Source organism: Erithacus rubecula, assembly GCF_903797595.1.
Source record: "Erithacus rubecula genome assembly, chromosome: Z".
NCBI classification, from domain to species: domain Eukaryota; kingdom Metazoa; phylum Chordata; class Aves; order Passeriformes; family Muscicapidae; genus Erithacus; species Erithacus rubecula.
This window is the reverse complement of record NC_136661.1, coordinates 21,854,185-21,925,748: the sequence shown is the minus strand read 5'-3', so window position 1 is coordinate 21,925,748 and position 71,564 is coordinate 21,854,185. Positions and strand designations below refer to the sequence as shown.

The 71,564-nt window shown below is 40.4% G+C and overlaps 3 protein-coding genes and 1 long non-coding RNA gene across 4 annotated transcripts in view; 2 read left to right on the top strand and 2 right to left on the bottom strand.

Annotated features, from left to right (window-relative positions):
* The window catches only part of SPEF2 (sperm flagellar 2), a 73,499-nt gene extending 65,067 nt beyond the window's left edge, over window positions 1–8,432 (top strand). Inside the window, exons 34-36 of the mRNA XM_079330650.1 lie at window positions 2,847–3,093; window positions 3,152–3,288; window positions 8,342–8,432. Coding sequence (XP_079186776.1) covers window positions 2,847–3,093; window positions 3,152–3,288; window positions 8,342–8,425 — 468 coding nt within the window. The 3' untranslated portion in view covers window positions 8,426–8,432. The remainder of the gene's footprint in view (window positions 1–2,846; window positions 3,094–3,151; window positions 3,289–8,341) is intronic.
* Window positions 8,433–34,051: 25,619 nt separating this feature from the next.
* IL7R (interleukin 7 receptor) lies at window positions 34,052–50,910 on the top strand. The gene is made up of 8 exons (XM_079330236.1): window positions 34,052–34,375; window positions 39,096–39,234; window positions 40,530–40,684; window positions 42,276–42,430; window positions 44,137–44,314; window positions 45,152–45,242; window positions 46,745–46,820; window positions 48,085–50,910. Exons 1-8 carry the CDS (start codon window positions 34,285–34,287, stop codon window positions 48,568–48,570), a joined length of 1,371 nt encoding a protein of 456 aa, XP_079186362.1. The 5' UTR covers window positions 34,052–34,284; the 3' UTR covers window positions 48,571–50,910.
* On the bottom strand, window positions 49,761–52,198 carry LOC306814308. The gene is made up of 2 exons (XR_013777140.1): window positions 51,963–52,198; window positions 49,761–51,838 (listed from the first exon to the last, which is right to left on the bottom strand). It is a non-coding gene; the product is annotated as an uncharacterized lncRNA (long non-coding RNA).
* A 7,109-nt stretch (window positions 52,199–59,307) lies between these two features.
* On the bottom strand, window positions 59,308–64,176 carry CAPSL (calcyphosine like). Its single transcript, XM_079330640.1, has 4 exons — window positions 64,037–64,176; window positions 63,050–63,227; window positions 62,206–62,415; window positions 59,308–59,632 (listed from the first exon to the last, which is right to left on the bottom strand). The coding sequence occupies exons 1-4, from the start codon at window positions 64,171–64,173 to the stop codon at window positions 59,531–59,533; spliced, it is 627 nt and encodes a 208-aa protein (XP_079186766.1). The 5' UTR covers window positions 64,174–64,176; the 3' UTR covers window positions 59,308–59,530.
* Between the last annotated feature and the right edge of the window lie 7,388 nt (window positions 64,177–71,564).

The following is a 71,564-nucleotide window of genomic DNA, read 5'->3' as shown; positions in this document are numbered from 1 at the left end:
CTAGATTTCTCTATATTTGCTTATCCTGGGTAGCTGCAGTCCTTACAGGTAGTCTCACTGAATTCATGGGAGCATTGCATTGGTAATAATACTCAGAAGGATTCTTTCAGAAGTCTGGAAATTTCCTTGCCAATAATGAAAGTTTAAGCTATTTAGAGGTGATTACTCCTTGTGCATATGAATGGAAGTAATTATTTTTCCTAATTGACCAGCTGTCAGTCCCCTGGAATTAGACTGCAGTGTGAGTTCTAGTAATGTTATCTCAAGATGCAAGATGCTGATATTACTTTATTTTCCACTAAGTTTCTTTGGTATATTCAAACACATCTCTGTTGTGTTATTTCCAAGTGTTTACATTTATCTGTAAACCAGAAGGTTTAATAATAATAATTAGTTTCACACAAAATAATTGTAAAATTATTTTTTCAGCCATGATGAGTGCATTGTTGCATCAAATGAAACTTGTCATTTATTAGTATTTCTGGAGTATGTTTTTATTGTTAAAGTCTTAAAACTGGAATTACTCCACTGCATTCATCAGTTACTTATTAGTGAATACTTATATTTATTGAAGTAGAAGTCATTTTTGAGACATAAATTATTTACCTGTACACACCCTGGAAAGAGGTTCTCCCAGGACTTAAAGTATGATTCAGATTTCTAGAAACAGTATAGAAAAGGTATTATTCTACTACACAGGGTAATCATATACATATGAAAAATATCATTTTATAATTTCAAATGACAGAAGTTATTATACCTCCCCGTATTTTGTTTGGCACAACATAGTTTTTGTACACTGGAGAGATGAATAAGGCAATAAGAAGTAAGGCTTTCCACATTTCATAGGAAGAAAGAGAGCACAGAATGCTCCCACAGATACTGTGGTATTAATTTCCCACATTTCGGTAGAAAGTTCTAACTTTCATTTCCTTTGACATAAAGCTACACAATCTGTTCTGATCTTTGCCATTTTCTGCTTGGTTTGATCTGTTTGGTGGGAAGTTTGGTAGTGTATAAGTAAGAGCACTGGCATTGTCATGCCATCTAACCTGAGCATTTCCTCATGCCTGCTTTTTCACTCAAGGCATTGGCTCTATGAATCTGTGCCATGTCTGATGTATGTTCCACAGTATTAAACAGACAGATTGAGTGCCTACTTCACCTTGGAGAGCCCCTCAGAAACTCAGGAAAAATCAAGAATTAGATGTCAAATTAATGTTGTTTGTGAGGATTCTCTTTGACTTTATAGTTGTCTAGGCTGGGGCACAAAATCACCGGACTGATTTTAAAACATCATTGTAATATTTTCTTTCTTCTTATGCCTTGTGTTCCATGCCTATGCACTTAAACGATAATGCTGAATATGGGAAAAAAGACAACAAAAGATATCCTACACCACTGAAGTGAATTAATTTTCTCTATAGGCTTTTGTAGACCCAGAATTTCATGACGGTTATTCCACAAACACAGGGGGGCTAAAAGGAAATGGTGCATTGATATTGTGTCATGTTTGAGCCAAGCTACATCAGGGCCCTGAAGTCCTGAAGACATCCAAATTGGTTTTCAGAGTCAAATTAAGAACCTAAATCTTTGCTTCCCTGTGGCTGTTTACATGTGATCTAAATATCCCAGTTCTCACTCCAGGTACTGGAAATTTAGTAAATATTATCCATGCAACATTCATCAGTGAAATATAAAGAGCTATCCAGCTCATCTCTAAGAAGTTTTACATCTTAGGTAGCTGGCTCATACATAGTCACTTACAGAACTTCACCTAATATGACTCTTTTTCTTGTTCTGTGCTGATAATTGTAATGACCTTTCATTGGTGTCTGCTTCCAGAAATTCATCTGAAGCCTTTGTGTTGTTAAGCTCAGACAAACATATTCTTGAGACTTCTTTTACTAAGTTTGTTTTAAGTCTAAATAATGTTATTATTGATTGTGTAGGTCTCACAGCTCAGTGTAAGCAATGCAATGAGAGACCGAAGAACTTCAGTGCTGATATTTCTGTAATCTTGATTAAAGTGTGTTAAAAAGACTGTAAATTACTTTACTCCTTCTGTGCTCAAATTGAAAGATATTAAGGCCCAAGACACGTAGAACAAGTGTGACTGAACCTCAGCAATCTGTCCCTCCTAATGAGGAAAGAAATGGTTTTTAGAAAGAAATTACATACCATTTTCTGTTGCCGGTGGTTAGTCTACACTGTGATGTAATCTAATTAAAGCACTGTTCACCTATGTGAACAAATCTCCACAGAAGGTTTTTTGTTTAGTTTTTTTAGGTTATTTTCTCTTTAACCAGCTCTAATATTCCCACAAAATTACCTAATTGTTTGCTGAAAGTAAACTTAATTTTTCTGCATAAACTAGAAAATACCTATTTCTGTAGAGAGCTGGTTACCTGTTGGCCAAAGTACAGTTCTTGCAGTGATTAGATTTGGACTAGAAAATTCACACTGGTTTTTTTATGTGAACATCCAGAATTACCAAGTTTACTCCTTAAATAAACACAAAGTTCTTGGTATTGTAGTTTGTAACTATTAAATATTTTTATGTTTTGTTGCTCTGAGAAATATTAGTTTTTCTTGGCAATGTTGGCCACATTCCTGGAAAAAGCTGTCTGTTAAATTCTGGTAATGCCAACATTATGGATATTTCTGAACTGATTTATTCCTCCATCCTATGGTGCAGTAGATAATTTTGTGGGAGTTGATGACTTTTGTTTTGTAAGAACTGAAGTCTGGAATTGTAATCCATTGGTTCTTATGAGTGTTTAACTGAAGCAGATCATCTGCCGACAGTTTATCCCCAAGTGTGATACTTGTGTCTAAATTTTTAGGATTCTTCAAGCCCCAACATACTGTCAAATGAAAAGACTTTAACAGAAGATGAAAAAGAAGTCTTGAATTACACAGATGAAGGAATGATTTCAGTGGCATCTCTACTCAAAGTATTTCATACTAGAGGAAGTAAAGATGAAGATTATCATAGATTTAGGTGTCTGGAGAAGGCAGACAGCTATGATAAGGTAGGCAGATTGATTCAAGGATGGTTTGGTAGCTTGCATCGTACCTTAAAAAAATGCTGTGATCTTTGCTTTTCCATGTTTTTTTTCTTTTTTTTGCAATAAATTGACAACATATTATTTTTACTTGAAGTATTTCATCAAGGTGTACCAAGAATTAGGTGCTGAAGATCTGGCACCCATTCCAGTTGAACTCCTTTTGAAGCATCCTTTCATGGAATATTTGATCAATACATGCCAACAATACAAACTTCCTGTAAGTATTCCTGTCTGGGACACAAAGACTTTGTAAGCACATGTGCTTAAGTTTGCATTATCCCAGAAATGTACATGTAATTAATGTAAATGCTGCCAATTTTCAATGCAGATCAACTATACAGCCCAGCAGCTGTAGGGCAGATCAGGTTTTTTGTTTTCTGTGACAATTCCATCCATCAAAGACTGGGCTGCTTTCTGACCTGGTTTTTGTACAAGTCTTGCTGGCCTGGGACCTCCTACAGGTTTTCCAGTGCCTTGTCTGATGAGGCTTTGCCTTTCTCCCCATCCATGGAGAGGAGTCTGGTTGAATTATCCTCCCAACAGGATCATATTGCAGGGCACTGTAGGATACATGGTAGATCCCATTCCATCCCAGGCCAACCAGGCAGCAGGAAAGGGCATATGGAGGCAGGTCCAAGTGTTCTTCCCTGCCATTCTGTAGAGCTTCTCTGCTGCCTGCACCTATGTTTAAATACGCATTAAAACAGTTGCACAAAAGGCAAGTTTGGGGCAGAGAATCACCCTATTTAAAGTATCAAACTATGGCAAAAATACTTGATATACAGGGTGTAAGAAAATAGCATGAGAAGAGGAAGCTTGCATGTGCATGTCCCACAGCAAATATAGTCTTCACAAGTTTTAGATGATCACCCCCATAGTGCCCCACAAAATGTAAATCTGAATAAGAGACATAATAGTTTAGGAGTAACTTGCTATTTATTAATTCTATTCCTCACTTGTAGGATGTGAATTGCCCAGCATTTATTATATTACACGTAATTACTGTTAGTAAAAGATAAAATATAATAATAAAAGAATATATTTACTCAATAAAAGTGAGGGTTAAAAATCCATTTGGTACAATAGAAAGTGGTAGAAAAATGTAAGACAAAGACAAGACAATACAATTGAAGATTGTAATTAACCATGTGTGTTCATCCTGCATATATTGATGTCTCCGCCAATTTGGGAAGACAGATGCCATGCAATATTAAGTCATTCCTCCCTTCCCCATTCTTTCTTCGTGACTCTCTTAATCGAATACTTCATTTTCTAAATTGAATTTTTTTCCAAACTCACTGAATTTCTTGTAGACCAAAGCATTTTTAAAACCAGCTCTCTAGATGTGTTCCATCTCAAGAACTGTTGTTTGCACAAATACTCACTGACTTGGTAGCATTTCATACAATGCAGCCTGATCATGAAGACCAAATGTGATGAAACTTAAAAAATCTTAATTAAGGTGTAAATTGAATAAAGCCATATCTATGTGCTAGGCAATTTACAGGGACACTTTTCTAAAACGTTTTCACACTGTCCAATAGCTGAAAATCAAATGCACCCTATCTATTCTTTATTAAAATTTCTGATTTTCCTGTACCATTTTAAGGGAAACTCTGTTGCATGGCTTAAAGAGTAGATTGTAGTGCATGCTTAAATTGTATTAGCTACCATCAATTAGCTGTGTTATTTCTGGCTGGTAAGATATATTCAAGGCAGTTCAGGTATAAAAATTGTCAGTCTATGAAAAAACTGTAGGATAATATATATGAATATTGGCAGTAATAGAGGGTTTCAATTCTAGCCTGGACATATTCTAGCCCAGAGGAGTTCCCACATCTTGTTATATTGGTATCATTCAATTTAAATGAGACATTTTCCCACTTATTTGGCAGGTTCTGTTGGTGCCTGTATCTCCTAACTCAACAGTTAGGTGATGCAGAGCTTCAGTTCTCATTTGTAATGCTTAAAATTTCCTCTTGGAAAGGCTTATACTGTCTGTTTCTCAAATATGGTACTCCATGGTTTCTGTACTTAAACCCAGTCTATTTCGTTCCTTGACTGTGCTGTTAAACACAGACTTTTCGATTCATGCATGAAATCAACACCTAGGTTTACAAAAACAGTTTGTATTCACCAGCAAACAGGCATAGAGACTCAGGAGCCATTGTTTTATGGATGGTACAATTCTGGTTTATTACATACAGACTCCAGGAAGATTTTTATGGTATCAATTCCCTATTTGGGGAACAGGTGAACTTTTTTCTTTCCAAGACAATATTTTTAGCTTCAATTATTTTTGCAGAAATTCTCCTCAGAGATGTCTATAAAAATGAAAGTCAACCACAGTGCTGTTATTTTGAGATCTTTTACAAGATAAATATAGCAAGTCAGGGTGTGGTTTCTAAAAGTTAAAATGTTTTTACTAACACAGTCATAAACAGCGGAAAGTAAAATGTTTTGCTGAAAACTATAAAGGGAATGTCTAGCTTACAAGTTTTCAGATTTAAGTTAGGATACCTGATTGGTTTGAATGTTGATGAGCTGTACAATTTCAGTCATTATTTTCTGTCATATCTCAAAAAAAATTTTTTTTCCATGTGAGATACATTGTCTTCTGCAGGGATTTTGTTTTCTCTGCTAGTGGGCTGGCAACATCCTATATAAGGGTGACCTTTCTATCAAATGTACAAATGTCTACAAATTAATATGCCCAGAAATTCTATTACTTTTTAATCTTATTCTTTCTGTCCTGATTACAAGATTTTCTGGTCCTAACTAGAACTTTCAAATGTTTGCCATTGTCAACACATTTTTTTCACTTATCACATGAAATTTATTCCTTGAGAATAAGCCAATGACACATGTGCATTACAGGCTCAATTAAATTTTCTTTAAATAACTTTAATAATAAATGAGAGAGATTTTTATTAGACCAGCTGGTTCAGATGAGAGAAGCAAGCAATCTGCTTTTTCCACTATATGTGTTCGTCTATTTGATTTGGTCAGTTGAAAGGTTTTCTTTATAAGGGTTTTTTCACTCATTATTTATTGTTAAAAATTTTGCTGTCTGTTCTGAGACTGGCACAGATATGGTAATACAGAAACAACCACATATTTTAATAATTCTTCATTTTGATTGTGATAAATTTGAAGAAAGTCTGGGATATATTCTGTTTCTATAATTCCTAATGCTTAATGCAATATTTCTTATGTTATAATTGCTGAAGATAAGGTAGTTTGATAAATAGCATTCAGTTTAATATCAAAAATATTATGCATAGGATAAATTATCTTACATTTCTTATTCTGTTCTCAAATTCTGAATAGCCCTTTTAATTTTTGATAAGAGGGATATCAAATAATATTGCTATGTGTTTATGTTTGAATACATTTAGCACAGGCCCTTGCATTATGCTTGTTCCATCTAAATTAATTGTCATATGGTTACTGTTGTTACTGTTCATTCTGTTGATCATTTCAGTAACATAATTCAGACATTCTTTCAGATAGGAATTCCACTGAAGCAGGATTTCTATTAATGTATAGTTAACATGCCTTTATGAAAAAGCATTTATTAGTATGTTGAAGAACTGTTACAAAATCTGTTTATACCCACAGCAGCCATTTAATATAGCACAACAAACATTCAGAACTCCTTGTACCATTTCACAAAGTAAAAGATCTTCTTGTCATGGGAAGAGTTCATACAGATAATATTAAATGCATCTTATGAACTGGACCATGTATCAAGGTTTTGACAGAAAAAAAGCACTGCTGAATCACTGTCTAGTCATAAGCTGTAACTGTAGTACTTATGAAACTTGAGAAGCTTTTTTCATGTGGTGTTTTAAATGTCCCAGTACGCAAGAAAAGGAAAATCTAACTCAGTGTTTAAAAAAAAGACTCATTTAAAAAAAAGACTTATGCTTCTCTTGATTATGTATCCCATCCCTAAATAATCTTAGAAAATTCGATGAGCATAAAAAATGTTGTTTCTTATATTAAAGAAATATAAATAATATGTGTTAATGTAAAAAAAAAAAATCCTTCATTAAAGACAGACATAGTAAAACTGTTGGAGCACTCTATCTCCAGTTTTTTTACAGTATTTAGTACTGCATTTATTTTTATTGAACCAGGATTGAAACTATTTTTGATGACACAATTTGCTGAAAAATGCTTTCTGATAGTGAATTGTTTCCTAGAGTCAAAGATATTTATCAAAGATAAATATTAGTGCAACCTTCTAAAGGACTGGTAATATTACCAAGGACTAGTAGTATATTTTAGCATAATTCTGTATTCACTGAAATGTTTCTGATATTTTGTGAGGTATCATTACATATAGGCAGTCCATGCTTTTGAAAAAAAGGTTGTATCTTCAAAATATGCACAAAATATATATTGGACGACATGTACATAAAAATACTATGCATATATAAAAAATCTGATTGTTGATTATTCTCCTAAAGGAAAAAATGTGTATTCTGACATTATCAGAAAATCCTAGAAAGTTAGACATTTATCTTTGTATTAAAAGTTCAGCATGTTATTATTTTAAAACAGAAATTCCTTGTTCATCCCACTTACACATACTATAATGGATAGTATTAATGAAATGGGAAATGGAGAAGATTCTGCTAATACCAAATTATTGAAAATGTACAAATCAGACAATATGTTATAAAGAACTAAGCATAAAATTAACCTACTGAGGGTATATATTATTCAAAGTTAGTTACTTATTTTCTTTTGTACTGTTTCCTGGAATTGTTGTTAAAGTTCAGCCTGAAATATTACATATTAAAAAAAAAAAACCCTTAATTGAAGAATTTGTCTTTTTATGTTCTGATAACATTTACTGGTTTAAACAACAGTCTTGATACATCTCTTTACCAATATTATTAAGCTGATGTTTAAGATCTCTATTTAACAGTTGCATTTTAACACAGTGTTGTTTTGTGAAACCACCAAAGGCAATGGATAACACAAAAACATCATCTCAGTGATATTATAGCACCTAACTGAATGAGATCCTGTGCCCTGCTGGAAGACATTTCTGCAATGAGGGGAAGGTGTAATTTACCTCCACTAAAGTTAATCTGTCACCATAATTTGTCAGTGGAAAGCTCACTCCATGGATAGACAGGCGTATTAGTGCAAGTTTTAGGTATTAGTTTTTAGGTGCAAGTTTTAAAGTGTTATTACTGCAGTTTTCAGGCTGCAACATGAAATTACTTTTAATATTTCTTTTTTCCTTTTCATAGGATATTAAAGTCTTCCTCCAAAGATCCAATGTAGCACAATCAACTGATGGGGAACAAAACACATGTGAAGATGTCAATGTATGAAAAATCCATTCCAATTACACATTTACTTTAAATTAAAATAAAACCAACAAAACCACCGATAGGGAAAGTTATGGTTTGCTCATCTGAAATAGTCTGATGATATTTTTAAATAAAATTAAACCAATTTCTAAACTTAGAGATGATATTGTCTTCGTTAATGTTTTGTTAAAAGAGTATGTCCAATTCTTCTAAATGCACTAAGATATCTACTCAGCTTTTTTTATATGTACAGTTTGTTAATTAGCTAATTTTTAATGAATTAGATGCTGTAATAAATTAATCTTTTAAAACTTGTTTCAATTTATAGCTAATAAAATAAATACAAACAGTATTTTCTCTAAGACCAGGATAAACTCAGCATCATGTTCATGAAAACTGAATGTTTGTTGTCAGTGGAGATAATGAATCTTTGCCACTGAAGCTTTCTATTTCTAACCTTGCAGAACACCTCAACTCTGCCACCTGTAAAGACCTGCCTATCCTTTTTTTATTGACACAGTGCGTTCAAGGGCACCATATACTCCAGACACATGCTGCAGATTTTCGTGTGTGATAGGTGCTTGTCTAAAAGTATTTATGGCACACCATGATACCTAGAGAATGTTGACTTCTGTGGCAGATTAAGCAGAGTCTTGGTCAAACATTCTCCTTCCTTACAGCTGAAGTGGATGTTTCTTTCTGTATATGAAGTCTGAGTCTTGGTGCTTTTCCTGGATAATAGGATCGCTGTGTTCAAATGCAGTTTTATTCAATTTCTCCATTCTTTTGTGTCTAGTGATGGCTGACTGTAACTTGATAGGAACAATTTTTTCATATAACATACATTTCAGAACTCTCTTTGTGAATAATTCTCCTGGATTTGAAAATGGAGATGCACAAAAAAGAATCTCAGTTTTCAGTGGTATTCTGTTATTCCTCTGATCTACAGTGTCAAGTTTTTTGAAGACTAAACATAGGAAATTGGTAACTGTGATTATTAGAACTCAGTACAGGGTCTAATTTTTAGTCTGTCAGCTGCCCAAGATACTAGCAAATCTTCAGTATTCTACACTTAGTAGCTTGTATCTGAACACTGCTCCTTCATTCTGGAGTATATTTTTTCTGCATTCATTATCTTCTTAAAAATTGCACAAAGTGTTGGAAGGGTCTTTTCCCTGGTGTGATTCAGCAAAGGATATGAACATATGATGTGCTTTAAGAATAAAAATAATCCCATCAAAGTCATATAACCCATAGGGAACCACAAACCTTTACCCTTTGCTGAGAATGCTATCTGCATATAATATCTGAATATTTTTTTTCATTTTAAAATAACCTTACTATTTTTAAGCCAAGTATGCATGAGATAGTATAGTACCCACATATGATGATGTTACTTGTGAGATTTCTAGATTTCCTTTTTGAGCTATAAAACAATTCTGTATCAAGAAAGCTATAGCTTTAAATAATATAATAGCATATAAAATAGCATATAAAAAAAGGAGGAATGGTTAGACAACAACTAAATAAATAAATAAATAAATTTATCAGGCAGTAAGTATTTTTTCAGATTTTTAGAACCTGATGCCAATAATGGCAGGTTTATATCTTTGCTGATTAAAGACAGCCATATTTTGAGTGGAAAGTCTAGGGGTGGCAGATCAAAGCTATGTGATATATGAATCTATATGGGATATATGAATCCCAGAATAGAACCCAGATTATCACTTCAAGAAAAAAATGTTAATGTCTCTTCAGTCTACATATTTTGTGCTAACCACACCAGTACAGAAACAGATGTAACTTTGTTGTGTCCCCACAAACCATGCTAAAACCTCAACATCCTTGTTGTACATGTGACAACAGAGTTTATGGTATGCATACAAATGATGCTTTTTAACAGAATAATTTCTTCATATAACATACACAATTTGGTCAGTTCCATCCCAAATATTTTTCAAACATAACATGTATATATTCACACAAGAATTTGGCTTTTTACTCCATATTAAAATATTACATGAATAGAAAAGAATTGCAATAAAGTTCTCTGCCTTTTGCATGTTTCATAATCTTTAAATAGTCTTAAGTTTCTTTTGTTACATTTTGTTTCTAATTTAAAACCAGCTTTAAATACTAAGTGTTTACTTCTGATTTTGCATACTGGAGATCTCCATGAGAAAATAAAAAAGATATTATTTTCAAAAAGCCTTCCCTACAGTTCATAAACCTGAGTGAAGAAAGAAGCTTCAGCTAATGAAAATCATAAATTACTATTTAGGTAAGATTCTTCAAATATTCCTCCTTTCTCATAAACTGTTCATATATTTTACCTGTGGCACAGAATGGGACATAAAATCATTACTGATAATGTTTGAAATGTGCAGATTGCAGAGCAGTGTAAAATAGTAACAAGTGAAGTAGGCTGTTTGAAGTGCCAAGCTTCATGCAGTGAGCACATACTCCTCTACAGGAAAGTAAAGGTATAATTTACAAAGCAAAGAATGTATGCCCTGACAAATGCAATCTATTTTTTCAACAGTTACTACTTGAGTATAGCTAAGTAACACAAGAGTTATTCAAGAGATTTTGAGTTCCCAGCCCAGCTGTGACCCAGACATGAAAGAGGTCCTTGTTTTTATGAAGGGGGAATGCTGAGTAGTTTTGCATTCAGATGTAGCAGGAGAGTTACAGTTAAATCATGTTCAGCTTTTATAGCTCCACTTCAAGCAGTATAGTTGAAACTAGAAAATATTCAGAGAAAAATGTCAAGAATGGTAAGAAATAATGTTTTGTAAAAGAAAATATGAGAAACTTGGTCTCTTTATTTTACCAAAGGAAAATGTAATGCGGTTTAAATATCATTTTTACAAGAACCCATCTTCATTCTGGTAGACACCATATATATTCAATGGCTGGAAACCTTGGCTTCAAAATAATAAGCAAATTTTTAATTGGAAGTAGATGAACTGTTGAAGCAACTAGCTAAATGAGCCAATTTCCTCATCAGAGAATTGTAAAATCCAGGTAGGTAATTCTTTTAGAAACAGTTTGTGACAGGAACTAGAAGAAGAAATAACTGCCCATGTGATATTAACACACAGAGTTAAAAACTGAACCTGAAAGGCTAGTTTGGCTTTCCGTTAATTGTATGCAACATTCTCAATCCTGTTTTCACAGCCTGCTGTCTTTTAATGTTTTATTTGCTCCTTAATTTCATTTATGTCAGATATTCCTGTCTATGCTGCATAGACAATGCCTTGGATATTTTGCTTCAGAAAAGATGCAATGAAGCTTATGTTATCAATACTCTCATAACAGTTTAAATTACTTGTATTCCATCCCTGCAAAAATCTTCTTTCAAACAAATCTACAAGCCAAAAGGTGCTGCTGAATTAGGATGTTTTGTATACTTTTATTAATTTGCATAAAATCTCCCAGCATAAATCAGTCTCAGCATTTTATTCTGTACAGAACTCAGGCTCCCTATTAGTCTGTTTCAGGGCTTTGATCCATTCCTTTATATAGGTAAAATAACTCCAGATTTGTTCCTCAGAAAGCAAAGTCTAGTACAAGACTCAAAATATTGCAAGTAGCCAGAACACTTTAAAAGACAGTTATGTTTTGTTTTATTTTGTTTTGTTTTGTTTTGTTATTTTGCTTTAAAATGGCTGAGTGATGTCACATTGTCACCATAATAGCAAGAAAAGTTCCTCAATCTGCTCTGAGGTCCTTACCTCAAAATTTCCACTGAGCATTTTAGTCTTCATAAATGAAGCCAGCTGTTTTGTGAAAACCCTCTTGGCTCTGCTGAAGTTTCCAAGTGTGTAAAGACAGCTTAAGAGAAGCTCTCCAAACCATTGAAAGAACAAAACATTGAAAGACTGATAAATGCAATCTGAAAATCAAGCACGCTACACAAACGTCTTTACAATATTATGGTTATGAAATTAAAGCAACATCAATTAGACAATTTCAGAGGCTGTTTTATTGTTCATTTTATCAGTAAAAATTAATTGGATTGTTACTCTTTTTATTACGTTTAATAGATTCTCTAACAAATATGCATATTTGTAAGTAGAAAGCCAATTGAATTTAATTTTCAGTTTTACAAAATACCCCTGGCAGTAGGCAAAAAGTACTTTCTTTAAAGTTTATTTTAAATAAAATGTGCAATGAAAATTCTGCAGTTCCACATCTCATCATAGAACATTCCTGCAAATTCAAGAAGGAAGGTATAAAAGGTTGCCTCTCTGGGAAAGATAGCCTGTCATAATAATTGCTGAGGAGCAGCTGTGCTGAAAAGAACTTGGGGATGTTGGTGACAGCAAGCTGAACATGAGCTGAACATGAGCCAGCAGTGTGCCCTGGCAGCAAGAGCAATCTTGGCTTGTGTCAGCAGGAATACAGCTTGCAGTAGATGGAGAAAAGTCATCACCTTCAAACAATTAGCACTCATCATGTTTCCAGTGATGACAAGAGTTCTGGACCTCCCAATACCACGAAGACCTCAACAGTTGCATTTAGGATGCTTCTTACTTGCATCCAAGACTTCATACTCAAGACTTCTCAAATTCTTGGCCTGAGGAGCGATGCTTTGGATATCCTTACACTTCACAGGAGCAGAGCTTTGCCTTAGCAGTGCAAAGGCTTGACAAGCTTCTAGCTCATAACCACGCTACATTAGTGTAACTAAAGTGGTTGTATTTTCTGAAAAACTTGTACTTATCTTACACTGTGAATGTTGTACCTGTTAATTAGAAAGTAGCAGCAGTACCTATCAGGAAGAAAGAGTGTGCCCATGCACAATTAATAGTTTAAATTAGGCAAAACGTTCACTTTTCCTTACTTTTCTCATGACAGAGAGAAACCTTTTCTTTGTTTCCCATATATATATGTATGTATATGTATACATGTACACATCTATAAATAGATAGTCTATTTATATGTACACATATACACATACATACATACGTAAAGAAAGCTAAAGCTATTCTTGCTTAATTACAGATAGGATGACATTTTCATGTGATGAAGTTTAATTTCATCATGGTTAACCATGAATTGCTGCTTTTCCAGCAAATGACATCCAGTGTTCAAGATGACTTTTTAAATTATTTTTTTAATGTGCAAAGTTATAACTCTTGAACTCAAAATCTGATTCACTGCGGAACTTCACATATGCTGTAGCTCTGATAAAGCAAGTTTAGAAGAAGGTCTTAATCATAGTTCATCCTTGTTACTACATTTAGATAAAAGTTACTACTTTTAGATAAATAATATTTAGTTATGTAAGTGTAGGATTTTCATTGGGCATTTTTGTTACTGGAAATAACAGCATGTACAAAAATCAAAACAGTATTTCCAGTATTTTAAAAACTTCATGTGCTGAAATGCTTTGGAACTCAAGGTTCAACATACTTAAGCCTCGATTAAACATAAAAAACTCCTTACAATACCATAACAGCTGACACTCAGATAGTATAGGTGGCAAGTGATTTAGCATCATGTTTCCCTTTTAAACCTGATAATGACTACTAGTGACACAATGAGACCAGAATGTTTTTAAACTGGACATGTCATTTACATTGTTTTTGGGAGGAAGCCTAAAATAGAAGTTAAGATCTTGTGGTTAGAGTTCTGCAGTAAGGTTATGTCCAACAGAGTCCTAGAATATCCTGAATTGGAAGGGATCCACAGGGATCATCCAGCTCCTGGCCCTGCACAGCACACCTCAGAGTGTGCCTGAGAGCATTGTCCAAATCTTCTTGAGCTCTGTCAAGCTGGTGCTGGGACCACTGCCCTGGGGAGCCTATTCCAGTGCCCAATTACTCTTTGGATGAGGAACCTTTTCCTGATATCCAACCTAAACTTCCCCTGACACAACTCCAGGCCATTCCCTTGGGTCCTGGCACTGTGATCCCAGAGCAGAGATCAGTGTCTGCCCCTTTGCTTCCCCTCATGGAGCTGTAAGTGCAATGAGGGGTCCCCTCAGTCTCAGCTGCTCCTCACACGGCCTCTCCTCCAGACCCTTCACCATCCTTGTGGCTCTGGAGGCTCTCTAATGGCTTCATGTCCTTCTTATGTTGTTGCACCCAGAGCTGCCCCAGCACTGGAGGTGAGGCTGCCCCAGTGCAGAGCAGAGCAGGACAATCCCCTCCCTTGCCCAGCTGGTGATGCTGTGCCTGATGCCCCAGGACAGGGCTGGCCCTGCTGGCTGCCAGGGCACTGCTGCCTGTGTTCACCTTGCCAGGGACCCGGACCCAGATCTCTTTTGGCAGTGCTGCTTTCCAGCCTCTCGTTCCCCAGTGTGTCTGTACACCCAGGGCTGCCCCATCCCAGGTGCAGAATCCAACACTTCCCCTTGCTGACCTCCATGTGGTTGGTGGTTGCACATCTCTCTGATTTGTTGAAGTTTCTCTGCTAGGCCTCTCTGCCTTCAAGGGAGTCAACAGCTCCTCCCAGTTCTGTATCATTTGCAAACTTACTTAACGTCCCTTTGAGTCCTGTATCCAAGTCATTTATGGAGATGTTGAAGAGAACTGGGACTAAGATGACGTCTAGTCAAGTGAAATGTAATACAGAGGTATCACAACTGGCTGCAGCTTATTCACCTACTTTAGACTCTGTAATCTTGCTAAAACAATGAAAGGTTGACAATTTTTCTGTAGCATACATATATCCTTAGGAGACAAAATACAGTTTTCAGAAAAAATGCCCTTTTCCTTCTCTGCCATTGGCAAATGGAGCAGGAGACAGAAGGTTTCAGCTTCTTTTCCAAAGGATCCCAAAGAATTTGTAGAAGCTTATTTTCCTAATTTTCAGAGATCAACATTTAACTTCTTTGCATTTTATGCTTAACACTTTTAGCAACAATTGGTGTTTTCTTTAAAAGAAATATATCTGCAGTACCTCAGTCTATTTGGCTTTTTTTATCCCCCACCACTTCCTTTAAAATTGGTTGAATTTAATGAGCACTCTGAAGCGTAGCCCATGGCATATTTTCACCTCAGATTATCTGAATTATACAGGCTACTTGACAATCAGCACAGCTTTATTCTTCCCTAAGCAAACTATTCTAGTTTTAATTGATCTTTCTCCAATCTTGTTCTAACAAAAAGTAGGAAAATCTCTCTTACTTGGTTCTTCTCATGCTTGATTGTAAACCCAAATGGTTAAAATGCAAGACTCCATAAAAGATCCAAAACTCAGCAAAGGAAGGGCTAGGGTGGCTTCTCAGAAACAGATGAATTAGAAGTAAGAAACAGGTTTCCTCTTCTCTACCACTACCCACATCTGAACATACAAACAACAAAAACAATGGTAAGGTAAGGAACAAAATGAGGACAAACTCAAAAAAGAGAAAAAAAAAGAGACCTGGTACACAGATAAAATCAAAGACTGTTTCCTATCAAGAGTTTGTTTTGGAGTATTTATATTCATAAGGTGAACTTTTCTCAACTGAAATCAGTGAACTGTTTTATTCTGATTTCAAACTAAACCAAGTTTACATCTGGAGACTAACCCTTGACTGCATGAAACTTCATCCCAAAACTCTCAACAAAAAGCCTGGTAATTACTGTTGGCAGTTTTTAGTAAAGTGTTCATTTATAATTGCAAGAGAATATGAGAAAGAGCACTCAGAACATGAGATACTCATTTATTTTAACACTTCAATTCTAGAAAACATTCCACTTTTGTTCAGGTTGAATTCTAACTCCACGGTCCAGTGGCTTCATTGTGCCTTTTGTTCTAAGCTATAAAGCTTTCTTTCTTTTGGAAGATAGATAAAATGACATGTTTTCTTCATCTTTGCTTTATAGAGGGAAAAAGAAGAGTTCTGATACTTCTCCCCATATGTCTGAATGTATTTTTCTCTGCATTAATGAGTTTACATTTCAGAATCAGGCATCCCAGGTATCTGGTCAGACTTTGCAGTTTCAATTCTCTAAAGCCCATCTAGAAATCAGCTATTAGCAATTCTTCTCCCATCTTTTATTCTGTCTCCCCAGTAAGTTGCTAACAAAGATATCAGATGTGTTTTTAAAATAAAAAAGAAAAGGCCAGTTTCAAACAAATACATTACAAAGGTTTAAAAATGCCTTTAGAAAATTAGTAATTGCAGAATATGGATGCAATTTGCTTTAAAATATTCTACTGACAGCAGTTATGCTCTGCTTGGACTGGGGAAGATTCAGGAGAAGTGCCATTTTAGGTATTTATGTTATACTATATGTTCCTTCATTGATTAATGCCTGCCTAATAATACAACTAGAATAGGATTGATTAAGTATCTTGCAGCTGCAGCTTAACTTCACTAATTCCCAATGGTGACTTTTGATGTTGACACATACAAGTCCAGTTTATAAATACAGGAGTGTGTTTTGTGATCATTATTCTTAGCACTTCACTACGGAAGTGCTACATTTGAAGGCAAATTATTTCAAGTTTAATTCTTTGCTGGTGAGTTTTGCAGCTGATCTTGATCACATTAAGGCTCTTGGAGGCTTAGTTATCAAACACTGAGCTTACATCTAAGTTAGATTTATATATGCTTGTAAGTGGTATAAGCACTCTCAGAGTGGGAGAACAGGTTAAGTGGTTACATGGAGTTAGGCATTGTAAATTGGGTTTTCAGATCGATTCACTCATCCTTTTCAATCTACAGGTAAGTGCTGATATCAGTTCTGAGCAGTTACCTGCTCTATATTTAGAACTGCAAACTCAACTCCCATAACAAAGATTTACAAACACACATATTAAATCAGGAAGAATTAGATTTTTTTTGGCACTAGTTGCACAGTACTTTAGAAATATTTTGTCAGAGATAACATTCTTTCATTGACGTTTTAATGGAACTGGAGTAGTTAAACTACTGCTCTTGAAAATACTATTAAGCAGCACTGAGAGTAGCATACACATTACAGAGGTCAGGCAGGTCTTGGGGATGACTGGCTAAAAGTTTTGTCAATTTCTATTACCATAAAAGCTTTTGCACATCAGATACTTTGCCTTCATGCAAGGAGTGCACATTTTCTGTAGTGAAGTGCATTCCTCTGTTTATAAGCTAAAGATGTGATGTGTCAGCATTATTGATAGGAAATTTACACTGTTAAGCAGCAGCTCTAAGATGATAAATCAATCTTATTCCAGTAGAATTGTATCACCAAAGAAGTATTAATCAATGAAGGAATGTAAATACCCAGTAAGCATAGATTGCAAATGCATGATTTAAGGAAACAAAAGCATGTTTAAGGGCTTAGTAAGGGAAGAATCTATCATTAAAAAGAAAATATATGCTATCTTATTGATTCCCCTGAGCCAAAGAATGCATGAACATGAAAAAAAAATAGCACTTAAAAAGTGAATACTTTTGTGTAATTAATTAAGAAGAAAATGCAAGTTTTTTTACTGCTGGGGTTTCTTTCTGTGCAGAGAATATATTTCAGAATTTCCTGGATGATATTCACCTGTCTGATAATGCAACTATATTCAGACAATTGAAATTCAGGCAAACTGAAATTAACAGGTAAATGGTATTGGAGGAGGAGATACATAATCACATTTCTGAGCAAAGACATTTGGTGTATTTTTTTCTCACTTCTGTTTATAAGAGCCAAATGTGATATGCTAACCTGAAAGAGAAGATGTACTCCCAGGTTGCTTTAGATTTCTCAGTTATTGTTTTGAAAGGTTTTGCATCTCCTGCTCCAGAGTCACATTTCACTAAGCAGGACACTGCGAGCTGACCTAATTTGACTGGGTCGGCTGCACTTCTAACAAAGTCACAAACATAAGCTGACCTAATTTAGGTTCTCATGCGTTACTGTGGTTAAAAGATCCTGCATTAAATTGATTGTCATGTTTATTTAAAAGTGAAAGGCTTTGCAAACTTTTCAGATAGACAAAACAAATGAGATTACTGTCTCAGTAATTGCTGTAGGAGCAGCAACTCAGATATAATCATTTACATATATGAGTTTAACCCATGTTTAATCATTGAAGCAGCGAATATCATCAGGAAACTTCGTATCAGGTCAGTTTTCTTCCTCCTCTCTGAAAAGATGGCAAAGATACACATTGTCAGACCAGTGCAGCACTGGAGGACCTCTTCATCTTCCTTGTCAAAGGCTTGTGTGGTTTTTAAATGCAGAATCAATAACATTAATTAGTAACTTTTCTCCTTTTCCCACATAGATTCTTGTCTTTGTGTAGACAAAAAGGGCAAGTATCCCTCTGCCTTTTCAGAGGGTCTGTGACTGTGAGGAACAGAGAGGGCATAAAGTTAGTCCTGTTAACCTCTTCTGTTTACAATGGATTTTCAAAAGTGGTGATGGGAAGTGTATCCCATTATAATGGGAAGCTAGGATTTTTTTTCTCTTCAGCTCTGGAGAAGGGAAAGGAAGGGTTAAGGAAGGGAAGGAAAGGGTTAAGAAAGGAATGTTTAAGGAAAGGAAGGGAAGGGTTAAGGAAGGGACCAAAAGAGAAGGGTTAAGCAAGGGAAAGGAAGGGTTAAGGAAGAGGAAGGGAGAAGGATGGTGCATCTTGCCGAGTATTAGATTTTTTTCCATTATCACCTGTGAGAAGTGAAACTTCTTCAAAAGACAGAGATTTTCTTATGCAATTAAGTAACTGTAGAGTGCTGATCTATGAGAAACATACAGACCACAATCATTCATTCCCAACACGTACAGCCAGCAGCAGGTTGCTTGCACGCTAGTGGCTCTTTAGATAAAACAGTTCTAGCACATAGACCACAGGCAAAAGTGTCACGTCGCACCCACACCTATATGAACCACTTCTGCTTCTTTAGGGTAAATAAAAAAAACTACCTAGGCAAAATTTTTTCAGAAATACTTTTGTTCACTTTTACACAGCAAAACAGTCTATTAGGTAATGTGTTTAAATGAAGACATGGAGCAAAATGTGCTAACATGAGTTTCTGTATCTCTTTTAGGATGGGAAACTTAGTTAGAGAACTGAGTTTTAATTAAGGTAAGAATCTGGAGCTCACTGTCTAAAATAGCAGCCATAGACTGTCTTTCAAATGTAGTAAATTCTTGCATCAGATATGAAGGCGCTAGATTTCTGTGGTTTTATTGTAGATGGAAGGCTTTCAGAGTAAATTGCATGACAAGCATCATTAGAGCTATCAAGTTCATCACTGTTTGTAGTTACTGAAATTACTATTTTCAAAAAGTTTTTGGAAAAAAACCAAAGCTTAGCTCCTTTCATCTTTGCCAGACATTCATAAACTGATCCAGAGATGTGGAAATGTACTCATGACTCATAAGCTTAATTTAGGTTTTTGAAGACAAATTTTAAGCTAGTATGTATCAGTCCTACATATTTTTAGTAGTTTCCATGGATAATGCAGTTGTTTGTAGCAACTAAATTAGACATCAATTTTCAAGTGGTTATATAAAAATAATATTCTTCCTATTTATTAATAATAGATGAATACAGGTAGAAAGCTACATGGATTATGTGCTGAAAGCTATCTTTGCTTCACTGGTGTCTATGACAAAACCCCTTGCACAGGAAGTCACTCCCTTTCTGCAGTGCTCCACTGCCTCAGAGCACAGGAAGGAACAATTATGGATCTGGATCAACAATAAAACAGTTACCAAATCTGTTTCTCTTTCCAAAATCTCTGTTACAAAGACTTCCAGCCCAACTGAAAAATGAGCTCAAACCAGATGAAGTTGTTTAGCTCTCCACAGTCATCAGTGCTGGTATCTTTTCAGTTTCTAGCTGATGTTGAATGCTCTATTTCATTAGCTGCCTGGTCTTACCTTGGAACAGAAAAATTCTGAGTACATGAAGGGTAAGAACATTGTAATAGTATTCAGGACTATAATAAACTTTTCAAACTCTTAGTATTGGCCCCACTATATAAACAGGAAAGCATAGGTTTTTGATAACTTCCTATCTGAACACCATTTTCTCATTTGTATGTGTATATGAGTCAATTGTCAGGAAACTTCTAGATTCTGCATGTGTTTGTTAAAATACCACTTCTGTGACAGCATAAACCTCTGTTAGATAGCAAAGGTGCCTGGGGCAGATAGAGTACTTCTGTTAGGACCCAAAGCTGCATATTTGTAGCAGAGACAGAATAGGCCAGCTATGTGCTGTTCTGATTCACAGTACAATTTCTATACTACATCCCCTGTTGCTGGGCTTGGTTACACACTGAAATCCAGAGTTCCCATCATGGTTTTACTTGTGTGAGCAATTTCAAAGAAAATAAAGTGAAACTGATAATAAAGTGCAAATGAAAAGTTCTCATGATCAAGAAAGGTTTTTTCTTTGTATGGCCTTTCTGTGGTTTCAGAAAGGAGCAGAAATGAAAGGGTTTATTATCATTATAACTTTTGAAGTAATAGACTTTCCCAAATGCTGTTTGACAGCTACCATGACTTCACTGGAAATGCATATTCATTCATGTAGTGCCTCTGGCTACTAATTACTGTTAACAAGATTATCTTCATTAAGTCTCCATAGGACAGGAGTACAAAGTATTCCAAACCATGTGGTTCTGTCTAAACAGTGGTGCCCTTTCCAATCTGCTTGCCTAACCAACAATGCTCAATTCCTCTTTTCTCAACTTTTTCAAGTATTTGAATTTGATGGACAAGTGGACAAAAAAACCCAAACAATAAAAGGTTGCTAAAGGATCAGGATGCTGACAGGATTCGTAGTTCACATTGCAGAGTGTGTTTCCTCTCTGTGCAATGAAGTCTGTTTTTACTTATCTTAAAAAGTAAGATTTTGTGAGGTTTGTTATCAATAGTTCCAAATCAGTGTGCTGTAAATAGCTTGATTCCATTCTGTTTTTACAAAGTGTGCTTGTGATGGTGTCTACATCCTCTTTGCTCTGAGGCTGAAGGCAAATGCATCAGACTGCAGACAGAAATCAGCACTCCTTGTGCATGAGTCTGAGCCATGAGTGAGTCAACAGAAAATCACTCCCAATTCTGGGTGTTTCTCAAAAATATTTTGCATACATTTTCCCTTAACTGCTGAATGTTAATCCACAGCAATCATTAAAACTGCCCCATGTAGGCCCACAGTAAGGCAAAGGGGCAGTGAAATAGAAGAAATGTTATTCTCGGTAAGAAACCATGAACAGTCCTTCTCAAAATAGAATCTAAAATTCAGGGACGGAAATCCATTTCTAGTTACTCAAATACATGGTCAATTACTTCGAGGTAGTTGTTAACATATAACAGATAAATGTAAGGTGTTGATCAGCTATGAAAATCAAGATAAACTTTTGGTAACAAAACATTTATCATGGGAGTTTTGAAAGCTTTCCAGTAAAAGCATAAATCCCACTGAAATAGCTTTTTCCCCTCTCTTTTACTTTATTACTTTGAAAATATTTTCATTGAGTAGGATAACTGGATAATACCCCTTTGAACTTTTTTTCCTGTAATAATCAGAAAGCTGAGAAACATAAATGTAACAGCTGAGGAAGTGTGAAGCTGTAATTCCAACACATTTGCAATGCAACTAACTCCCTTTTCCCTGCAAAGTTCACTTCACATGAGCATTCACAAATGATGAGTGCTTTAGCATGCAAAAAAGGGTGTTGACAGGAGAAGCCAATTAGTGAAACATTGGCAAGCACTAAAAATGTTCACTAGTAAGTGAAAAGGAGTTTCTATAGAGAATTATCACACTGGCCTATAGACTTTAACAAATTATGTATCTGTGGTGGTGGAGGACCTCACTATATGCTCCTGATTCTGGTGGTTAGAGTAGCCAGCACTTAATTTTTCTGGCTTTCCTCTAAGTGTATGGTTGAGCGTATGGATGATAGTTTATTAAAATTTACTGAATCTGAAACATTCAAGAAGGGAATGCAAATGCTGAAGTTTATGTCAGTTTGCCCAAGTGAAGGTGTGGTCACCTTGCACAGTTTCTGGGAAGGAAGGATGGCATTTGTCATGATGTATGCCTGGAAGTATTTAAGAGACATAAATGTGGCTTGTAGGGATATGGTTTTTTGGTGGTCTTGGCAGTGCTGCACTAGTGGTTGCATTCGATCTTGGAGGCCTTTTCCAAACTTAGGGATTCTGGGATTCTGTAATTCTATGATTCTGTGACATGGGGAAATGTTTGAACACTGATATTGCACTCTAATTAGAGAGTTCAGTGTTTTGCTACTGGCACAGGTTGCAAGTCACGAGGCACTCTAACACCCTTCCTTCTGGCTTGCCTTGGGCAAGGCAGCACTGCTGGGTGCAAGGACCCTTTGTCTCAGTGTCCCTGTGTCTCATCTGGCCTTTCCTACTCCTCACAGGAGCAGGAACCTGCTCTCTTCTGTGCCCAGATGGAGATGGCTTCCTTCACCACGGTGGCCTGGCTCCTCCAGCCAGCTGAGTTGTGGAGAGTGAGAGCTGAGACCGCAGATCATCAGCTCCTCAACCCTTCCAACAGTTTCCACCATTGTCTCCTTGAGAAAAGAGGCACACACATCATGATTTCCTTTTCTACTTCATCACAGGAAGAAACAGGGGATATTAGCAGTATCACTGCTGCATTCCTAAGTCCATGGTCAGGGCCATCCTTTCCTGCTGTACCTGCCCTTAGTACCTCACTGATCACTTGCATCTTAGGTTCTAACAAGTGTGCATTTCAGTAGCTGCTGTCTGTTGTGGCTTGGTTTTTCTCTTTGGCTGCTTAGTATTTGAAATTTTACTTCACTCCCTGTCTTTTTCTTCCTTTTTTTTCCTGGTTTTTTGGGTTTGGTTTTTTTTTTTTTTTGTTTGTTTGGTTTTTGGGTTTTTTGTTTGTTTGTTTGTTTGGGGTTTTTTGTTTTGTTTTGTTTTGTTTTGTTTTTTCCTTTACAAGGTGAGCTGATTTGGCATACATTTAGTTTAGCAGAAGAACATTTTGGCCATGAACAGAAACACCTTGATCTGATTGCTCCCATAGCAGTCATGCTTCAGCTGCTCTGAGTCTGGACTTGTGTTTGCCTTCAAAAGTGAAAGCAGGGGAGGTAGGTGTGTTTCCATGTTCAAACAAACAAACCTCAGGCCAAGGTCACCAAAAGGTTGGGAAGCCTGAATAACCTGCAAGCAATCCATGCCTATTGCTTTTACCAACACTGCTTCCTTTTCATATGAGCAGGCTCATATGACTGATCAATTTGTGATTCAGTTTTGACATTTTCCTTGACTTTTAAGGCATTTAAACCTCTGCAGAGTGAAAACTAAGTTAGAAACTGTGTCACATACAAAACTCAGTGTCATTCCTGCAAGTCAGACAGCATTGATTTTTATTCATGCCATGGTAGACTGTGAGAACCAGCATATATTTATCTTCCCTGCATTATTGTGAAGAGAAATCAGCTTTGTGTAGTGATAGAAGACTCTAGCTAATATTGTGAGAGTCCATGCCAGGATGGAGGGTCCTCTGAGGGTCTGCATGTGGCTGGCTCCTCCTGTAGCACATTCACCTCTGCTGACTGCAAAGAGATCTTGCCAGCAAAGTTAATACTTCCATCCAGTTGTTGGGCAGCCACTAGTAGGGTTTCCCAAGGCTCAGTACTGGGCCCAGTCCTGTCCAGTACCTTTACCAAAGATCTCAATGAGGGGATCAAGAGCATCCTCAGGCAGTGTGCAGATGGCACCAAGCTGGGTGGCAGTGCTGAGCTGCTGGGGGGCAGGCAGGCTCTGCAGAGGGATCTGCACAGGCTGGATCCATGGGCTGAGCCCATGGTGTGAGGGGCAGCCAGGCCAAGTGCTGGGTCCTGTCCCTGGGTCACAACAACCCCCTGCAGCTCCAGGATGGGCAGGGTGGCTGGAAAGCTGCTGAGAGGGAAAGGCCCTGGGGCCAAGAGTGGCTGAACATGAGCCAAGGTGTGCCCAGGTGGCCAAAAGGCCAAGGACATCCTGAATGGATCAGCAATGGTGTGGCCAGCAGGACCAGGACAGTGACTGCCCCTGTTCTGGGTACTGGTGATGCCACATTTTGGACACTATATCCAATTGGAGCCCCTCACAGCAAGGAAGACACTGAGGTGCTGGGGAAAGGTCTAGAGCACAAGTCCTGTGAGGAAGAGATAAGGGAGCTGGAGATGTTCATCCATGGTAGAAAAGGAGGCTCAGAGGAGACCTTACTCTCTAAAGCTCCCTGAAAGGAGGGTGTAGCCAGCTGGAGATCAGCCCCAGGAAACTAGACAAAGTGTGCTGTGCCAGGGGAGGCTCAGGTATCAGGAAGAATTTTTTAATGGAAAGGGAGGTTAAGCATTGGAATGGGCTGTCATGGAGTCAACATCACTGGGGGTGTTCAAGGAACAAGTGGACGTAGTACTTGGTGCTATGGTTTAATTGGAATGAGGATGATTCAGTCAAAGATTGGACCCAGTGATATTAGAGGACTTTGCCAGCTTTAATAATTCTGTGATTCTATAATATTGCTCAGTAAGATGAACAGCAAATAAAAAGCTCCTTCTTGGCCTACACTCTACCCACAGCAAGGAACAAGCCCTGTAACGCTGCAGATGGGATCATTCTTTTAATTTAGAAGACAGGGCTGATGGCTTCTGCAGCATGCCTGTGTGCAGAGACCATGTGGGCATGCCTTTTGTCTTCCTTCTCTCTGAGACACACACTCCCATTCCTGTGGTGCTGACACTGCACAGTTCCTGACAGACCTCTCCACAAGCATTCAGAAGTTGTAAGATGGGTAAGATGTCCCACTTCAGGTCAACTTCTCCTGCTTTTTCTGCCCCTGCAGGCACTGAGAACTGTTTTACTACAATTTTTAACTCTTCAATTTTGTTCTTCTACTCTCTCTATACAGGCAACATATTTCTTAAACTACAGTGCTGAAATTATAAAGAATAATGACCCTTTCTTTGCCCATCAGAACCACTCTGGATAATGTGTTCCCTAATTACACAATCTTAACTGTGTTGATATCTGTTCTGCCCACACTGGATGCCCCAGATAGACAGATAAGCAGCTAGAAGGTTGACTGCAGCTTGTAGGGAAGGTATGTGAGCAAGGCAATAACAGCCCTGTGAAATTAAGCAATTAGTGTCCCAAGTGGACCTGACTAAAATAGGTGTGTTAAGCAGCAGCCTCACATTCTCAGAAGTCAGATTTTGTATGTCATCTGGTCAATGTCTGCACTCTCTAAGCGCTTTTATTAGATAGAGCTCTGAGTTCATGAGGCTAATGGCTCCAAAATTAAGTCAGGAAAGGCTGTGGTCATGTAATTCAGCAGGTGTTACCAGTAAATGCAGAATGAGTGTATAAGCACTAGAACATGGAGAACTGCACTGGCAACAATATCCCTCTACACAAAGATTAGTGAGACTCTTATTGAGAGTATTGTGTTCTGGCTCTGGGCACTTCAGCAAAAAACTAAAGGAAAATTTGGTGTCAGGAAGACCTGCTTTACCAAGTGAGAATTTTAAAGCCTTAGAGTTTAGTTTACATGTTCAAAAACATGATAAAATGATAATTTAACTGCTGACTGCAATTAGCTGTGTGAGTAGGGATGTCTGAAAATCTATTTTTATAAATCAAAGTGGGCAAGATCTGCTGTCCAAAAGTTGTTTAGATGAATTATAGGTGTGCATTAATTCCTCTTTGACTTCAGATCTTGAGAAGAAGCAATGTAGAAACTCAATTTGAACTGATAAAGAGAGGGTGATACTCTTTGGACAATGTTGTATTGCAGGGCACACCACATCAGGGCAGTCTGTTCCACCTTGAACAGCCTCAGGTTACATTCACAGCATTCAGTGGAGCACATCTTGTCTGGATCCAGGCAGTGGTGATGCAGGCGTGCTGGCACAGAGTGCTCTGAGCCCACCTCTCAGCACAGATCAGAGCTGTGTTCTAATAGAGCTGTTCAGCAAACAGCTTTCATACCTACAGGTGTACAGAATCTGAGGTGGTGTCTGTACCACAAACCTTCCCTGGACTAAGAATATTGCTGGGCCAGTTGACATATTGCATTGAAAGGTCAGCACATTCGGGAGCAGGTTTTTTGGTTTTACTGTTCACTCAGTTTTCCCATTCAGTTAATACAAAACACTCGCTGAACCAGATTATATTTCTTTTTACATTTTCTACATTGCTGTGGTGAAATTTGAGCATTTGAATATTTTTCTGATATATTTTAGTGTGAAGCAAATGAGAGCTAGAAAGGCTTGTTAGTCCCATCTAGTTCCACAGTAGAGACTCACTGTCACAGCAAATCACTCACAAAGAATTGCCATGTAGATAATAACAATAATGAGAATAATAACTATGAGAATTATGATGATGATGATAATAATAATGATAATAATAATAGCAAGTCAAACTGTGTTCTGCTGTTCTATGTAGACCTGTTGGACCCCACAGCTGAAGAACTCTGTTGAGCAGATGCTATGTTCTAGATTTCAGTCCTGCATCACTTTTAATTTTTTTACATCATTAACACAAACCAATTTAAATCTATAGAGAAAGAAAGACTAATCATCCTTGGTTTGCGGGTTTTGCCTGCATTGTTCTGCATGGGGGAGGAGACAGTTAAAATGAAACAAGAAATATGAAGCACAAAAGAATGTGTTCTTTGAGATTAGGGAGGTACCCAGCAGGTCTACATTTTCTCAGTGGCTCATCACTTTTTTTTTTGGTGGTTAAATAAAATTCTTTGTTCCCTGCCCTGGCAGAAGCAGGGCAAAACATTGCCTGTTGCCCAGTCTTGGGGGACATGGGAAGAGCAGCTCTGTCCCTGAGCTTGACTGAAGAGAAATGCAGAGCATGAGGAGAGAGGGGAGGGAAGGGAGGATTGGGAGTGAGACAGCAAATGGGCATTTGCAGCAGGAATGTAGAAGCCAAAAGCAGCCAGGAGCAGGCTTTACAGAGATTAAAAGAAAGAGGTTTCCCAAAGGGCACAGACAGAAGAGTGAAGCCTGTTGCTGGTAGCTGGGCTGAGAGCCAGCCTGGAGAATGCATCCTGTGTCACTCTGGTCAGCACTGAAATCTGATGGAGTTTGTGAATTTCCAAATGTGAAAGCATCTCTGTGTGGTTTTTGAATGGTCTCTATTATGACAAAATGACAACAGATCTCCATGCCAAGTTCTGCCAGATGGGGTCCTGCCACAGCCCTCTGAAATCAATGCCCTTTCTGCATATTTATTATCTGGCATCATGAAAGGGGGGAAAATGTATAATTATATTTCTCTGTTATGGAGATTTACCTACCCCCACATTTATACTTTAAGAGCAGGAGAATCTTTCAGGCAGATGTCATATATTTTCCCATGGTTTACAGACATTAATCTGATGATATCTCAAACATTATTTCTATATAATTGGTACAATATAGATGTAATTAACTTTGAACATCTAAACATCTCAGTGCATAAAACTTGGGCCAAACCAACATACCTTTCTGTTACTTTTGATAATATCTGTTTACAATCAGTTATAATTTCATTTTCTTGTCTGATTTTTTCAGTTCCTCTACTTTTCAGTTTTAAACTAGGCAATAGATTTTTAAACATATTTAAATGTCAAAGCATTCAAATTATTGCCCTCCTTTGTGACTTTGTTATCAAATATTTATGTAGTGTTCATTTGCTTAAGATAAACATTTTATACAAAACATTCTTCAAAGTATATTTTAGTGACTCTAGACTTACCAACAAGGCTACATTCAATTATGGTATATTTAACTAATTAATTTTATTATCCCTGTGGCTAACAGTGAGCATGGCTGTAGCTGCCTCTTCAGTGCTGCTTGCTGAGCCACTGGAAGACTGGGATGTGCTGAGATGGGCAAGGAGAAGCAAAGGGAACCTCTGTAGGTATTCAAGGCTGCCTTCGGCAGTATGATCCACCCAAGCTGCTAGCCAAGTCCACTTCACATTCACCTAAACAGCACAAACCTTGGTTTAGAAACACACCATCCTCCTCAGCCCATCCCTGGAGGACTTGCCTCTATGTGAGGGCCCTCTGGGAGCAGGGATCAGGACCAGGACACAGCGGGGCTGGCGCCTGAGGGCTGCAGCACAAAACCCATGGGAATGGTGCAAGAGAACAAACACCATCAGGGTCAGCCTCTCGTCAGGGCGCCCGGCTCAGCAGCCATGGTCCTTCCCAGCCCCTGTCCCCAGCTCCCCAGGGGCCATCCTGCCTGTGCCACAACACCTGCACTCCACACCAGCTGCTCCCCTGAAGTTCCTCTCCGTTAGTGCAGGAGCCGCTGCTGGCAGAGCCTCCCCCGCCCAGCGGGGGACGGGCAGCGCCGAGGAGGGGCGGCCGCTCCACCAGCGCACACTGCACCCACCCACCGCCCTCCCACCTGGTGGTGGGGAAGCCCACATCCAGAGCACAATAAACATAAATATTACAAACACTATTTCAGGTTCCTCTTGTTCTTTCACACATGGCACCGGCCTCAGCTTCCTCAAGATTATTTCTGTCCATCATGTTGCTTCTGTTTGCTCTTTCCCTTTTTCCTCTTTGCTGAGGTCTATGCCTGTTTTTCATCTGAAGCTTACAAAAAAGTTCAGCTCTGAGTCATGTACTACTCATATATTGGAATTGTGCCTCCTACATTCCCTTGGCATTTATTTCTGGAATGGGGTCTGCATGCAGGAAGGCTATGGTGAGATATTAAATATCCAAAAGCAACCGCAGCTGGTGTAGACAGATTCTTAAAGAAAGTATTCAGATGAAACCAAACCAGTTTTTAGTAATTCACATTTTGAAACTAAAGGCAATTCTAAAACCAAATTAATTTAAAAGAATGAAAATCTTAAACTTTAATTTAAGAGTTGAAGGGGTCAGAATGAAACATTTTATGGAATTAAAATGCATTCACAAAATGTCTCATTGTCACCAAAATGACAGGGTTTTGGTCCAACATTTTGTCTGAAAAATGTATATGAGCAAGTACAGGTGCTTTTCTACCAGATCTCAAAAGTGATTAATACATCTTGCAGATGTTCTTCTAGACCTAAAACAATTTAAAACAATTACAATTTAATTGAAAACAATTTAAGCTTTCATGTCTTTATGCTTTAACTCTGGTTATTGTAGAGGACAATTAAAAATAATATTCTGAGCACTCTGAAGACTTACAAACTAGTAAGAAAATAAAAGAAGTGCATTTAACATGACTGTTCTTGTTTCTGCTGTTGCTGTATGTTCTAGGTAAGGAGAGGAGAAAAAAGTTCAGTTTTTTCAGTCTATCCTGTTGTTTTTCAGTCTGATCTCAGAATATTTGAATGCCTGACCAAAGTGCATATCAGTTCCTCCTGCTTTGTACTTTAACCAGCAGTGTTTTTTCCAGCTTATCTGTTATTTTTCCCTCAGTATAACAGTCCTTCTTGTTATTATGGTGCCAATTTATGAGTCCTGGGGAAGTTCAAAGCAATTTTAAGTGGCAAAACCTCAAAGGCAGCTCAAAAAAATTTTCAAAACATTCTTCTCTTTGTCACACAAGGCTCCATTCCTCAGGACCATATGGTGACAAACTGTATCTGCCACCCAGCATTGCTCTCACACTCTGCAGATCAAAATAATTTGGTGATAAGTGAAACACAATGTCTTGCAGAGTAAATCCATTTAATCTCAGGGTTTTGTTCTTCACCCAAGGCTTCGATTATGCTCATGACTATGCTGCCTTAGCAAGTCTGGCTCCCACATGCTCCTGCTCTTGTCCCAGCAGAACATTTCTCAGAGCAGCCCAAGGCTAACCCACAGACCTTCAGCTGAACACTTGTCAAGAGATGTCTCTTCCAGGGAGAAGACAGATGCAACAAACGAAGCAGGTAAGGGCAAGAAATGCCAGAAAGCAACAAAAACAAAGAAGATTCTAGAATTTATTTTTTTTTAATGTTCTCTTCACATCTGAAGCTGGCTGGAAATTTTCTGGTTCCTGGTATATCTGGTTAAAAAAATAAAAATCAAAGTATGAAGTCTGTTTGAGCATTTATATAATACAAGTTCTGATGAGACTGTGTGATATAATCAGATAATTTATTAACAGCCCAAGGAACAGAGGAATCCCTGTGCATTAGAGAAGGCCAAAAAGCCCAACAGCTCCTGCCAGCTATGACCAACTTGAAAAAAGTTCTCCCCACACCCAGTCCCAAGTTGGATCATGGGTATCTAACCAGCACACACCACTGAGCTCCTCAAACACAAGGCTGTCTGTATCCTCCATCCATAAGTGCACACATGTCCTGTCTCCAGTGCTGCATACTGGGATGTCTCTGGAGGATCCACTCCACTCATCTCTCACAGCGGTTCTAAGAATTTCCTGAACTGGAGCTTTTGAAAAGTGTTGTTGACAAAAAGATGGGATTTATTCATCTTCATCTTTGTAAATGGATACTGATAGGAGATGTAAATTTAGCATGTGTGCAGAAACCTCCTGCAATTTTTGGAGCCAAAGCAGAATCAAAAAATACTTTTGCATCCTAAGGAGAAAAAAACCCAGGAGTGAACAAACAGTATAAGAAGCAAAAATGGATGCTAACTTGTGAATGACATCTGGTTAGTTGACAGCTGCAACAAAAGTGATAATCCAAGAAAGCACTGGAGGAGCAGAAAATTGACTGTATGAACTGCCCACACTTATGCACCACAGGGCACTGGAAAACTTATTTTTCATAATCGTGGAGGTTGTTACCTGGACTTCATTAATGGCTAAAAATGTAAAAGGGGGTACAATGACTCAGAAGCTCCAAAACAGTGTTGGGACCCAAAGAGAACTGGCACACCAATGAGGCCAAGGTACATTTTGGCTGGACCTTCAAAAGTTACCTGTCTAAACCGAAGAGCTTTTTTTTGTGGGTTGGTTTTGTTGTTGGTGGCTTGTTGGGTTTTTTTGTGGACTCTTCAGTGAGGAGGCAGAAGCAGTGTAAATTTATTGCAAGTGAAAAGTAATCCATCTTTCTTCCAACCTCTTCTGGGTACTAACCCTTCAGCTGTCCTAAGATTTACACTTACAGATTTAATTTCCCATGTCCCAGACATTACAGAAAGGCAACAAGGTGAGACGGACAGACTCAAATATCTCCTAGAAATGAAACAGTTTCTGAAGCAGAGGTGCAGAAGTAAAACAAAGTGTACTTTTGCTTCAGGGTATTCTCGATACTAGTTTTTTTTTCTTTTCATTGTGGTCCCTCATTTCCCCACCCAGACAAAATGCAGCCATGACAACATGGAAATCCCCTGAGCAGCACGGTACTGATAATAAGATTATTCATGTTCAACAAAAATATTATGTCTGAAAAGACTTTTTCTTTTCGTTTGCTCCTACTGAAACAGGAAAAAAGAAAAAAAGAAAAAGATCAAAGTGATAGCCCACTCAATTATAAACAAGACAAATTTAAAGTGAGAAGGTGTAATTTCTGGATAGTGACCAATTTGCACAGGAGAGCCTTTCTTTAATGACATTTCTGGCTGAAAATGAGGTAGAAATTACCTTGAGGGTTTTTAGAATAATATGATAAGAAACATTAATAAGAAAAGTGTTTAAATTCTCAGCTAGGCTAAAGCAAGCAAGGGGAGGGCCTTAGGTATAAGAAATCATCAGGACTCAATCTCACTAATTCGAGTTTGGCTGCAATGTACTTTGGTCAAGCACAGAAAACTTGAGCATGAGAGGAGTACCAGTAACTGCTGAAGTCCCCTCAGCTGCCTCAGAGAGAGGGAATCTCTTGAAGGGATACTGTGTGAATTTAACAGTGACACAAACAGGTCTGTAAAACAAGCCCAGCTCTTGAATGAGGGTCAATCAGCCCATGGTGGTGCCACCTCCAGTGGCTCTGTGGCCCCTGCACCACATCCAGCTCCTGCTGTGTGTGGGTGGCCAGGCAGGTCCCTCTCCTGCTGCTGGGTAGGAGGGATTGTAGAGGTCTGCTGAGCAGACAGCCAGTCTGCCTCACCCGGGGCTCTCTTAATTCAGTGGAGGGAAATAAATGCATTTAGGGGTTTCGATTTCATCTTTTAATGTCTGTGTTAGGACAAAATGAATAGTGCTCTTCCCTGGCCAGACAGAAGCGAAGCAAGGAGAGTCCTGACACAGCAAGACACACAGTGAATGCAGACATGCAGGCCAAAGAGCCCAACCCACCCTTCTGTACCTACCCAGGCTTAGTGTACCTGCAGGGAATAATTTGTGGGGAGCCCCAGGGAAGCTTCATAAGGTGGGGCTGGATACAGATTTTGAAGATCTTCCAGTCAAGCTTGCTGAACTCTTGTGTGAAGGGGGCCATTTCTTCCTGTTAAAACTGGGCAGGGGAGTCCAGAAAAAGTGCCTTGGCTACCCAGTGCCCCTTGCCTAGGGCAGCAAGAGACACTGCAGGACAGTCCCTGATGTCCTAGAAAGAAGGAAACTTTTCTAAGGAAACTTTTCTACCTACAAAACCTGAGCTTTCTTCACTTTGGTGAGCATTTTCAATTATTTCCTTGCAAAAAAAACCCCACACAAACAAACAAAAAACCTTTCATATTGAGCCTCATTATAGTGTCATCACTTTTCTGTTTGCTTGGGCATTTTTACAGACTTTGCCCTCAGTTTCTTTTACACCTCCAACCTGAAGGTTTTTTCTGGTGCAGCCCGGGCTGTGCCAGAGCTTGCTCTTCTGTTTCAGGCTGTCAGCTCATCTGTAGTTAGCCACATCAGTCAGCCCTGTGCACAGCCCTGCTTTACGCTCCAGTGCGCGTCGGCGTATCCAGCCACAGAAAGGGTGCAAAGGAAATATCTGACACCTCTTTGTCTTTTGCTTTCCACTTTTGCTTTGTCCAAAGCCTGAAAAAAATGTGAGATGTGCCACTTTGCTCTTAGGAGCCAGGTTTTGCAGGATTCGTCTTTTAAATAGCAGGTTTTTCTGAGTCAGCACCGCCTTATGCAGGACTTAGTAGAATCACAGAAGGTTTGGAGTTGAAAGGAACCTTTGAAGATTCCCTTGTTCCAAGCCCCTTGCCATGTGCAGGGACACCTTCCACTAGACCACGTTACTCAAAGCTGCACTTGAACATTTCCACAGGCACATTTTCTCCGGGCAACCTGTGCCAGAGCCTCACCACCCTCACAGGGAAGAATTTCTTCTGTATGCCCAATCTAAATCTATCGTCTTTTATTTTAAATGCATTGCTTCTTGTCCTGTCATTACATACCCTGGTAAATAATTTCTCCCCATCTTTCTTATAAGCATTCTTTACATACTGAAATGAGATAAAATCTCCCCAAAGCCTTCTCTTCTGTGGGATGAACAGCCCCAGCTCTCAGCCTGTCTGTGCAGGGCGTGTTCCAGCCCTCTCCTCATCTCACCGACTTCCTCTGGACTTGATTCAACATGATGTGTCCTTCTCGTGTTGGGGCTGAACAGAGTGCTCCAGCCAGGGTCTCACAAGAGCAAAGAATCACCTGCTGAGAGTGCTGCTTCCTATCTTGGTAGTTAGAGCATAAACAAAAGCAATCATACCTAATTTTTCATATCTGGAAGTTTTTTCTGCCTTGGACTTGTGCATCTCTGTGGAGAGCAAAGTGGATGCCAGGGCTAAGCCAAGCTCTTAGGGAAGCCAGCAGCGGAAGGAGTGAGGGAGAAGCGTTGTCCTGAGCCGCACTCCCGACCCTCCCCAGGCTTGCCCGGGGGAGCTGCCAGGCCCGCTCCAGACCGCGCTCAGCCCGGCAGCGGGAGGCTTTTCGCAGTCAAAGCTCAGCAGCTCTCTTTGGCTTCCTGCCCGCTGCCAGACTCGCGCGTAGGCATGTTTACATTTCCCGTGCCGAGGTGCGGCCGAGGCTGAGGGCTGAGGGCTGAGGCTGAGGGCTGAGGGCCGCTATAAAGCGGGCGCGGCCTGGCACGCAGCCCCGCTCGCTGCACACATGCGGCGCGCTCAGCATGGCGCAGCCCGGCACTGTGCTCAGCGTCTTCGCCGTGGTCCTGCACACCGCCCTGGGCGAAAGTGGTTGCACCTCAGCAGACGGTGATGGTGAGTCATTTCGTCTTCGTCTTTCCACTCACGTATGATCTCGAAAAACCTCAGTTAAGAGCTCCAGAATGCGACTGTGTGGTTAAATGCATTCGTGTTTTAACTTCTGTCTTTAGTGCCAGTGCCTGAGGTAGAGCTGAGACATACCTGTTTAATTTAATCCCCAGATCTGCTGTCCTTGTAGCATTCAAATCCACATGAAACAAGGGAGACCGCAGCTGTGGGCACGGGGCATGCAGTGGTGGCCCTGTTAATCCTTGTTGTAGCTAGTGTCCCTGTGGAGATTTACTCCTGGGAACAGGGATAACTTCACCCTTCTGCAGCCCATGGTCACTCTGAGCTGCCTTTAGAGAGCCCTGAGGTTCTGGCTTCTTTCGCTCTTGCCAGTCTCCTCCAAATAAAATGTTTTCATGTAATGCAAACTTGGCCCAAGCTGTTCCACTTCAAAAGCCAAGCTTTTACATTTTCTTTAAACAGTTTCATCAGCTGTATATCTGGGATGTAGCCCCAGTCTCCCTCGTAGCAGGGCTGATGCAGCAACTCAGCCAGGGGGTTCTCACAGCGCATCATTAACAGAATTCATCCCCTATTCAACAAATAGTTATAAATTAACAACTCTTTAAATTCAGCCTCATTGTAGACTTTATGATCTCATTTAAAGAAGTGAAAATTATCTAGCAGTATCAAGATCAAAAACATAAATAGGCAGACTATAAAAACATAATAATCAGAAATAAACTCACTGTTTTAGGCTGCTATTCATTTTCTTGACAGAGAGATAAAAAATTTGATTTAGAGATTCAGTCCCAGATCTGCTAAACTCTTATTTGTCTCGTACTAAACAAACAGCAATGACAAGAGTTTGTGCACTACGCACTGTGCACTATGACTGGGGGACTTAGGGTATCACCAGTAGATTAGAGCTCCACTGTTTGGGAACAAAAGAGTTCTCAGTTTTTAGGAGGAGAAAGTGTTCTTGTGCTGTGTCTCAGTTAGGTAATCTAATTTTTCCCTGGGTGTTATGTATTTTAACACATGTAGACAGTTGTACATACATATGCATGTACATAGACAGGGTATGCATGGTAAGTTTTTTCATTAAATGAAAACAGGGACTGGCTCAGAACTGACTCTGACCACCCTGGGGTTTTTATTTGTCATTTATTCATATAACTGGCAGCTGTTTGAAACCAGCTTTGGAGAGCAACTATGGTATTGAATGTTCAATGTTAGTGATTTATTGTTGGTGTCACTGAAATCTTCAGGGCTTCCTAAAATCAGATATGATCAGATCTTTGCTTGTTTTGTCACTAACATGAGTAAATAATAATTTCCTTATACTTGAAAACAGATTCAGAAAATCCCCATTGAGCAATTAGCAACTTTCATGACTTCCTTATGAATCTCCTGTGTTTGGCCAACAAACTAAATAACCTGGGGTAAAATCACCTATGACAGATATTTGACTTCCATTCTTTGCCTCTCTGACTTGCCCTGCCTCCTTACAAAGTGCCAGTAGCCAACTCAGGCATGAAGTTGCCCTTATGAGCACTCTTACGGGCAGAGGAGGGAAGAGCTATTTGCAGCACATTCCTCCATCTCCTCCTGTCTTCTGAGCATCAGGCTGCCTTGCAGCTGATGTCATCCAGCCAGGAAGAAGTGGTAGAGATCCCCAAAAGGCCTTGGAGAGCTACAGGCAGGGCTAAGGAGGGGCAGGCAGGGAGGGTGCAGGTGGCCCAGGAGGTTTATGGTCAAGGCACCCTCAGGGGTCCTCCTACCCACACTTGTAGGGTTTGTCCAACTCACATCTAAGCTGTAGCAGATTATAGTTGTGACTATAACAGGTTCTGCCTGGGTCACATCAGTGCTAGATGTTTCACATTACCCCTTCATGGGCAGTCAGTGCTTGGCTGTGCCCTTGGTGTCACACATTGCTGTCAGTCCTGGCAGCTCTAAGCATACAGCTGAGGCAAGTCCTCAGCTTCTGCTAACATCCTTCTCTTCCTAAAGGCTCCTGAGATTCCTGCTGTGGTTTGAACCATCCTGATGGATGCTGTCCGAACCCAAGAGAGAACCGTTTCTATGGAGGACCTGCCATGACTTTAACTTTGAGAGCAGTTTTTATCTCAGTTCAGAATCACTCCTTCCCAAGCCCTACCTTGATTTCAGTAGATCCAGGTTCATGGCTCTGCCTGGTCTGGCCTTCAAATATTACATAGTCTTGTAAATTTTAGTTGACTGAAGTGTCCTTAGCAGTATGAGTCATGTCAGACTCACCAAAACCATTCACTTAGCAAACACATTTGTGCGTGGTGGTTCTGAGGTTTAGGGCAGAAGTGAGGCTGAAACTTATGTCAGACAAAAAAATTAGTCAGCCCATGGAAAACATAGCAGAAATAGCATTTCAAATTGCTTTCTCAACACTGTTCCTGAGGTTTAATTATCATATATTCTATGATTATTATGTTATTTCCATGAATAAGGAACAGTATAATCATAATGGGAATGTTCCGTGTCTAAGTATTAAAGTCAGCTTTCCTTCCAGGTGGCACCAACATTGCACTGAGTTGGTTAAACCTTGAAAGACTGTTTGAACTGCAAGATTAAACCTTTTCTTATTTTCATTTTGCAACCAAACTGATAGAGAATTAATTCAAATTTCTGTAACTTTTCATCAAATCAGTAGTAAATAGTTGAAATTTTATATAAGCCATTTATTAATAGGATGATTGTCAGGTTTTTGAGTTGATGCAAAAACTGGTATATATAGTTTGCAAATACAGAGATCACCAAGCAGTTGTATAGAGGGGCAGATTACTCATCCTAACCTTTAAGTTTTGATATTGCCTTGAGCATAAAGCAAGTCTCCTGGCAGTTGCAAGTCAAATCTTAGAATATGATATACCTGTGCATGTCAGCTTTGAATGTATGTATCTGTATAAAATATGGTGGGTTGTTTTCCATTTTAAACAGATTCATTTCAGCTTACCTGGTATCCCCCAAATTTTGAATACACATATTTTTATGTACACACTTTTACCCACAACTATGCAACTGTATATGGTAGATACTTCAGTGCAAGCGTGTCTGCTCTTACGGCTCAGGGCTGCACTGGGCAGGACTGTCACCTCTGAAACTGCTGCAGGACTTGTTCCAAAGTTGGGCTGATCTCTCTGCCTCTGTCATTAATATGATGGTTAAATACAGCAGCTTTGTACAGGATCTACTTGTTCTACTTGTTCTGCATCTCTCTGTGTCTGTGTCGTTGTTTGTGTCTCTGTCTCCCTCTGTGTCTGTCCTGCACAGATTCTCTTGTCAAAGCAGCGACACTGGTAGAGGATGCTGCATTTGTGGTCCTTCAGGGAGATCTGGGCTCCCTGAGCTGTGCTGAGAAGACCAGTAATAATTTCTTAGCACCAGTTGCTCATGGTGACAAATGGCCACTAAATACTAACTCATGGGGGAGAGATTTCCCTGTGGGTTCTGGATTAGTGCAGTATCAGATGTTCCCATCCCAACATGGGTGCTAGTAGCAGCCCCCTTCCTAGCCTCTGCCTGAACTGCTTTTGTGTGTTTCTCTGCATTTCTGACTGGCTTCTGGACTTCTTCTCTTACTCAAATCTGACTGCAGATGCAAAAGTTGACCATCATTTTCTCTGGGAGGGATTTTCATTTGGAAATTTTTCAACAGGCCCACTCTGTTTGTGAGTCACTGATACCCCACAGCAGATAGCAATAGGACAAGTAGGAGCAGTTTTAAACTGTCAGAAGAGAGATTTAGATTAGATGTTAGGAAGACACTCTGTCCTTAGAGGGCAGTGAAGCTCTGGAACAAGCTGCCCCAAGAAGATGTGGATGTCCCATCCCTGGAAGGGTTCAAGGCCAATTTGGATGGACCCCTAAGTGGGTGTCATTCCTGCCTGTGGTGGATGAAATAAAATGATCTTTAAGGTCCCTTGCCACCCAAACCTTTCTTTGATTCTGTGATTCTCTTTCTCAGTGGAGCAAGGACCTGTCTAAGGAATGGGTAGCAGAGGACTGAGTGGGGGATCGAGCATAATCCCTTGACTCAGGAAAGATGTTTATGTATCATGATAGCTGCCCTTAAGCATTGGTGAAAGGAGTCTGAGGCATTCCTGTCCCTACGATCCATTCAGTAGGTCATGACAATAACCCTTTCCCCACCCACTTGGCTTAGTGGCTGAGATTTTATGAAATGAGGCTGAACTGGCCTCATTTTCTGCCAGAGAGGCCTTCTCTCAGAAGCGTCATTTTTTGCATCACTGGCCTCATACCTGCCAAGTGTAGGACTTTATAGTTATGCTTATAGTCAAATCATGATTGTGTTATTAGTCATTGAAGCAAATTTGAAGGAAGCCGTGCATTCTGGCACAAAGTCTAAGATTTCCCTCCTGAGCCCAAATTTGTGACATTTCAGAAAGCTTTCCAGTACAATTAAAATATGGCTTAGCTGCCTCATGGCACCAAAATATTCTTGCAAGTGGGTGGACTTCACTGGCATGCAGGGAGAGGAAACTTGAAAGGTGCAAACAACTTTTAACTTCACTTTGGACAAGGCTTCTCTGCTTTGTACAAAACAAGTGGGTTGATCCTCTTTCTTTCAGGCAACCACATGAAGAAACAATCTTATATACAATGGATCTGCAAATTAATACTCTCATGGGTTTATTTCAGTAACATCTTGTGAATACTTCCTTAGGGACTCTCGGGGATGATGAACCAGACAATTTTGACATTGACTGCTTCAGCCAGCTGGAAATTAAGGACTCCTTTAGCAGCCTGACCTGCAATTTCACCGAGCTGCCTCCTTACAACACTAACGACACCCTGTCGCTGTGGTAAGTGCTGTCTGTCCCTTGGTAAATGCCTGGGAAGTGAAATGCTGAGCACTAGTGAGTCACGTTGCCACATGCAGGGAAACACGGGCAGCAAAGCTAGACAAAATCCTGCTTCAGAGCATTTTGCCAAGTTTGAGTACTCTATTCAGCAAAGAAGAAGAGTTTACTGAAGCAGAACATGACTCCCTAATGAGAAAAAGAACAAGCTGGAAGGGTCTCTAAAGGGGATTATGATGTCTCCAGTAGTTCTGACCTTGCCTCTGTTGCTCTGAAATGCCTGTAATATGGATGTAGCCCAGCATGAACTGAGAGCCTTTTTCTTTAATTTAAATGGTATTTTAAAAAATGTTTTTGAAGACACAAATCCTTGCCGCAGAAAATTCTTCAGCAAAAGGTTAATTTTCCACATCCGAAAAAATGCCTTCATCTAGGTTAAAAAAAACTCAGCTATAGTCTTTGCACACAGAGGCATACAAGAAATACACTAGAACAAGCACACAAACCTCCAACACTTATCAAACACATCAGTCATCTCCACTTCCTATTGAGGCCTTGAAACTCTTTCCACCCTTTTTTTCACTGCTGTGCCAAGCTGAAGATCAAATTTTGTTTCTTGAGCATACAGATCCTTTTCCCTTTTTCTGTTTTTCCTGAAACTGGAAGTTGTGTGGCAACCAAAATAAGAAGTGGGTATTTTTTATAAATCTTTATATACTAGTCACTAATTATTTCCATTTTGTACTCATAGTTTATTAGAATTTTTCTATTTTCATGGGACTTCTTAATGGGTTTTGACTGAAGTTTTACGGCAGTTCTCAAACATGGGAGCCAAAGAAATGGAAAAGAAGTTTTAAAACTGCCATGTGATTCCTTCATGGCAAGGCTGACTGTTGACCCTCTATTTGCTGCTGCCTAAGTCAGTAAGAAGTTAATCTTTATCTTCAAAGAGCATCAAAACACATTGCCCTATATTTAAAAATAGCAGTGGGAAGGTAATTTTTAAAAATGGAAATGTTTCAGCACACACCACCAATGAAATATTTGCACTTTTTTCTCGAGAGCTCCATGATGTTTAATGTGATTCACATCACTTCACTGTTGTGCTCAAGGACCACAAGAAAAAATACCATCAATCTCTCAAACTCCTGATTTGTATTGCATCATTTCTTATTTCACATGGAGTCTCACTTCAGTGAGATGAGTGAAATGAACAAGCAGGATCCATCCCTTAGAGTAAGTAGTCAAGTCATATTAACACTGAGAAGAAATGATTGTCATGTCACTTTGGCCTGCAGTACCAAGGAAGACAATGATTATGCCTGCTCCAACATGAAGAAACAGGAGGATGTGTTCTTCATACAGTTCATTGATATACTCTCAAACAGAGATGTCTGCATGTACTCTGAGATGAAGAGAAGGGTCTGCAGGAGTCTGGTTATAACTGACATTGGTGAGACACTTAACATTTTGGATGGTTTTAAAGTTATAGGGGTTACTGGGTTAAAAATAGCCCAGCACAAAGCCTAATGGTCTAGATCACATAAAGGCACCATAAAATAGCATCTTAGCAGGGCATCTGGTGTGGATTGGGGTGTTAGCAGAGTGTGGTGTTTCCCCTCCTTCAAAGCCGGGCATGATTAACTTACATTCAAAATGTGTGGCTGAATTCAGGCTGATTGTGACAATTCCCAGACCTGGACATAGATTGAATGCCATCCCTGGCTGAAGCAGCTGTTCCTGAGTGTGGATGAACTGCCAAGCAGGGACATTTTGTTATCTGTGACTAGGAATTTTGCAGTTTAGGGACTGGCCATCCACGGATGGCATGAGCCCAGTAGCAAAGGGAACACAAGGCTGCAAGATCTCACTTCACATTGGGGTGTATCCTGTAGTGTGAACAAGGTGTATGCTGCACTGGTAGCTATGAATGGGCTAACACACACCAGGGACCTGCCTGAGCCAAGAAATAAGAAACTCAAGGGGAGGAGGGGAATACACAGAATTTACTGTTCTTGGTAACCAGTGTCATTCAAGGGCGACAGAGAAGCCTTTTTGTAGGACAGATTCTTCTCTGTTCTTTGGTGCCACATTGCTTTGTCTCCAATTTGCACTAGGCACTGCAACATCCCTCTCTTGTGAAACATTTCTGCCACAGTCCAATAGTTTTGTAATAATCTTACATTGCTTCTTAGTTTATGGGTCATCCTGGACCGTCTCTGGCAGTGCCTACTCTAAAGACTGTGGAAGATACAAGTATCTGGGGGTTTTAGAAGGAGTGAGAACAATTTATGGCTATATGTGTTTTCCTGAGAGGAGAGGGATGTGGGCTCTGTGTTGCTGTGAGGCTGATGCACTTATCAGGGTGAATTCAGGAAGCCTCAGTGCCACAGTCACGAGTCCCTGCAGTCTCAAGCACATCCAGCTCAGGCTTGGCGTGGGGGGAGCCCTGGGAGCTGCATTTTGGACTTGATGTACGTGATGAGATTGTCTTTGGCACAGTTTCCTGCAGACCAGGTTGGATGTTGGTTCACAGCAAGGGTCTGGAGCCACAGCTCCTCTGGTCTATCTGAAACTGTCAGACTTTGTAGCTCCCTGTGTCCCAATGCCCTGACAGAAAGCCACAGTAGCACCTGAGCACAGGTTGTTCCCCAATGCCTCCTCCCAGCTGGGTTTTTCCAGGGGGCCTCCATCTCAGAGCACTAGGGACTAGTGCTAGAGGGACTGAGTTTCAGACCTTCAAGCTGACACAGGGATGGGCATGCTCAGGAATTGCTTTCCAAGACTAAATGTCATATTCCTCACAAGCACCTCCCCTGCTGGTCAGACTGCTTCTCTAGCAGGTCAAAACCAAAGATCCTTGACAGGATCAGGAGGAGCTGGGGCTCAGCATGGGAATTGCCTAACTCAGGACAACTCTTCCTCAAGATAGGTCACCTTGCAGGGCTGTAACTTGAAGTGCACTTTTTTTACATTTTAAAGCCTGTTTATTTTCTAGTTAATTATTCTGATCCTGTTATGTTCTGGTTTGTTGTCATTTGCAGTTAAGCCTGAAGTTCCATTCGCTATAAACATCACATATGAAAGGGAGGCAAATGAGTATCTTATTCGTTACTGTACACCACACTCCAGGAAGAAATACTTAAAGGACAAATTAGTACACCAAGTAGCTTACCGGCAGAAAGAAGGTACTTGGAAGGTAAGTGGGGATGTATTGGTGTGCTTACACTAATTTCCAAAACTAAATATTATCAATATTATCTGTATCATGTAAAAATTATCAGATCTGCATTTCTGCAGATCTTCATTTGAAAACTTGGAAAGGTGCAACACTTGGCATTTGGAAATTTCATAAAAGAGGTTTCATTTATTTGGGCTTTGCAGTGGGAATAGAAGATGTGTGTTCAGCCATTCTAAGTTTGCTCTTTGCTGTGGTGATTTTGCTGTTATTTTCTGTGCTCATCAGTCAGTAAAATGTATGACCTCTTTACTTATTTTTCAAGTTTTCTCACATCTCCTTTTCCATTGAATCTTTCCAGGCTTCCAGTTGCAGCTTTTCCACCCTTAGGCTGTCTGAGGCTGCGCTGCCTGTGAGCTGGGTCTGGCTGGGGCTGCCCAGCTGCAGGGATCTCTGTGTCCCCTCTCACCAGGGCAGCCATGCAAAAGCTAGTCACAGTCTTTGAAAGCCTGGACTACATCTGGGTTTGACAGATGGAGCACAGTGTTGTCCACAAAAATCAGATTTGTTATCTGGAGTGCAGCATGCCAGTAATTACGCACTGGAGAGAGATGTGGATTGTTCAAGTTGCACAAGCCTGGATGGTCAGTGGTATTCCACAAATCAAGCACACTGACTGCCAAAACATTCTACTATTTATACATTTTAGCAAACAAACTAATTAATATTCCTTGGCCACAAGTTATATTGTTCTCTTTTTAATTAGTATTCCATCTTCTATTGAATAATAATTCTCTCAAGTCTCATGCCAATTAGCCAGGAAGCTCAGTCTTGCTCTTCTCTTGAGTTGGTAGCTCTCCTGTCCTGGTGGGCCATGAGCCACAGCCATGATCTGCTCCTGCCAGAATTACCTTATACCCAGTTCAGAGCTGATTCAGCACAGTCACTAAGTTGTCTTTATTAGTTGCTTCCTTATATTGGGGGTTCTGCCAAATATCCTCTGTTATGGCCTGTAAATCCTGCACTCTGTGTCCATTACCATCACTACATCCTTCTTCCCAAGCTTCATTAACCTCCCCCCAGTTCTCACATCATCGAAGCATGTCAAGACCCAAACCTTAACAAGGCAATTTTATCCACAAATAATTTGCTTTTCTAACACCTGGACATCGCTGAGAGCTTGCTTATTAACTGCTCTCTGTTTCATAGATTATATCTCCCTCCCTCTTGGTTAGACTTGAAAATGTACAAAGATCAAACATCAAAGAAGGGAAAAAGAAAATGGATTCAGGAGGCAGCAAAACACATTGAAATGGAGAGCACTAGAGCTGTACTGCAGGATTTCAGCTGTGCTTCTCTGTAACTGCCCTCTCACACGCCTTTATATGCTGCAAAAATTTATTTTTCCTCCATCTCTCCTCTGAGCCTTTTCAGGGAAGCATATACTTCCTACTGCAGTGTCAGCTGCTACAAAGCACAGTTAATACTCTCAGCTGTTTTCCAAAATGCTTTTACCTGGCATTAGTCTCTCTTCTCAATACTATCTGGACTATGCTGCTGTTTAACTAGGCTGATGCCCAGATAAGCACCTGTGTAATAATTAGACAGATGGAGTAAACAACATAGTATTTCAGGGATGCACCTGATCTCACATATTTTGCTTAACTCAAGGATAATTCTCCACTGTCTGCTGGAAAAATATTTGTATTTTGTGTGTGTGTGTTTAGACAATAGAGTCACCATATCTTCAGATAAAATTGCTGGGGCAAAACCTTGAAAATGAAGCATCGTATGAGGTGAAAGTACGTTCTCAGCCCAATGGAGATTATTTTAAGGGCACATGGAGTGAATGGAGCACTTCCAAGATCTTCAGGACAGCAAGAGAGCAGCACTCTGCAGAAAACTGTAAGGGCTGAAAACACTTTGGTCCTCCTGGAGGAAAGCAAAGCTGGGGTTCTGGGCTCCCTGGCCAGCCTTAGAAGCAGCAGGGATGAGAGAATGGGGAGGGGAGAGCCCACAGCCACATCAGGGTCAGCCCTCTCAGACACAGCACTCCAATGAGGTGACTCACAGAGCAGCTGGGTTGCTCTGGTCTGGGGCTGCTCTCCCTGAAGATTAAAATCTCACTCCAGGGCAGTAAGGTCAGAGGAAATGCTGCCATGAGAGCATGAGGGTGTGGGGCAGAGGGAGATGAAGACTGACTCACTGCTTGATGCTGACTGGCTTGCCAGGATAAGGAAGAGCTTGCACCAGGCATTTTGGGTAAGGCACAAAGAGCAGTGAAACATGACCTGTTTCAGGACCCTGGCCTTGGGTTTGAACGTGGCATCCGAGTCACAAATGCAACACAGGATAAAATCTCGTCACTGCATGTGGTCTTTGTGGTCCTTGGGTCCCTTCAGTCCCCCTCACCATTATGGGTGTTAGAAGTAATTTCTGTGCTGCTGTGAGGACACGGTGAGTGCTGATTTCAGTGCACAGGAGGTGACAGCACACTTCAAGCTACTTTAATCCAGTTTGGGAACCCAGCTTGAAGCTCAGCCAGGTGCTGATGCTCTGGCAGCCTATAATTTACCTCTTTCACAGAGGCAGGAGAAATGAGCCATTGCACCAGCCCAGTGATAGGCAAGTGGAATGCTTGGTGTTAATTCCTCATTTATCATCTGAAAAGACATCACTATTATGATGGCTTAACAGTGAGACATTTACATGCATTGGCTGATGTTCTCTGTTTTCCTTTAGATAGCAGTGTGGTCATGGTTATACTCTCCATCCTGGGATTCATGCTGTCTGTTGCTATGATTGCACTGATCGTAGTTTTTTGGGAAAACAGGTAATCTATTTGTATCAGAAAAGATGTTGGAACACAATCCTGTTCTGACAGTCTTCTTGCTTTCCCTGTTATACTTGTGAACTATTGTCTCTCTGTCTCTGGAACTCTGTATCAAGCTGATGGCAAGTAATACAAGAAACAGTGTTGGCAGGCAGAAGATGACCTGCCACATGGACCAGATTTCAGTCTTGAGCTCAAAACACTGGGACCTTTGGTGCCAAAGTCACCACAAAACACTTACAGACTTAGTGTCTCACTGGAGGCAAATTTGACTCACAAACTTCAAGCAAAATCCAGAAAAGAAAGGAACCTGCGGGTTTTAGTAAACTCCTAAGTGTGGAAACAGCATGCCAGGGTGATGACCTCTCCCTCTGACAGGCTGAGTCAGTGGGAGCAGCAGGACCGAGCTCTCTGCAACAGGGGCTTGATGATGTCAGACACCAGCCTGGCCAAATCCTGTTCCAGCCAGCCATGAGGCGAGATCAGGCAGAACTGGGACTAAGGATATGTTCCTTACCCAATCAGTCCTTGGTCTGCATTAGGGTTTTTTCATACATCTGCTACACAGCAGTAAATGGATAACTGTAAATATGTAAATATGTAAATACGTTTTTAATGACATGGCTCACTAGAGCTGACAAGTTTAAGAAAATTAACAGTTCTGTTAATTAAAATGTTATAAAACTAGTATCTGGACGAAAAAAAAAAAAATCCAAATTTAACTTGCAGAAGATTAAGAACTCTTTGCAAGATGAAAAGCACAGGACTCTTCAGTGACATTCAGAGCAGTCTGTCCATGACACCCAGCTCAAGAGAGGCAACTCTGTGTGAGCTGCATTTTGTGACAGCACTTGGGCTGTTCTAATTCCAGAGTAACACATGGGGATTACCTGGCCAGTGCTTGTTGGCCTCAGCCATACCATGCTACAAACAATTCTAATAATTAAATGTTTTATTACACTGGAGTTACCTGCCCTGGTGCTGCTTTATTCACTAGTATAAGAGGTAGCTTGAGATTTCTTGTTCTTGGGTTTTACTGTTGCTGGGGTCTTGCAGTTCTCTAACTGCTGCAAGTTTTGCTTATATAAAACTGCAGCAAAAACAGGTGAGACTTTTTGATCCGAGATATTTAAATTTCAAAAAGAAGAGGGTTTTATACATGTCCGTATATACAGTAACACAGATACACAAATAAAATTAAATATATATTAATATACATGTATAATTATAATGCTACAATGATTTAATATCAGTTGGACAACATTCTCTACGTGCATCATAGCTAAGAGTATCAAGCAGCACAACAAGAGAACTTTGCTAGTCAGAGCAGTTAAAATGAGACCTGTTGAACAAGGCTGCAGGGCAGATGTCTGTAGCTTAAATTGGATAATGCCAGCCAGCCCATAGGTTTTGTGAGAACTAGTACAAATTATGAAATATGAACCTCTGATACCTCAACACAGCCCTCTTATGCTGCTTTTTGTCAACTGTTGCTGTTTCAGGATCAAACCTGCTGTATGGCCAAACCTTCCTGACCATAAAAAAACGCTGGAACAGCTGTGCAAGAAGCCAAAAAACGTATGTTCTTCCACTGTTCTTTCCACCTGAGTATAGACTCTTGGAGACAAAACTAATGCTCATGAGAGACAGTATGTGCATTTTCTGCATGAAATAGGACAACCTTCAGAAATTACCTCTACATTTCACTGAAGAGAGCCCACATTTGCTAATTCAGATGCCAGTGAAGGGTATGGAAGTAACACATAATTGACCTAGTGCCTGAGGTTTGACTTGTGCAAAGTAACTACAGAGGTTTTGGGAAGTTATCTGTGAAGAAAGGCTGAAGGAATTGTTTATAGAAGAAAAGGAAGCTTGGAGCAGGAAATGCTACTTACAACTTTCCAATCCCTAAGGTGTATGTAGAGAGATGGGAAAAGTGCTCTCACCACAAGGCTGGTGGTGACATGACCAGAGGCAGCAAGCATGTATTGCTTCAGGGCAAACTTCTTCCAGATATAAGGAAAGAATCTTTCATGTGAAAATAATGTAAAACTGTGTAGCCTGCCCAGAGACAAGGTAGGTTCTCCTTTGGAAATATGTTTAAGGCTTGGCTTGATAGGATTCTGAATAGCCTAGTTCAGGTCCTGCTTCTGGCAGAAGATTGGAGTCCACAGCTCCTTACCAACCAAGATGCTTTGGTGATTCTACAAAACTGTGATCATGGGGCTGGATGGGGACCTTTTGCAAACATCCCTGGTGATGTCCATGTACCCTGACATGCTCAGCAGCATTGTTCATATATTGTGCAGTATATGAGCTGCTTTGCCTGTTAAAAAGTCAGATGGACAAGTAAGTCATTAATGCTGTTTATACCAGGTTCATTATTAGTATGTTCTTAGTTTCCTAGGAGGCCTAACACAGCTCTCCCAGCCCCTGTGCTCCCCAGTTCAGGGATTCCTAACGTGTTTCAGGAAGTTGTGGCAAATTTTTACTTCCCTTGCTGCTAAATTAGGAACGTAAAACTGAAAGAAACCACCTGGGTGGGCACACTCTTCCTGTGAAATGGCAGGCATGAGATTAACATCTCTGAAACACTGTATAGAGCATAAAACCCTCTCCAGGGGACTACCCAGAGGGGGACACAGGATAAGTGAAGTAAATAGGGAAAAGGGTTTTCAGCCACCTGGTAAGTTTATTCTGTGCTAACCTATTGTTCAATCTACTCAGGGTTACACCTAGAGTTAAAGTAATAATAAATACCCTTCTAAAATCAAATAAGTTATCAAAGTATCTTTTCTACCACCCACTGTTGACTAACTGTGCTGTTTCCTTTGCCACACAGAATTTTGATACAAGCTTTAACCCAGAGAGTTTTGGTTATGTTCATATCCATAAAGTGGACGGGCTTTGGGCAAAAGCTGAACTGGAAAACTTTCTGCAGCCATCAACTGCTCCAGAGACAGGCCTTCCAGAAAAATTCAGGAGTGGATCAGACCTGAAGATGATCCCTGCAATGGCAGACAAAACCAACCTAAACCTGCCAGTGTCTTACGAAGCCCTGCACAGGCTCCTGGGCACCAGCCAGCGTGTAGCCACCGAGGGCAGCTGCAGCTGCAGCACCTATGAGGTGTGCCACAGCAACAGGGTGCCCCAGCACAATGATGGTTTCAGCCTTCCCTCCACTTGTCCCCTGGATCCTTCTGGCCAGCCCCATCCAGATCCCCTAAATGACAACACCGTATCCCAGATGCTGCCTAACAATGACATGAGATCACCAAGCAATGAGGAAGCCTATGTCACAATGTCCAGCTTCTACAAAATTCAGTGAATCTCACAAGAATTACAGCCTGCATTTTTTTTCTCTAACACAAGCAGTATACTGAAGCTTTCTGGCTTTGTTTTCCTATATCTAGTGAGTTCCCACCTCCCTCATGCACTCTGCTCACAGTGCAATGCTATAACTGCAGGGAAGTGTGTTCTCCTACATTCCAGTGAGGAGTAGCCTATCTCAGCATTCAGTATGCTGCTAGCAGTCTTCACTGCAGCATAAATTAAATTTAATTCAACCTGGTTTTGATCTTCAAATCTGATTAATCCAGAGGAGTGACAATGCAGTCCCAGCTGAGGTTCACAGCATGTCTCGTAGAAATTAATGAACTCTTTTGTTACTCTCTTGGTTACAGTGCTAAGCTCTTATTAATGCCTTAGCAAGAAATATGGCAACAAATTCCTTTTAAATAGAAGCCCATCTCTTTTAAACACTGGTGGGTCAAGACTAACTCTCCCTCCAGTCAGTCAAAAGATGAAAAGACAGTAAATTATAGTTGCTATCAAGTATTGGGTGCCTGGGGATTCAGGAGCTTAAACACCACAATGAGAGCTGCCCAGTAAAAATGTTACATGGACCCACCTGAGGGAGGTGTTTCCTGAGAGGGATTTAGTTTTTGGTTTGGGGGTTTTTTTGTGGGATTTTTTGTTTTTTTTTTTTTTTTTGAGATGCGAATTAAGACAAAGCAAACCCTAAATGCCACTGCTTTTTGCTATTGGCAAAGATCTGCCCTTAAGCCAATTACAGAATCCACAGGTTCTTCTGCTAATACTTTTGAGGTCTTCAGCATTTCATGTACCAACTATGCAAAGTCCTTTCTCTTCCTAGAAGCTGAATTGGGTCTGTAAATTACATGATGCTGCCCTTTTCTGCAGCTCTTATACAATTATTAGTGTAGCATAAGTGCTTTTCATTTCAGAGGCTGAGCTGACCATGTTTGTGTACTAGCATTACTCCCAATGGCAGTGACTGCACACAAATACTATGAATTTGGACAGGCAGTGTTCTCATGCAACATCCAACAGAGGAAGATGGATAGAATGTTGTGGATCCTTGCCAGTGATCACAAGACCTAATTTTTTTTTTTTTTTTTAATGACTTATAATTTGCCAGGAGTTGTTTTTTTGTTTGTTGGTATTACTTTCTCTTTTCTTACTATTTTTTTTAACTTTGGGTTTTTGTTTGTTTGGGGGTTTTTTTAAAAGTTTTTAGAAATTTATTTGCATTGTGACTTTTTTCTTTATTGTATTACATTCATTATTTTATTACGTCATGGCTGAGCCACTTCACAATCCTTGGTTGCTGCATATTCTGGAGCACACACTTGGAGATAAAGCTGCTACAGCCACACAGTTGCATGACAGCAAAATGGTGTGGCCATGGGACATCCAAGCTGCTTTCTTGCACTCTGGACTTGGGGTTCACTCATTGTGCAGTCTCGGTTCCTCTAGCTCTTAGAAATTCTCCTTTACCTAGTTACATTCACATTCCCAGAGTCTAAGGGTGAAAAGAGTCCTCTCTTATCCTCAGAGGATGAGATGCTCAGATTTGTTCTGACTGCTAATGGTCACGGAGATGTTGCAAAACCTCAGCTGCTTCTGTCTGCCTCTGCCGAGACAGCTTTGTGCCAGGAGACCCGCACAGTCAATCAGATCACTGAAAATCTCTTGTGGCCTTGTTTCAAGAATATATGGCAGAGTGGGGCTGGCATTAAACTCAGTTGTTTGAATCAGAATTTGATGCTGCAGGAGACAGTACAAAGCAAACAGCAATTCTGGACCACATCAAGCCAAAACCAGCCTTCCCAAGACAGCACTCCACCTCCTCCACCTCCGCCCAGCACCGGGGAAACTTGCAAGTGGGGAGAACCTAACAGCTGCTGTGTGCAAAGGGGCCTCAGATTTGCCTCAAGGCATTCCAGTGACATTATACAGAACGTTTTTTATTGCTGTTTACTGCCAAATGAAGCATTAATTGATGCAGAAGAAGAAGAAGATCAAAGCCCTGAGCATTCATTTGCTTTATAGTGCTTGTATTTCCTTTCAAAAAGAGCTGCTGATAATGCTTATACTGTGAGAATTTGCACAGTGTGACTGTAGATACAGACAGATTATACTGGCACAATACTTTCTTCCAGTGACACAGTGATAAACAAAAAGGGGATAGAAGAAGAAGCAAAAGTACATCAGGAAAATCTTCTGCCTTATGTGCTATGCTTCCTTCAGTTTTTGTAATTCTGTAGCACATTTGTTCGATGTATGCAGATGTAACCACTTTCAGCTTTGTTTTGGAAAAGAAAAAAATAAAGCCAAATATGCGCCAAAGCCAGAAACACCACAAGCATTTCCTGTCTATGGCCAAGTTATGTTTAGTCCATATATGAGGATACAGCCATGGCTATATCTGGACAATGTGTCAAGTAGTTTCCTTATTCTACATGACAGTTTCTCCAGAGCTGTGTACAAATTTGCCTCAGTAGCCACACAGGAATATTTCTTAGCTTTCACATACTCCATGCACTTCCTTTAGTTCAGCATAACTTTCCTTCTCCCCCTTCTTTCTCCAGTGCTCTCACTCAGCTGCACACCCAGACCCAGCTTGCTGGCACTGGTTTCTCTGGAGCTGCCTTATGACACAGTGCCTGGAGCTGCCTTGTTCCCACCGAGCTCCAGCCCCTCTCCTGCAGCTGTGGTGCCACACAGATGCCCTCCCTCCCATCTTTGCACTCTCCTGCAAGGTGCAAGTGTCTCTTAGCTGTACACAAATAAACTTAAGAGTATTGTCAGTTATAACAGTAAGTCACATTCTAATTCTAATGATGCTGAAAAATGCTAATTACATCTCAAGGCAATAGTCATCCCTGGCTTACAGTGTTAGTTTGTTTACCACATATCCTCCTCTTGTGTATATTAGAAAGGCTGAAATAACACATGCAAATGGTGTGTGTGTGTCAGTGGGGCAGCAGATGACCAGCTAAGTGTGGGGAGGCAGGAGGACTGCTTCTGGTGCAGCTAAATGCCTCTGATGTGAAGTCTGGGCTATGAAATAAATGCTGAAAGGGTGGCCTGACAAGCTCTGCTGCAGGGACATACGGCTGAATCCAGGGCAATTTTTGGCAGGCAGAAGCTGACTATGAAATCATCTTTTCTGGCAGCAAGAGACATGGTGATTCTGCAGAGCAGGAGTACAGCCCCTTCTCAGCTTCTTAGCAGTAGTGTTTATTGGTTTGAAGGCCTGTATTTGTACAGCAATACAGCAGTGCTGCAGCCTGGGGGAGAAGCAGTTGGATTTTAGTCAATACACTTCTAAATCAAGCTAGTTATCTCTGTGGTTGTGGGGTTTCTGAAGCTATCATTTAAAAACTGATAAAATGTGATACAAAAAAGACTTACCACCTCTGTGAAGAATTATTGTAGAGTCAAACACCTCTTATTACTGTGATCATGAAGCCACCCAAATTAGCACTCCTGTGTGTCACAGAGCATTGGCAAAACAAATCTAAAGTACAGGCACACAGGAAAACAACTGGTAACGCCAGAAAATGCAATTGCTAAATTATACTGACTGTTTCATCCCTTGCTCACGCGGCAGCTCCATGTTTCAGTCAGGATGGCTTTTCCTTGGCTTCTAAGCGCCAGCTGCTAAAACACCAAGGCCCGTGCCAAAGCCCAGCACTTGGACATTGCTGGGTCCTGCAGCCCCAAAAGCGTTCCTTAGGTGGGACCTGCGGGAAACATCAGGCTCACAACAAACTAAGCAATATTTCGCTTCTTTGTAGTCTATGGCCCTAAAGAAGTTTGGGCAAATAAAAGCAAAAGACAGAGTTTCCAGGATTTATTCATCCTTAAAATGAAGTAGGCATCAGTGTTCACAGATGCATTAACTCCATAGCAGTAATTCAGAAGTTCATCTTTTGCAACCTAAGAATCATTCTTAGCAGTGTTTACAAGTTTGATGGCTATATACTGTGGCTCAACAGGCTCTGTATTTTGAAAATGCTTCTTTTGCATCTTACAGGGAAGTCTGATTTTACATCAGACTCTCCTGACTTGATGTATTGCTGCAGCAATCTCCAACACAGAATCTAGTTGAATGGCACTAAGGCTAATGGATTGAGATTCTTTCATTGGGAAACAGAGCTGCTGCTGTGGGCTCAAAGAAAAAAAAATCTGGTTATTGTTGAATAACAGCATAACTTACATGTCACAGTGAAATTAGATTAATCCAACATCAGGACCATCACCGAGTGAATGTAAAAAACCCCCAAAGGCTTGTCAAACAACAGAGAAAATGAGACACAAAGCAGAAATGCATTGATGAAAATGTCTAAAGGAATAAATCTATGCCACAAAGTTGGAGCGTCTCTAACACAGTCTGACAATTGTTTTTAATTGTTTTTCCAGAAAATGTACATAAGATTTAAAAAAAAACAAAAAAAACCCAAAAAACAAAAAACAACAACAACAACAACAAAAAAAACAATAAAAACCAACCAAAACCAAACCAACACCAGCTTTTGAAAGTATTAAAAAAAAATATTATTTGCAGCTTTTGGAAAAAATACCATGTTTTCAATAAAAAAAAAGGGAACAGATTTATCTCAGGAAAATAAGCACTTCTCACATTTTACCACAATCTCTGCTTTTCCACAGAAAAGCACCTGATTCCACTTCCACAAAACCTTGGACTAAGTCTGGGTCCTGTCCCCAGTCTCCAGCTGCAGCTCCTGTTGGGATCAGCAGCAGTGCTGTGGGCTGGGGGGAAGCCTGGGTCCAGGTTTTTGTGGAGGTGGGGCTGCTGTACCTGGGGTGGCTGCACAAGGCTGGAAGAGGTGCTAGAGCCAAAACCAAGCTCCCTTTGAAACCATAGCACCTTCAGACTGTTGAGGCACACCAGTATCTGCTGCAAACAGAGAGGCACTTACAGACACCTGAGGACTTGGTGTTAAGCACAGACTACTGGGAATCCTTTCTGCTCACCCTGCAGGAGAGGAAAGCTGAAGAAACAGAGTGAGCTGCAATCACAGGGGTGTAGACAGTAGGCAGCTGCTGCAGTGCCAAGTTGCTCTTGATATTACCTGTGTTACTGGCAAACCTCAGTGTGCTGCTCTTGTTGCTGCTGCTGCTTCTCTCAGTGTGGAGGATAGGAGCTGCAAGCCAAAAATCAACAAAATCCCTGGGTTTGCTCCTTCTGTGCAGTGACAGCTGTGGGATGGCAAAGCCGTGCTCTGCCCACACAGCTGCAGAGGTTTGAGGCAGCACTGTGTGCAAAGGATTGCATAAAGGCAAGTTGGCTTTTACACAGTAATGTGCACAGGTAGTTTCATCTGCAAAACTTCTGCTGCTGCCATCTGCCTCTGCCAAGATAGCTTTGTGTCATGAAAGCAGCAGAATGAATCAGATCACTGAAAATCTCTTGTGGTCTATTTTCAAGAATATATGGCAGAGGGGCTTGCAATAAACTCAGGGGCTTGAATCAGAATTCTGTTCTGCCTGAGACAGTATAAAACAAAAAAAATTCTTTATCCATCAAGACAAAAATTTCCTCTCCCAAACAGAAACATGAAGCCACAAAGAGCCCAGGGAGGTCAGAATGTAAATGTAGTTAAGGAAACTGCAGAAGTGTCACCTTTCCCAGAGGAACACACCAGAAAAAAAGGCTGTCCCACACCTCTTTTTCCCCGTACCTTGTGCTTTTTTTGGGGTAGTGGGGTGGTGTCACTGAGGTGCTGTGATGGCTCATGCAGAGGCAGGAAGAGGGGGCAGAATTCTGGAGGAATAATAAGGGAGTCTTTTCCCTCTTTACTGCAGGACTTTACCACCATTTTTAGAGCAAACTTCAGTTCTGGTCACTGAGGAGAGCAGACCTTATTCCTGACAAGACACTGCCACGAGTCAGGCTGGAATTCAAGGTGCAGGCAAAATCTCCACCTCTGGGACTGGCCCCCAGCCCTGCCGACTCAGATGTTCCTGTGGTTTGTGCCATCCTGTTCAGCATCTGTTGCACAATCAGAACGTAGAAATAGTGCTTCGAACATGAGGCACCAACCAAGATCTCCCATCTTGATTCTAGCACCAGATACAATGATGTGCATTGCCACCTATCTCCCAAAATCTGCTGTGTGTGCTGTGGAGCCACAGGCTGGCAGGACAGCATCACCAGTTATCTCCTGTATCTGCTGGGTCTGTAACCACCACACTGCAGCTGCAGCTGAACAGGGGCCTTTCTGCCCCATTTTTAGGTCTCCCACATCACAGAGAGGGAGAGTGAAGTGCTAAAGGGAGGCTCTGGGCACTTGCTGTTAGTTTTGAAAATTGCTCTTGTCTGGTTCAAACCCCTTTAACTTTCCTTTAATGTGTGCTTCCTCTGTATGCCCAGTGTGTGTGTCTCCAGTCTGATATTTTATAATCTGGCAGCTAATGCCAGTTTTTGTTCCATTAATTTGCACACATATTAATCAAATTACATTTCATACAGATTCCAGTTTGAGTTCTACAGCATCTGATAGCTAGTGAAAAATCATGGTTTTTGTTTCCCAGATTATTTATACTTTCCTGAAAGAAGGTTTTCTGAAGTTACTAATTGTTATTCAGAATGCTCCAATAACAATTTTGTTCCCACAAAAGTGAAAGGAAACTGCCTCTGACTTCAAAAGCACCTGAAATCAGTTCTTGAAAACGTGGTTCTGTATAAATGCTGAAATTACTCAGTTGGGAACCATGTTCTCAGGAAACATATCCAGTTAGCAATGAGGTCCATGCACAGGTAGACCTGAGCTGGTGCTGTTCTAAGAGCACCAGGGGTACACCAGGAGGGTGAGAGGGTTTAAGCCACCCTGGATCACATCCTTCAAGTCCCCACACAAACCCCATTAGTCCAGCTCAGCCTGAAGCACAGAATTTCCCCCATCTCCCACAGGCTCACTAAGGCTTCCAGAAGCCAGTGACAAACTCCTGCTGGTTTCAAAAATGCACATTTGCTTTCAGTACCAATCCTGCCTTCTGAAAATGTGTATTGGTTTGGGATTTAATAAAATTGGAAGGTTATTAGTACCAGAGACAAACTGGCTGCAGTTATTCAGATTAAAATTTCCACTTCACTTGAACAAATATCAGCCTGTCAGATCACTGCAGAGTGTGAAGACGTGAGATAGCAAGTCAAAGGGAAATGTTTCTTTCATTTTGTGATTCCCACAGTCCATCCACATTGCTTTCTGTTTGAAAGAGAATTCAGATGGCATGACACCATGTTGTGAAATCAATTAATGAAAGAGAAGTGCATGCATTCTATTCAAGCTGCTAGACCATGTACAGCCCCTATTTGAAAGTGTTTCATTCATATTGGCACTTCAGTAGCATTGCAGTGAGTAAAACCTTCTTTTATGATGGCTGGCAATCTTAAAGAGAGTTTCTCCACCAGTTTCCAGTGTCAGCTAGGATGCAAGTTTCCAGAGTCTTACTGGTCAAGAAAAGGATAGAGTTTGCACAGCCTTCACTAAGGAATTGCAAGCAGCTATTGCTCATACTGAGATCATTGCTGGACAAAAGAAAAACAGGATTTGCAGAGGATCAGAGCAGCAAGCTCTTAAGACTTCAGTATTTGAAATGTTAGCAACTCAGGCTAAGAGCTGCGACTTCATCACAAAAGCTGTTTTGAAGTCCATTCTATAACCCTGCACTGCTTTTAGCTGGCTGCCAGCCTGAAATGGAGCAAATGCTGCCATGCACAAGCCACTTAGTCTTTGCTATAGCAGCAGCTTCTCAGTCTGGGAGAGAAGCAAAATTATGAGAACAGAGCAGAAAGTAGAAGAAAAAAGAAAAAGGTATCAAAGCAGTAAAAATTATATACCACACTAGGGTTTTTCTGGATTTTATTTTTATAGTTTTCTTTGTATACCACTTCTTCCCATCTGTATGGACAAAAGACAAAAGATGAACAGAGATGGCCTCATTGGTGTGACAAGAAGGGTAGGTTCTGAATCTTTATTAATCATCAGAAGCAGAAGACAAGAAGATAAGAAAGTTCTGAGTTCTTCATTTCCAAGTCAGCTCTGCAAAGTCATCCCTTGATCCTTGATAAACCACTGCAAATACAAACAAACAGAAAACAACTTTCAGTGTAGGTATGTACAGGCAACAGCTACCAGATCAGCAAATATTCCAGGAACAGAGAGGAAAAAGTACTGTAACACATATGTCCCCTTAGAAGAAAAATACAAGTAAAATGATTTCACAGTATGGAAATTAAGGAATTAAAGCAGGAGGATGGGAGTGAGAATCTCTAAGAAGCTGCACAGGGGTTGAAACATGGTATGCACAGGAAAGTTGTCTGTTTAGTTGAGAACCAGGGAGAAAAAACAGGGCTTTAAAAAGCATTTTGCATTTATCCTGGCCTATGTCTCCCCTTCTTCAATTACCCCTCCAGCCTCCCAGTACTGGGAACTCCCATGTTCCCAGCAGCAAGATCAGTGTGACTGCTGGGGCTTAGGGTTTGCCCTGAGCTGCCTCAGCAAGCCCGGATAAGATATCCCATAAGGAACAGCTTGTCCTGTGTCTCAGGCAGATTTCAGCTACAAGGTACTTGAATGCTAGAAAGCCTAGAGTCTAGGCCATCAGCTCTTACTGTGATTTCTGCTCAACTTGCAAAGTACCTTCTTGGCCAGCAGAGAGAAGATATAGAGAAAGCGGCATGGAGGTTCCACAGACACTTTATTTCTTCCACAAAAGGATCCAGTCCAAATCCATAAGGTACTGAGGGGGCTTTTTTCTTTTTCTAACACTAAGGGTGGGGAATGAATATAGGCACAGGGGTTTTTGCCAAGGGTTAAAGGGAGGGAACAACAGGGTTTTTCAGGGGGGATAATAACATGTGAACTAAAGATGACTTTGCGACTAGAGTAAATCTGGCCTATGACTTGAGTGAAGCAGCAGAATGCTGCTCGGTTTTCTGTTTCGTCTGCTATTGTGTGATAGGATGGTCTTTTTTTTGCCTTGTGGGTGCTCAGCTATGCCTGCCTCTCCAAGCAGAACTGGTCTGGTTTTGAGGAAGTTTTGTATTGGACTCAGGAGAATTTTTGCTGGTGTTTGTGGAAGTAGTGCAGTGCCTGGGTATGGTTTTATGTTTTACCCTGGGAACCATCTTGGACCAGGTGGCAGAGATACACAGGCCTATCCCCATCTCCAGGTAATTAATTAGAGAGGTCCAGAAATTTGGTGTGTTTCTGGGTCTTTCACCAGCATTGGTGTTTTTTCAGTGAGCTTGGCTTGGGTTGAATTTGCAAAGGGGCTGAGAATTGGGGGATTAGTTTCTGATGCTGTGCAATTTAGAAAGCTGATGATGTAGAGAGCTTTGCAGAGTCTGTCAAGAGGAGATACAATTTCTGTGTCTCTCCACTGCTGGTTGAGGACTCTTTTTAGGGTTTGATGGGTTCTCTCTACCATGGATTGTCCTGTGGGGTTTGCAGCTATGCCTTTAATGTGTCAAATTCCTCATTCGCTGAGAAGCTTTTTTAGTTTATGAGATTTGTAGGCAGGCCCATTTTTGGTCTTGATCTTTTTTGGGACTCTTAGAGTAGCGAATGCAAGAGGAAAATGCTTAATAGTGTGAGGGGCATGAGCTGATGCCAACATTGCTCCAGAAAATGTGCCAACTGACTCGTGCACGTATTTTGACTTCCCAAAGGACAGGAAATGGGTCACATCAGTCTGCCTCAGCTGGCAGCTGTTTAGACCTCTGGGATTGACCCCTGTACCCATAGAGGGTATCTGGTAATTCTGGCAATTTGGACATGCTGCAACAATGGCTTTTGCCTGATCTTTCGGGAGCTTGAATATCCTAATGAGGGCAGGTACATTTTGATGAAAAAATGCATGTGACAGCTTTGCCTGAGAAAAGATGTCAGGGACATTTGCAGTTTCCACAGACATGGCCACTGCATCTGCTTTCCTGTTCCCATCTGTGACAAAAGTGGGAAGGTCAGTGTGTGACCTCATATGCATAATATGGTAAGGCTGTTTTCTGTGGGAAGTCAAGTGTGTCAATGCAGAAATCAATTGGTGTAGTTTTGGATTGGAAACCTCCTTGAGGAGTGCGTGTTCTGCTCTCATGGCTATACCAGCCACAGGAGCTGAATCTGTGGCCAAGTTAAAGGGTTTGTCTTTGAATTTCTCAAAGGCTCTAACAATGGCTGCTCACTTGGCAATTTGTGGAAATCCCTCCACTATTTGGGGATGGGATGGTAGATGATTGCATCTGGGAATGAGCTCTAAACAGGGGAGAGAATGTGAGCCACATACCAGTGGCATATGGTGGGAGAGTTTTTGAATCCTTGAGGGAGGAAAAGCCAGTGGGATGATTTTCCAGGGAGGCCCTGTCAGGGTTTCTGCTCCTTCCACAGATCAGCAGCTGCTCCATCACACTAGTGAGACCCATGAAGCCAAGAGATACTGCAGTGCTACAGGTGACAAGTCTATATGACCTTCTTGGGACAGACTTTCTTCCATTTATAACAGCCTGTCCAAGACCACCACACTTTCAGAATATTTTGGTTTCCATCTCTTGCCTCCTCTGCACTTTCAGAATATTTTGGTTTCCATCTCTTGCCTCCTCTGCCAAACAGAACTGTATCTAACACTGCAAGAAGGGGTGTTTAGGAGCCACAGAGATCTACTGCAGATGTCAGAAAAGAGCAGTTCATGTCAGAAAAGAAAAGACATACCAGGAATGCAAAGAGAAAAAGGACAGATGTGTGGGGTGGCCAAATGCCAGATCTACTCTCTGATAATGCTCTGATTCCCTGGGACTAAGCTTACTGGAGCATCTGCTAATTAATTCTGCAGATTGAATGTAATTGGCACAGTTACTGGAAACTGTTGTTATAGAACAGGAGGGTGTTGTTGTACATAAACTTAATCACAGGAGCCCATACAAGGTGAAAGAAAAGTCTTCCTTTATTGAATATTCAGAGTTGCCAGGCATTCTTCATCATGAGGATAAAATATGCATCTGTATCGATTGAAGCGCTCACTCCAGCATAGTAGTTCATGAACTCGTCTGTTGTGACCTGAGACAGAGGAATTAAAAATAGGAAAATGAACCTTTGGTTTTATTTAATGCTGTAAGTCAAACCCACATGTTGAGAAGAACTCTTAATGAAACCGAACATCTGCTATTTCACGTTGTTGCTAATAGAAAGGAATCCAACAAGAGGAATTAAGACACTTAAAATTTACTTAATTCCACTTTGCTAGAAACAAGAGCTCTTGTCCTCCATAAGACTTGGATGGAGATGAAATGTAAAGTTTAACTAACCTTACCAGAAAATGAAGTTAAAATCACAGTTGCCTAAGAAGACAAAAATTTTAATGTACATTTTTCCAGGGATTCTATAATCTGGTTCTTTACGTAATTATTAATAAAGTGAATGGTGTTTCCGATGCAATTCAGAGAGAGATGGGTACTTTATATCCACCCATTGCTCTAAACAAGTCTCCTTTAATGAAGGTTTGAGGTTTAAAAATGACCATTAAAAAATAAATAATCAAATTAGCAAAGAGAAAAACTGTATATGTCTCTTGTGATGCCTTAACTCTTGAATTGTGTAGATCATTCTTTGAATAAACATCACAAAACAAAACAAAAAAAAAATGTTTAGAAGACATTTAGCTATGACAGAGTGTCCAAAGGAGGGCAGTGAGGATGGTGAAGGGTCAGGAGGAGAAGCTGTGTGAGGAGTGGCTGAGGTCGTTTTGTCTGTTCAGCCTGGAGGAGACTGAGGGGAACCCTCACTGCAGCTACAGCTGCCTCATGAGGGGCAGAGGAGGGGCAGACACTGATCTCTGCTCTCTGCTGACAGGGACAGGATGCGAGGGAATGGCCTGAAGCTGAGTGAGGGGAGGTTTAGGTTGGGTATCAGGCAAAAGTGTTTTCACCTGCAGGGTGTTTGGCACTGAATCTCCCCAGGGCAGCAGTCACAGCACCAGCCTGACAAGGTTCCAGAAGCCTTTGGAAAATGCTCTCAGGCACATGGTGTGATTTCTGGGTGTGCTGTGCAGAGTTGGACTCAATGATCCTGATGGGTTCCTTCTAACTCAGCATATTCTGTGATTCCATGTTATCTGCTCTGATTGCATTGTGTGTTTGAGAATTTAGAGATACATGACAATAGGGAGAAGGGACCACTTCAGTCTCTTATACCATCACAAGCCTCACTAAAACTGCCTATTTCAGAAGCACCCAGCAAGACTATGGTGAAGAGGGCTTTTCTAACAAATGCTCAGTCTTGAGGCATTTCTGCTAAAAAACATTTTAGGTATTCAGTATCATTAGTGTCTCCTGATTCAGGAAAGCCACAGACTGTTCTCAGAGAAACAGCAATCAGTTGAGCTAGCCTCAGGGTTGGATGCTTATCAAGAGGTGGATGCTCAGAGTAAGAGGCACTGAACTCATCAAGGATCTGTTTGGGAACTCATTTAATGTGTTCATGTATGACCTCAGCACAAAAAGCAAGAACATTTTGTTTGAAATTTGCTAGATGTCACCGCTGCTGTGGAAGTGGAAGGAGATGGCTGGCTCTAAACTGGTATCTCTGAGGATGACACTGCAGCAGAAGGGATGAAATTCATCTCTACTAAGAGCAAAGTCATGCCCACAGTAGATAAAGCCCATTACCTCTCTACAACTGAGAGCCTGAGTGATGGGAGCAAAGCAAGTGAAGGATTTGGGTGGGGAAGTAGACAGGTAGGAGCTACCAGTGCAATGCAGCCTTGAAAACTCAAGTGCAGCCTGGAGTGTGGAAAGTCTTAAAAACATTCCACAAAGCACTGATAAAAACTTATAGCCTAGTTTGTTATTGTTAATTGCTCAGATTGAGAATATCACCACACGAACCATGGAGATACAGGATTGCTCTGAGCTGGTCAACAGATGTAAGTTCAGACTGTTCAAAGAAGTTTGCAGACAGAACAAGGGGAAAGAGAGTGTTCTTGGCTCAGAGATAGCTGCAAAGCAGATATATAAGAAATCCATTACAAAAAGGCCCCAGGCTTTGCACCTGAACCAGAGCAGGAAGGGCTTCCAGCTCTGTCCCAGCTCATGTCTTTGAGGGTACATGCCTGTGGCAGTAGCCCCAGCCCCATTGTCCCTCCAGCCTTCTCTAGATAGACCTATCTCTATTATGAACTGATTTCCAAGTCAAGTGTCTCAGTAGTTACACTGGAGAAGAATTAACTGTAAAGTATTTAACAAAGCAGGGAACCTGCTTTTGAACTGGATCTCAGTATTTATTCTCCTGAGAAGTGAAAAATCCCCCAATTTATGTGGATCTTAAAAGTAAGCAACTTTGTGGGGTAGTCTGAAGATGTAATTGGTGTAATCTGTGAATTTGATTATTAAGGCTACAGGCCTTAATCCAATCTCACAACCACCCTTGTACCTCCTGCAGAGCCCCTTTGCCTCAAATGTGCAAGCCAGCTGTATCAGGAGTGCTGAGCACACGTTGTGCATCTACTTTGATTTTCCATATAAATGTGATGCAAATGGATGTTTGGTTCTGCAATTACTCCCACGCTTAGTAACCTAAGTCAAATTCTGAGTCAGATGGTGATTTCATGGCCTGCAATTAGATGCTTCACTTACCTTCCCATCTCTGTCATAGAATGAATCAAAATTCTCCAGAAAGGCTCTAAAAACTTGGTCTTCTGTCCACTCTCCGTTTAAGTACTTGGGGTGATGTTGCCCACTATACACCCCACGTAAGTCGTCGACTGTTACGACACCATTTCCAGTCTTGTCTATTTTCTGAAATGCCTTCAGGACAATTTCTTTTCTTGCCTGGGACATGGGAGGCTGTAAAGAAATATTAACAGAATAATTTTATTTTTGCCAACTTCCTGCCCAGTTCCAAATTGAAGTACTTGCTGTTGCTAGCAGCAAAACTTTCCAGGTAGGCGGGAAAATATACTGGTGTTAGTCTACACTGTCCATGAGCTAGAAAGGGCAATGTATCCTCAAAAGAGCAATATGATTAAGACTATTGTGTCTATCCATACAATAACAAATAGACAATAAGAGAAAAAATGCTACCTATTGCACTTTTCTGATATGCCCATTTTAAATATTTCCAACAAGAAATTACTAATTACCCAAAGTACTAATATTTTCTTTCTAAATTGTTTAGGCTTCAGCAGAGCAAAGGTACTTCAGACAAAATCAATCACTGTGGTCAATGAGAAAAGATGTCCCCTGTTATAAAGAGATGCATCATAAAATGGCCAACAAAGAAGGGAGATTGATAGGCTGAACCACACAGGTACCCAGACTGCAGCACAGGAGTTTTGGTATCTAAGTCAAGGCCATAATTAATGGGAAAAAAAAAAATCACAACTATTTCTTTGCAAATATTCTATTCTAAATTTTTCTGTTCTGTTCTGACATATTTTGATCCATTTAATGCAATAACACCATAAATTCCCATACTTACTCTCAACATAAAGATAAATTCATCAAAATCAAGTTTTCCACTTCCATCTTTATCAAACAGCTGGAAAAGCTGTTTTGCTTCTTCCTCTTCAATGACAACAGAGTAAACACGTAGTCCTCTCAAAAATTCTTTAAAATCAAGGGTCCTGGTGTTGTTAACATCAATAATCCTAAATAATCTGTGGAAAACATGAAACATGAGGAAAATGCATAGGAAAACATGGTTTAACACAGTACTGGAGCAGAGAGTCACCTTACAATGAGAAAACATTTTATCCTTCTTCTGTATCCTGAGGTGAAAAAAAAATAAAAGAAAAGAAAATGGGAAAAAAATCCAACAAAGACATCCCCTACACTTGGCAGTAGATTATTTGTTTAGATTGGGTGCATAAATTGTATAAATCTGAAGTTAAACAAGGGAAAGGCTGGTAGTATTCCTGTTCATTATAGCCCTCTGACCTCTGCAAATTGGATATTTAGATGAAGTTCCACATTTAGATGGATCTGTGGTTTATGGGGCCTGGGAGGGTTCTCAGGGTATCATGCAACACCCCTTTTCTAGGGATGGGATGCTTACAAAAAGATTTTAGGTGCTTCCCAAAAACTAGACAGCTTTAGATCATTACTAAAAGTGCACCATACCATAAAGAAAAGGAAGCTTAAAATCTCCAGTGCTGAAATGCTTAAGATAATTTTAGAAGACACTGAGGAGAGATGTATGGTTAATGTTCCCTTCCTTTCTCTGGCAGGAGTTGTTCTAGGTCTCACAGAAGCACTTTCTCATGAGGGATTGACAGTTTTCAATCCTTCAAAGGGTGACCAGGTCAGTCCTATGTCCTAAAGCACTTAAGCCTCAATGCCAGGTTTGTGGGTTGTGTCGTTTGCACTGAAATGAGGAAACTCAAGTTTTGGTCCCTGTTTAGGGTGTGAGTCTCTTAGAGCTAAAACTGTGAGGCTGAATAATAGGTTTGACATCTTGCACACTCACCTTCCAAGCCCTTTGATGCCTGCAGATCCCTTTGTTAAACACTGGAGTCGAATTCTTTCCAAAGGGTCAGATGTTTTCAACAGGCTTGCCTTTGCTTTTGTTATCATCTCTTTGTCGTGCCTTGGTGTTCCTGGCATCTGGAAGACTGATGTGGCATGGATTCACATTCAGACATAGTGCTGAAACTTACCTTAGCATACAAAACATCCCAGATTCCTAGTTTGCAAGCTGCTGGTAGCAACTCTTTCATGAGGGCCCATTTTGACCCTCTATTTCCTTTTCCCTATATCCTTCTATCAGAAAGGGAAATTGCCAATATAGGCCACTGACCATTAAAGAAGGGATCAGTCAACCACTCTGTGATTAATCCAGATGCAGGCAGGAGACTGTGATAAGAATTTTCTGCCTGTAGTGTGAGAACTTGGTGACAACTGGTGGGTGCACTCAGGAGTGTGGCTCCCCCTGTGTCCACAGCATCCTTGCCAAGCCTCTTCCATCTGCCAGATTTGAAGCTATCATTTGACCACAGGAGCACAAAAATTGCCCTGGCTGAACACCTTTCCTTTGATTCACTTTCGTTCCAGCAAGGTTCCAATTCTGAAGGGCAGAGATTTCTCCCATTGCATGTCTGAGCAACAGCAGTCACCTACACATGACACCTACTGCTTTTTAAACACAACTGCAGAACAAATTAATACATTAAACTTTCACAATATTTAGCACCCCAGGATTTCACATGCTGACAGCAAAGGCCTTCCAGCTTCCCACAGAGGAAGATAGTGGAATAAAAATAGGGAAAACCAGCTTGAGACTCTGCAGTGCTGCAACAGCACCACCAAGAGCAGCATACCCAAACTGGCAGAAACCCACTCCCTCTCCTACAGGGATTTTTTCTAGTGCTAAGAAAAGTGGGACTGGATCTGCCCATGCTGATATTTTAGGGCCACAATGAATCCTGGGCACATGCTCAGGGCCAAGACTGCTGTTCCATAGCCTGGCTGATGGGTCTGCAGCAGACCACGAAGACTCCCAAAATATTTTCCAGCTTTTCAAGCACCATGGGATCAGGGCACACAAGAATCTCAGAAGTTACAGCAGAGCTCTAGATTCAGAGGGCCACTGGTGCTCTGCTGATGCAGTGCTGGGATGAGGAGATGAGGCTGAGCAGCCTTGTGTGAGACTGTCAGTGCACATGGCACTTCCAATCCCTGTTCCATCTTAACTACTCTGCTCCTTTTTACAGAGCATTAGCTATGGCTGCTGGTAATGCCACATATGCTGAATTTTATAACCACTTCAGATGACTCCAGCTGGGCTTAGAAAAACAGAAAAATAAAATGTTTTTGTACTCCCCAAATGGTTTCAGTACTAGCTTACTGTAGAAGTCTTGAGATGTAAAATATAGAGCATTTTGGCCTTTGCTTCAGACAGAGCAAGAGAAGTTCTTCTGGGAACTCATTAACCAGGAAGATCTCACAGCTGTGTGAGATCAGCAGCCAAAAATGTTTTCTGCAAAAAACAACCTGTCCTTAAGGGGAAATGTTTAGCTGGAAACCCTTTAAAATACAGTGAGATTGCATAAACACAGTGCAAACTATATTTGCATTATATAATGATGTACCATTGCTCATATATATAGCAACTATACATCTATATGCAGAGTAAGTGATGCAAGAGAATTGCTGTGCAGTGTGCTTCTCTCTATGCTGTTATGTCTTTATGGAGTTCTGTAAATACTGAAACCAATGAAGACATAATTCATCTCCACTGTGCACTGCAAAAATCAACACAAACACAAACACCATGAAAAGAGTGTAGCATCTCCTTGCCTCTGGTTCAGTGGAGTAATTTCCAGAATACAGCAATGTGCATCAAATAATCATTGCTGTAAGACTCATTAATTGAAGCAAGGGTGGGATAATCTGATTTGTTATCTGTTATGATCTCTTAAACCTCAATAAAAGCCACTGAAACTGGCCAATCCTCTGCAATTTCTGAGGTAAGAATAAAGTTTGTTTCTACATCTATAACCATTTCTGCCTCAGAACTCACCATCTCTAGGCTAAGTTATTCCAGTATTGAATAATTTTTCCTTTAATATGTATTATTTCTAGTCTGAATTTCCAGCATATTAGATGCTGTTTTACTCTCTTTTACAAGATTAAAGAGATACCTATTAAAAATGTGACCAGGCATAAGTACTTGAAACCCTTTTAAACTCACTTTTGCTTAATAATTAGGCATAGCCCAGGATACATAGCTCAGGTACATAGCTCCTGGTACAACATCAATTTCTGGATGTCAGATAATTGTGTTGTTTCTCTTGAATTTTGCAATTTTTTCCGAGTATTTCTTCTGAAGTGGGTCCACTCCAGAGCACTCCAGTAATCTCACCAATACACTAGGTAAAGATATTCCCACTTCTTTTCCCCCCAAGTATTATGGTTAAAAACACTAATAGTAAATATTTCTAGTGCTCTTTGCAAATCTTCATTCTCTATAATGTTCACAAACTAAATCACCAACATGTTTCTACACAAAATTCAGCTATTAAAGTCTGTTTGTAAAGTAATTGCACTTTCACATCACACTAAAGCCTCTTAAGCAGGACTTGTCTCTTGTGCCACATGGCAGTAAGCATCTGAGAACCTTTTTTATGCAACCAGAAAATACAGAAAACCATTAAATATAAAATCTGCTACATGCAAGCCTAATCCATAGTGACACTTATACCACTTTCCCATTTCTTTTGGCTGCAGACTTAAGTTAGAGGTAAACCCTTCCTAGGCTGTATTGTAAGAAATGAGAGTCCAAATCAGTGCAAGAAAGGAGGAATCACAGTAATTCACATGCTCTTTCCTCCCCTATCATTTTGTTCTTGCTCCTTTTTGGATAATGTGAAGTAATTAAAGATGCAACCAGAGTTTGTTGAATATAACAGTTCACTGCATAGTGTACAAATGTATTACTTCTTAATACCATTAATAAAACAAGAACAGGTCATAACAGTAATTCCACAAGGTTTTAATCTGTGTATCTCATCCAAGATTATCAGATGTCTCCCTCAGTGAAATTAACCAGCATTGTTTATTTTAACTTTGAATCCTGGAGTGTTTTGTTTTAACAGCCTAGGCCATGAGCAATTACAATACCCCATGCTGTCAGCATTGTTTGTTTCTATAGGTGATATTGTGTTGCACAGGCCAAACAGAAATGACTGCATTTATTCCTAGCAAATACAAAGCCTTTAATTTTAGGTTGGATTTTTCCAGAAGACTCTTGGCTGTTCAGAAACCAGATCCCTTTACATTCCTCTGTGCCTGAGGATTAAACCTGGAAAGAGTCAGATTCAGTCTAACTGTGCAGCATTTATTTTAGATATTATCCTTCAGCTGAGCCCAAGAGTCTCCAATGAAAATCCCAAAAACTACTATAGTATGATGGGCAGAGTCCTATAATTACGTCTCGATTGCCCAGGCCCCTGTCCTGGCACAAGCAGCACACACCCACCCCAGAGCAGAATACATTAAATGGTCTAAACCAAATGTCAAAACCACATTTAGTTTACTTTGTATAATTTCATTAAATTATTAAAAGTATGAAAGCTTCAGGAGTATTTGACAACCATCTAAACACCTCCTTAAAAATCCGGCTTCCCAGCCCCACAGCCCCTTCTGCAGCAGCCTCCAATCTCTCTCTCTCTCCATCGTGATCAGCATCATCAGGTCCAGCCTTCTGACAGGTGGACATGAAAAATTAGATTTTTTTTAAAATTAGATTTTAAAAATTAGGTTTAATTGAAATTAATTAAACTACTCTTGGCTGATCAGAGAAACTCACTGAGGTAGCAAGCAAGGAAAAAAAATCTCTTACCAAGAAGTTTCTGAATCTGTTTTCACACAGGACTGGGAGATGTTCAGGGCTTAGAAAGTGATCACAGCTCAGGCAAAAGTTTCAGGTGAGAATGGGCTCTGTTCATTTTAAAGCTTTCTTACTTATCTTGTTTTACTTGTTTACACACCCAGCTGCCTTGGCCCCCCCTTTTTGGGAGGCCTGGAGTCTCCAAGGACACTGTAGGCTGTGGCTGGCCCAACCTGCAATTACACTGCTTCCCTGGACAATTGCTGTGGGTTTTTGAGAGCTTTTTCACTTTATCTCTTTTAAAAATAACGCTTTCTCTTCTCTGCCCACACAGGCTGGAGAGCAGGTGAGAGTGGGAGACACCTCATGCTGCCCCTTGCTCAACAAGATTGAGGGAAAGTGGCTGTGGGGAAGTGCTGCATTGCCCTGGAGGCCTGGTTGTTTTTTAGAACGTTTCTCTGCTTTCATAGTTGATAGGGTTGGAAAAACTCTCTGGTTCAATTGTTTACTCAAAACATAATAGAAGCATGTGAGTAAAAGACTATCAGTTGTGGTTCACAAAGAGTAAACCCCTCACCAGTGGGGTGAAACCCTCACCATTTTTTTCCTGATGATTAATTGCCACTTTGAAGACCTGATGGTGGTTAGAACCTCTGGGGAGATGCTGAGCTTGTGTTCATTTGCAGCAAGAAGAAAGCTGAAAAGGTTAAACACCCATATGATGAGGAAAAATTGCTTTCTACCTGGACACAGCTATTAGCAACTCGGTCTGCAGGTGGTCACAAATATTGTCAGTAAAATAATGTACCACTTTGGTAGGGAACCAGGATATTGATAAACTCCTTAGGGGTAGGAAATAGCCTGTGTGTTTCCTAGCCCTCTAGGGCAGCAGCAAGATGAACACATAAGATTAAGGCTGATGGCAAAGGCAGCATGTACAAGTCAGTGTAAGAAAGCATGGGAAATGAAGGGAGAGCCCTGTTCTGGCCATGGATGAACACTGAGCAAGAACGAAAAACTGCATCATTTCCTGGCAAAAGCAGAAAATTATTTTAGGCATCGCTAGCTAGACTAATACCACTTGCATCCTGGCAGGCTGCTTATCTCTCATCAACAGGTACTTCCTGGTACTAAACTGAAGCTTGTGCAAGACTTAAAGTATTCTTTTATATCTTTCATGTGGCAGCTGATTGTCCATTAATGCACAAGCAGGGAACAATACTTAATTTAATATCATTTACTGATTCAGAAATACTGCCCTTGTGAAAATATAACATCCTTCCGTTCACTGTCGTGGTTTTGTGAATTGATCTCCAGAGACCTCCTGGGAATGCAAAAGAGATAAAGGGCTATCAACATTATTTGGGCTGCTGCCTGTCCACACACTTGGCAAAGACAAAACAGAGGCACTGAGTGCTAGAGAAATGGTTTTCACTAAAAAAAGTTGGTCCTTGGAATTCAGCCTCCCACCCCAATAAAGAAATTCTTCAAGCGCAGAATTTCCATTGACTTTCAGGGGACTGCAGCAGATTGAAATAACAAGGATTGGCTCTTGAAAGAAAGAAAGAAAAAAATTTAATTTAATATGTGGATACTCAGCTGCATTCTGCTGCCTTTTCTTTCCTCTGCCAGTGAGCCCAGTCACATACAGACACACATGGATGTTTATTCCACATTCCTCTGGAAACTGGACTGTGCCATTTCTGAGATGGCTAATGAGTTACCAATCCGAAAAATTATTAATAGGCCTTCAAGTGTCTCAGATTACATCAGGATGTGAAATTTATTTGGTTGTACCTGCTCTGTTATTGTGCACAAAGCTGTAAGCAGAGTTCAGTGAATTCAGAATTTAACAAACGATATAAAGATTTCATCAGAACTCTGAAATTTTTCCTCATAATTTTCTAACTAGCACTGAATACATGCATACTTAACTTGATTGCTGGTTTTGTCTGAAAAGCCTGAACTGTCTGCTCAGTTTGTAGTTCAGCACTGGACTGAATTAACTAAGAAAAATATACTATGAAGCTAACATGATCTATAAACTCATGACAAAGTCCATTTAAGTCAATTAAGTTTGTAAAATATCAGATTTCATGTTGAATTTAGGTAAGGGAGGTTTAAGAAATGCCTTATAAACTTTATAAGAAGTGTCTCAAAAAAGTGGCCTTGGTTGTTTTGCAGTTTAGTTTACAAGTTCTAGCACTGTTTCTTAATGTGCCACCTGCAACCACTATTGTGGTGAAGCTCTTCAGCTTTATCAAGAACAGATATGAGAATATTTGCTTGTCCTTAGTAGGGAAGTCAGCAGGGTTGTTTGTGTGGAATACAGGTTTAAAAAAAATTAGCAAGCACGAACTCCCAGAACACTGTGTAGCAAAGAAGATTAATATTACAGGATAAGTCTCTAAGCCTCTGTGTTTTTTTCCTGCCATTAAAATTAAGAAAGTTTCATATACACTAAAAAAGAAACCATCATGGTAAGTCCATTGTCAAGGGAAAAAAGTATTCTGATTTTAAACTAAGCTGTAATACAATTAAATTACAGAATCACTGAGTGGTTTACGTTGGAATAAAACCTTACAGATCATCTAGTTCCAAACACAACTGAACTCTGACTCTAAATAAAATGGTTTCATATCCAAAATGCTGTCTCCCTGTGTGGTTTGTTGTTATCCAGCTGAAATTAATTGTCTGCTCTCCAGAGCAGCGCCGGCTGGCACATGCAGACTGTGCTCATGCTACTGAGCTAATTCCTGAGTGCTCACCCCAACCTGCCTGCTGGGTGCTGGCCCAGACCTGCTCTGCAGCAGAGCCCAGCCCAGCCCCCACGCAGCTCTGACCCCACACCACTGACCCTCATCTGGCCCCTCGGGGCTGAGGAGAGTTTCCAGCCCAAAGGGTGCTCACTGCCAGCAGTGAGACACATTGCTCTGCCTGGACAAACAACTACTGCGCTCCTAAACTTTCTTGCCTTTTTCCCTTGCTCTCAGGAAGAACAAACAGATTTTGATGTTTTTTAATGCTATGTCAGCTGCTAAACGCACTTGACAACTTTTTTTGAAGGTGATTTGAGACCAGGAGCATCCCAGAAAAAGAAGCAGTTATCTTTAAAATTTTTGTCTTCTTGAAAATCTACCACAAATGTGTTTTCAGTTGGAGAATGGAAAATGAAAACACTAGATACTTCAGTTTTTAAGAAGTTAAGCAACTAATGTTTACTACAAATTGATTGTTTTTATCCTGTGCCTTGAAATAATGACAATTTAAGTTCTTGAATATTTCAGAGTAATAGAAAGAAACAGTGTTGTGGGTGTTAGTTTTTTTTTTTTTTATTCTACTACATTTCTCAAAAATATTGGCTATTTTCTGTCAACCACAGTGAAACAAAATGATGGAGGGCTGACATGCATGAGAAACTTCTTTGCTCAACCCTCTCTCTTTTGTCCACAGAAGAAAACAGTTAAATGGGCCCAGCATCTAGTAGGATTTTTGGTGCTGGAAAGCTGTCCTTAATCATTGCAAAGTGGGGGAAGTAGCAAAGAATAGAACAAGAACAGTCTGCAGCTTGCTTCAACAACAACCAGAACAATCTGTCCTCAGTGAAGGGGGCAAAGAGGAGGGAGCCAAAACCAGAGGGGAGAAGGTTTCAGCAAGCTGCTCCTCA

Coding starts and splice junctions, on each gene's coding strand:
- IL7R (XM_079330236.1), top strand. CDS start 34,285: ATGGCGCAGCCCGGCACTGTGCTCAGCGTCTTCGCCGTGGTCCTGCAC. Junction 34,376..39,095: donor CACCTCAGCAGACGGTGATG/GTGAGTCATTTC, acceptor ATACTTCCTTAG/GGACTCTCGGGGATGATGAA. Junction 39,235..40,529: donor AACGACACCCTGTCGCTGTG/GTAAGTGCTGTC, acceptor TTTGGCCTGCAG/TACCAAGGAAGACAATGATT.
- CAPSL (XM_079330640.1), bottom strand. CDS start 64,173: ATGCCAGGAACACCAAGGCACGACAAAGAGATGATAACAAAAGCAAAG. Junction 63,228..64,036: donor GGCATCAAAGGGCTTGGAAG/GTGAGTGTGCAA, acceptor TGTTTTCCACAG/ATTATTTAGGATTATTGATG. Junction 62,416..63,049: donor AATTTATCTTTATGTTGAGA/GTAAGTATGGGA, acceptor ATTTCTTTACAG/CCTCCCATGTCCCAGGCAAG.